The sequence below is a fragment of the Bidens hawaiensis genome, unplaced genomic scaffold, assembly GCF_021521415.1.
Source record: "Bidens hawaiensis isolate Kalapana, Puna unplaced genomic scaffold, B.hawaiensis_p1.1 tig00002423_1, whole genome shotgun sequence".
NCBI lineage: Eukaryota > Viridiplantae > Streptophyta > Magnoliopsida > Asterales > Asteraceae > Bidens > Bidens hawaiensis.
The window spans coordinates 1,633,540-1,705,628 of record NW_027491133.1 but is presented as its reverse complement, the minus strand read 5'-3'; the positions used below and the strand labels follow the sequence as shown (position 1 = coordinate 1,705,628).

Below are 72,089 nucleotides of genomic sequence, written 5' to 3'. Positions count from 1 at the left end.
TTAGACGGGTTTAAACGAATCAAAAACATCTATTAATTACCTTATTTGGTGTCGAATTATAGTGAACGAAGGGTGGCCGGAATCGGATTTTGACGAACGGTTTATGGGATTTAGAGTGTATATTAGATGGAGATGAATATGTGAGCGAGTTTAGATAAACGAGTAGGTTGTATTTATAGTGTCGATTGATCCATTGGATGATTAATTCGCGTTAATGTAATTTTTATAATTATCCATGGTTTAGTGTTTGAATCCGAACGTTGGAGGAGTTAATACACGTAATGAGACTTGATTAAGCTTTAATATGATGGAGAAACGAGTTTATATCATTAAAATTGATTAAAGATAGCGTTTTGAGATGAATTTAAGGTCGCCGGAATGTTTCTGCCGTCGCCGGAGTTTGGCCTTGCCGGAAAAACGTGAGGGAGGGGGAAGAGAGGGCTGGTTTATATTTAATATTAATTTAAAATTCAGATTTTACACATTCGTCCCCTATACTTTCATATTTCCTTTAAATCATAATTAAACTATCTTTACCATTTGAACCTTGAACTTTAGAATGTTATAACAATAACAAAGAAGTATATAAGCTTAGGTATTTTTCGTATTATGCCCGAATAGTTCGGGACTCGTTTAAGTATAAAATTAGATTCCGGAGCTTTGCTATTTGTACATAATCAGTAGAGAATAAACGAAATATGATTTAAATCGTCGGGAATGTTATTCAAAATATAAACTAACGTTATGAATATATCGAAACATCAAACGTGTCGGGTAATGAACATAATAGAAGTACATAAGATGAAACTTGAAATATATATTCAAATTTATACATACATTTATAAATAAAACCGAAAATTTAAAACGGGTAGGATTTTCGGGTTTGAAAAGTAACGAATGTTACAATAAGTCACGATACGGCTTAGTTCCAGTACCCGCACCTCTTCGTTACGGCTTAGTTCCTAATTTCGGGACGAAATTTCCTAAAGTAGTGAATGCTGTAACATTTCGGGTTTTCATTTTTTATATTCTTGTAATTATACCCGACTCGTTTAAGGGTTCGGGTCACTCATTTAATAAAACCGACGCATTTATTAAGTATTTTTATTGTCTCAGTTTTATTATTTAATTGTTACATATTTAAAACTTACAAAATCCTTCAACTTTCACCCAAATACAAACTTTAACCCATTCTCGTTTCCATCTATAAACTTCAGGGGCCTGATATGTAAATTCTGGTATTAAAATAACCCTAACCCACCCCCTGGTCCAACCAGACCACCCATGGACCCAAACCCGACCCGACGGCCCAAACCATCTTCAAAATCATCAATTCCCGCTCGTTGTTGATCGATTAATTTTGGCATTTGGCATATTCCTTCGTATAAACGCGTAACCGACACTTAATTATAGTAAGAGCGTGCTAATTAGTCTGCAATTTGATAAATTAACCATTTTTAAGCCTAAACAAACCCTAATTTTGGATCTTATATAATCCCTTCGTATTATATCAATTAAACTTGAAGAAATCACCTCCTCCTCGTCGCCAACATTTCCCCTATACTCAATTCCGTTTAAAAACCCAACCCGTCACCTAATTGAAGCCTCCTTTGGCCGTAACTCGTTGGATCAGTTTTACAATCTTACCAGCCGTGTTAATTCAATTAAAAGGTATGGATAGAATCGAGATCTCTCGTAGATCAATAGCCCCTTATTGGATCGAGCAATTATGGATCCAAAATCGTGATTCAATCTTAGGGTTCATATGTTCTTATCGAGTAGTTTTTATATATTTTCAAAACTGTTTATGAACCAAAAGACTCTCCAGTCCAGTTGGTTATGTGTGTGTCCCTCAAAAAGTAAGGTCGCGGGTTCAAAACCCGACAGACCCGTTTTATATGTTTTTTTTTATTTATTTATTGTATCCTTTTGATATTTATGTAATAACACCCCTTTTGAAATCATTAAATAAGAACCGATAACCCTAAGTCGTGTTCTCATCATCTAAAAACCCGGTTTTGTTAACTTTTATTATTTCAACTAATATTTATTATTATTATTATTATTATTATTATTTTCATTATCATTATTATTACCACCATTATTATTTATTAATCATTATCATTATCACAATTATGATTATTATTATTAAAATTTTTTATAATAATAAGGACAACAACAATTAACGAAAATGTATCTAGTAATATTTTAATGTTACACACAACCCCATCGAATCTCAAGACCCGTCATAAATATTAGTTTTTCGCTATGATTATATTTAATTCATGTTATTAACATCTAGGAGTATTTGTCGGCAAATCTCGGGGAGCTTGACCCTTTTCCATCCTTGCATTTTCTGTATTATCTCGTTCTCGTTTATCCTACTCATTAAAGGTAAGTAAATTCACATCCCCCTTTTTACCGCTTTACAATTTTGGGGGCGTTATGCGTTCACAATCAAATTATTGTTTTCACTACGATTCCATTATATGCGTAATTGAAATTGCTCGATTAGTTGATATGTGCAAATGTGACTATGTGTTTATTTTATGTTGGTTGGTATCTCATCCTCATCCTCATCCTCATCCTCATTAGTATGATCATACGCCGTCGGAGTAAACCCTTATCTATGTGATTCGGTTGAAAAGACAACTTTTATTTATTGTTACACTAATTGTAGTGATTTACGATTATCGCATGGAATTGTCATTTTATTATTATATATACTCAAAACCGTGGTTTACTTTCTCAACTTTATGTTGACAAATATATGTATTTTCACGCATGGCGCATGTAGCTCTATTGGATGACTTCAAGATTGTTGAAGTAGTGATACCTTAGGTTGCTCGATGATGTGAAGAATGCTATTTAATTTAAGTTTATTATTGATATATGTATCTGTTTTGAGAACTATGTATTATTGTGCTTTAATGTATGGTTTATGTGAAATAATAATTTAGATATTGACACGTGTAATTACATAGTGTCTTCTGAGCTATGATACAATTAATGTCGCGCCCCGACATGTTCCGCCGTAGGTTGGGGTGTGACAATAGACGCGATGAAATCTGAGATTAAGGCTCTTAAGGACAATGAAACTTGGGAGTTGGTTCCAAAACCAGATGGAGTAAAACCGGTTACGTGCAAGTGGGTCTACAATCTTAAGAAGAAGGCGGATGGAACAATTGATCGGTACAAAGCTCGTCTAGTAGACCGGGGTTTTTCCCAAGAATAAAGGCTTGATTATGACGAGACGTTTAGCCCCGTTGCTAAACTAACCACGGTTCGGGTCCTGCTAGCGCTCGCGACAAGTCTCGGGTGGAGTCTAGAACAAATGGACGTAAATAACGCATTCCTATATGGAGATTTAAGTCACACAATTTATATGGAACAACCTATCAGGTTCGAAGAAAAAGTACAGTTAGGTTGTGTGTGTAAATTGAAAAAGGTGCTATACAGGCTCAAGCAATCTCCGCGGGCATGGTACGGTGAAATCGGGGAGTTTCTTGAGCATTGTGGTTATAGAAGTACGGTTGTCGATGCTAGTTTGTTTGCTAAGCAAAGCGGGTCACATGTGGCGGTGGTTCTGGTCTATGTAGATGACCTGATAATATCAGGTAATTGGAAGGAAGAAACGGACCAGCTTCGAAGTAATCTGTCGACACGGTTCAAGATCAAAGATCTAGGGAAATTAAGTCATTTTTTGGGTTTGGAGATTGAATATTCCAAAACGGGTCTGGTACTACATCAAAGAAAGTATACATGTGAGTTGTTACAAAGGTTTGGATTTGGAATGCTAAACACAAAATTAGCAACAACACCTATGGATGAAAATTTTCAGTTGTATCAAGACGAAGGAAAGGAGTTGGAAAATCCGATCGAATACCGACATATTGTAGGTAGTTTAATCTACCTAACTTTAACAAGACCGGACATCGCATTCGCGGTAGGCGTCTTAAGTCGGTTCATACAACAACCTCGTCGTCCACACCTGTATGCGGCTCATCGAGTTCTAAGGTATGTGAAGAATTCAATCGGGCTAGGAGTTGAGTTTAAGATGGAGTCGAGTACCGAGTTAAACGGTTTTTGTGATGCGGATTATGCGGGAGATCCGAACACTAGAAGGTCGACAACCGGGTTTGTGTTTTTTATCGGTAAAAGCATGGTGTCTTGGTGTAGTAAGTGACAACCAATGGTGTCGTTGTCGACTACCGAGGCAGAGTATAGAGCCTCGGCAATGGCAGCTCAAGAGTTAGTTTGGTTGGTTCGACTACTTGGTGAACTTGGGCAGAAAGTTGATTACAAAGTAAAGATGTTTTGTGATAATAAGTCCGCGATCCAATTGGCCGAGAATCCTATGTTTCATGCACGTACCAAGCACATAGAAGTGCATTATCACTATATACGTGAGAAGGTGTTAAACGGTGAAATCAATTTAACGTACGTGGATACAAAAGAACAAGTAGCCGATATGTTGACTAATAGTTTGTCTAAAGTCAAAATGATGAAGTTTTGTTGAGTATGGGAATGAAGAAGGTTGGTATTGAGATGGAGTGTTAAGATTATGACAATACCACCTTAACGGGCCAAAACGGTTAGTACGGAAATAAAACGAGGGTGGTTTCGGTAATCTCTAAAGGGGTGGTTGGAGGAGATTAATAAAGTCCAAGGTTTAGTTCAAATTACTTGGAGGCCAAGTTCGTTTATAATTATCTTTTAATGTTTAGATAATTATGTTTTCTTATTTGAGTTTTAGTAGGATTAGTTTGTTGAGTAGTATAAAAGCCCATTATGTTTAGTTTATTTTCATTGTAATTCGTATCTTGTTCTGCTATTAATAAAACGATAGAGTCGATCGTCCAATCAAATCTTCTTTGTTGTGTGCTTCCAGTTTAACAAAATCTATCTAATTTTATACCTTACACCAATGTCTATTTCTTGTACGTATTTAATTATTAAATTTCACTAGTAATCACATAGAGAACATGTGTAAGATAGCAATTTTCTATTATATTTAACGGCATTTAATAAAAATCACCCTGTCTTAGCCTGACCGATCACCCCTCTCTTCCCTTTTTCCCGAAAAATCATGTATCCATCACTGATAGCTAGTGAATATGCAGGTTTACCGCAACACTATATATAATTCAAAAGCATTTGTTAAAAACTATAAATCATCTAGACGACTTGAAGCAAAAAAGCAATATTTTCTAAAAATCCAATACTTTGTCCAACTTACGTTTACTACATGTCGCTAATCAGGCCCATTATTGATCTTCACCATAGGCTGAGTCTCAAGTTCCAATTCACCTTACTTGTAGAGCTAACCACTAATAATACCTTACAAAAAGAAACATATCAACATTTTGATATTATATCATTAACAAAATATCTAACTAAAGTAATGGAAATATTAAATTTAATTCAACGTGACTATATAAATGTTTCCTTTATCAAGGTAATAATAACACTCCGGTCTCCGAAATAAGATATTAATGTATTTTTGGATGTTACAAGTTGCAACATATCACTTTACGGTCTTAACAATCTCTATAAGAATCTCTTCAGATTTGTAAGTTGCTCATTCCACATTGTCACAATGAGAAATCTTCTCCTTCTCTCCCTAATCATTCATGTCCCACACACCCGGCAACAAATCTAAAAGACAACTCCTTCATGGGCGGATCTACGGTAGTAACGGGTGGTTCCGCGGAACCACCCGAGTGTCGAAATTATAGTGTATTTATATATAGAAAATAATAAAGGAACCACCCTATAAATTATACAGGAACCATCTTAAAAACATATAAAGTGCATGCCCGGCTGGTAGTTTGTGGGTTTTGTAACCCGGAGGTCGCAAGTTCTATTCCTGTTTTTAATAGTTTTTTTTTTTTTTTTTTACTAAGTTACCCTAAGTCCCTAACTGATGTTAGCCTGTTAGGGTTTTTTATAACATAAGCAAAGCAGCTCAGCAGCTGCAGCGCCTCTGTCCACCCTCAGCCACTCCGCTCTGTCCACCCTCAGGCTGACAATATCTGAGCTCTGTTTCGCCACTTCGCATTCTTTCTTCATCTGTGAAATTACGAAGATCTTGCCATCACACGGATTTTATCACACGGATTTTATAACATAAGCAAAGCAGCTCAGCAGCTGCAGCGCCTCTGTCCACGGTCCACCCTCAGCCACTCCGCCTCTGTCCACCCTCAGCCACTCCCGCTGCCCACTGCCATGGGCGGATCTACGGTAGTAACGGGTGGTTCCGCGGAACCACCCGAGTTTCGAAATTATCGTGTATTTATATATAGAAAATAATAAAGGAACCACCCTATAAATTATACAGGAACCATCTTAAAAACATATAAAGTGCATGCCCGGCTGGTAGTTTGTGGGTTTTGTAACCCGGAGGTCGCAAGTTCTATTCCCGTTTTTAATAGTTTTTTTTTTTTACTAAGTTACCCTAAGTCCCTAACTGATGTTAGCCTGTTAGGGTTTTTTATAACATAAGCAAAGCAGCTCAGCAGCTGCAGCGCCTCTGTCCACCCTCAGCCACTCCGCTCTGTCCACCCTCAGGCTGACAATATCTGAGCTCTGTTTCGCCACTTCGCATTCTTTCTTCATCTGTGAAATTACGAAGATCTTGCCATCACACGGATTTTATCACACGGATTTTATAACATAAGCAAAGCAGCTCAGCAGCTGCAGCGCCTCTGTCCACGGTCCACCCTCAGCCACTCCGCCTCTGTCCACCCTCAGCCACTCCCGCTGCCCACTGCCCACTGACCACCGTCCACCGCCATCCCTATCAGTCTCGAATCCTCCCGGCTCCCACTTTGAAGGTAATAATTTATGTGAAATTAACTTACATCTAAGTTGGATTGGATCTTTGCATTTGCCTCAGGAGCTGGAATTGCCCAGCTCTAGGTTTTTTTATTTCCGTCAGAAGCTTAAGATTTTGAACTTACATCTATATTTTTTAATTTTTATTACACCTATTCAGAATTATAAATAATAATGAAAAAACATAACAACCTCTGCAAGCAAATGGATGAACATTTTGGTATAATTGTATATGGCATATCTAATGATAACCATCTGCATTCACCAACACTAAATAAACTTATGTGAATAAAACAAATAAAGCTCAATCAAACAACACACATTGGCAGTTACAATAAAGCCTTAATGATTATTGGTTTTAATTTGTTAGTTTGTTAGTTTTTGTTAGTTTCTTAGTTTTAAATTTGTTAGTTTGAAATTGTTGATTTGTAGGTATTTTGAATATGAAGAAATATTATCAAAGTGAACCATCGAACCTTGGATCATCATCTTCAAGTAGTAAACCATTAAAAATAAATTTGGATGATCTACCATGGGATCCTTCCGAAAGGCAACCAATTTCATCTTATCACCCAAGTCAAAAAGATGAAATTAGAAGGGCATATCTACTTAGAGGTCCATGTCAACCAACCGGGCATGATTGTCCTCTAACAAATTTTAGTGGTAAATTAAGACGCTTTAATGAGGAATGGTACACTAGTGAATTTGGAAATTGGTTGGAATATAGTGTCAAAGCGGATAAAGTGTATTGTTTGCATTGTTACTTGTTTAAGGAAAGTGGACAAAATGATGCATTTCTAAGTGAAGGATTGCGATGTTGGAATAGGTGTCGGGAGAAATTTAGCAATCATGTTGGAAAAATCAATAGTTTTCACAACAAAGCACGTAAAAAGGGGAAAGACTTACTTAACCAAGCTCAGTCTATACCTGTGGCCATTGATAAGGGAACAGATCTACATAAAAAACAATATAGAATCCGATTACATGCTTCGGCTAGACTTACCAAAGCATTGTTGAATGGTTCATTAGCTTTTCGTGGTCATGATGAGTCTGAAGAATCTCTTTACAGGGGAAATTTTATTGAGTTCTTAAAAGTGTTTGGAGAACTAAGTGAAGAAATTGGTAAGGTTATATTGGGTAATGCTCCCGGGAATAATCAAATGACGTCTCCATCAATCCAGAAAGAACTTTGTAATTGTTTTGCAGAAGAAATATTAAAGAGGATATTTGAAGAACTTAATGATGATGTCTTTTCCATATTAGTTGATGAATCGAGAGATATTTCTAAAAAAGAACAAATGGCCGTGGTTTTAAGATATGTTGATAAATTAGGATTTGTGAAGGAGCGATTTATTGGCCTTGTTCATGTTATGGAAACAACCGCGTTATCTCTTAAAGCTGCAATTGATGACCTATTTGCTCGCCACAACTTGAGTATTGGTAGAGTAAGAGGCCAAGGATATGACGGTGCAAGCAACATGTCCGGTGAGTTTAATGGTTTGAAAGCTTTAATTTTGAAAGAAAATTCTTCGGCATATTATGTTCATTGTTTTGCTCACCAACTTCAACTTGTTGTTGTGGGCCTTGCAACCAAACATTATGAGATTTACAGACTTTATAAAGAATTATCAAATTTAGTAAATGTTGTTAGTGGATCTTGTAAAAGAATATATTTGTTAAGAGAAAGTCAAAGAGAAAGTTTGGGATTGAATTCGGAAGTTGAAACCGGAAGTGGAAAGAATCAAGAGTTGTCACTTGCAAGAGCTGGGGATACACGTTGGAGTTCTCATGAAAAAACAATTCTCCGTTTGCTTACTTTATATCCTTGTGTTATTGACGTGCTTGAATATATAGAAAAATCGGGAGAGTTTTCAAATTACCAAAATGAATCACGTGGGCTTCAAGAATTCATAAAAACTTTTAATTTTGTATTTTATTTACATTTGATGAAATACATCTTGGGTGTTACTAACACATTGTGTCAAGCGCTTCAAAGAAAAGATCAAGATATGTTGAATGCAGTTAAGCTAGTTAAGTTAACTGATGAAGGCCTAAAAAGGTATCGACTTGAAGGTTTTGACTCACTTTTGGAAGATGTCACATCCTTTTGTGAAAAATATGAAATTGAAGTGGTTGATATGGAAGCCGAGTATGTTGACCCGAGATTTAAAAGAAAGAAGACCGGTATCACCAATCGTCATCATTATGTGGTTAATAATTTCAACACGGTTCTCGATATGCAAATTCAAGAGCTTGGAAGCCGCTTTAATGAGGTAACCACTAAATTGCTTACTAATATGAGTTCTTTGAGCCCGTCTTGTAATTTTAGTGCCTTTAGTAAAGTAAACTTGATAAACTTGGCCGAGATGTATCCATGTGATTTTGATTTTGATGAAAAGGAGAAGCTTGTATATGAACTTGGCCACTACATTACTAACGTGAAAGAAGATAAGCGGTTTGCCAACTTGAGTGGCTTAGGCGATCTTGCTAAAATGATGGTGAAAACAAGATTACACATTGATTATCCGTTAGTGTATCGTTTAATAAAGTTATCATTGGTTTTGCCAGTTGCAACGGCAAGTGTTGAAAGATGTTTTTCTTCAATGAAGAATGTGAAAACGGATTTGCGTAATAGGATGGGTGATGAATACATGAACGATTCTTGCATTTGTTACATTGAAAGGGAATTCCTCCAACAAGTTTCGGTTGAAGAAGTAATGCAACGATTTCAAAAGATGAAGACTCGTAGGGAACAACTATAAGAATTTTTTTTAATTCATAAAGACTATTGTATTGATATTATGTGTTTTTTAATTTCTAATGACGGTGTCTCTTTTATTATTTTATCGTATTTTTATTATGTAATGAACTTTTCCCGAACCATCGAACCGACCCGAACCTCAAACCGACCCGGAATTTTATATACCCGACTCGGTGAAATTGAAACATATAAAAGTAGTGAACCACCCAAAAAAAATTCCTGGATCCGCCACTGAACTCCTTCATGTAAATCGAGAACTTTACTATCATTGTATCATTGTATGGCGTAAACAAGTATAATTAGTACTTAAAGCAAGCCAAGCCAAGCCAAGTTGATTCGATTAATAGTTAAGTCGAGCCCGATATCTAAGCCCAATCACTATACATTTCTTGCTTTCCATAAACATAAAAAAACGCACATATCACTATCAAAATATATCTAGTAAGAAAAGTAGTAGACCAAAAGGATGAAATATAGTTCTAGACGTATAGCTCTGGTCCACTTCTCCCCTCCAATGTTGACTAGGTCCGATTCAACAGGTTTCAACTTTCAAACATAGTCGTTGGATTTGGTTTCACATGGCACGCACACAAAAACAAAACTGACAGGTTTGCTTCCATGTGTGGATTAGTTTAATATAATAATAATAATTGAAGAAACGTAGATCGACTCACTGGTGGACGATCAACTTTCCTCGGGTGTGATTATGCTATTTCACCGATGGATCTCTGGGATCTGGATTCTTCGACCTACAAAATGAACAGCACCGTCAACTTACCCCTCAGAAAGGGACAGAGGGGTCCTCTTTGGGGTAACCCTCCGGTGTGAGAATAAGTGTTTGTAGGAGAAGATAATAATATGAGAGTAAGGAAATTGGAGAGTATTGCTTAATATAGCTGAATACTGTGTAATTGAGTGTCCTCCTCCTTGTGGAGTTGATGTGGTATTTATAGTGCTAGGGTTTCCACTGATTGGGCTCAGACCCAGTTAGGGCCTTGTTGGCCTCCTCCAATTGCTTTGCGCCACGTGTCCTTGGGGACACCTGGTGCTTTTTCATTGGTTATAATCACGTGGTAGCACATGGGTTATGCTGAGTTGTCCACCTTTCATTGGCAGCTGTCAACATCAGCATATTCTTATTCCTTAAAAAGATACCTTCTAGAAGGTTGTCTGACGTGCACAATCAAGGTTGCCCTAATCCTGATTTGGATAAGGACGAGGTTGATTATGTGCATGTGTGATACGAGCCTATCCTGAGGATGCGCGAGGTCTTCTCTTTATTCTCACGCGCAGATGTTTCATGCGCAGATGTGATATGCACAAGCATGTGATATGCGCCACGCGCGGATGCGCCACGCGCAGATGTGATATGCGTGAGCATATGTGGTGCGTGAGCATATGTGATGCATGAGCATATGTGATGCCTGAGCATGTGATGCATGAGCATATGTGATATGCGTGAGCATATGTGATATGCGCCATGCGCATAGGTTTTGGCTTTGTGCCTTTATAATATCTTGATTTCAAGCCTCTTGTCTATATCTTGTGGGTTGACCCGCCTCGCTCGGTGTTGAGGCGGGTACATACCTCTTCAAGCCCCCCCAGTCTAATGTTTGTCTTGTCTCGCGCGAGCGAGGTAAGATAGATATTAGACTTAATAGGTTGCTCTTTTAATAGGGTTTGTCTTTTCTTTTTATTACTCATCGGTGCGCGAAATTCTATCCTTTTGGTTGAAAACGAATCGTCCCTGTACGTGGTTGGTTGTTGCTGACATGCGTCAGTGATGGAGACGTGTCAGACCTTTCGTGTGCTCGAGGTGCTACAGTTGCCTTTCATGTCCCCTCACATAGTGTCAGGAACACGTGTCGCGCTCGCGTTGGTCCGTACCTGCGAGTGGTGGCGCGTGAACTCTGGCAGCACCTGTATCGTTTCTTTTCGTGTCCCCTCACACAGTGTCAGGGACACGTGTCGCGCTCGCGTTGGCTTACACCTGCGAGTGGGGGCGCGTGAAGTCCGATCAGTACCAAATTTTCTCTCTCCTGGGCCTATAAAAGCAAGCCCTTAGAGTTTTTATTCTTCATCTTCTTTGTTGTTTATTCGAAGCTTTCCTTTCTTTCATTCTTTTCCGATTACCTGTCTTCTGCTTCCGGATCTCTGTTCTTCAGAAGCATCCTTTGTCTGTTTTTACAGTTGTATGTCTGATAGCTCAGACAACACAATCTCCCCTATCCATCGCCGTGTGAAATCGTTAGTGATGTCTACGTTGAAGAAGACCGGCAAGGGGAAGAGGGCTGCTGAGGCCTCATCGGAGGAGGTAGGGAGGACTAAGGCAGTGAAGAAGTGGGATGAGATCCCCTGCAAACTGAGGCAGGCCGATTTTGACAGCCTTATCGCCTCTCAGGGTTTTCTCCCTGAGTATGGCTGCATGCTGCCGGCGGCCGGGCAAACGGCGGCGGACCCGCCTACCGGCTATATATCCCTTTACTGCCATTTTTTCACCCACTGCAACCTTCGTCTCCCGATGACAAGGTTTGTGGGTGCGGTGCTTAGGTTTTATGGGATTCATATATCCCAAGTCCATCCGTTTGGACTCGTGCGTATGACTCATTTTGAGTTCATGTGCAAATCTCAGCGCGAGGAGCCCACCCCTCGGCGCTTTCAGTTTTTTTATAAGCCCAAGATCCAAGATTCTTGGTTCTCATTTATTCCTCGCAGTCAGAAGGTCAAGTGCTGCACTGTTTCATTCAAGAGCCTTCATGACTGGTCTGAGAGATTTTTCTATATCAGGGCTGGTGTGATCCCCATCCGCATGACCATGCGCGCGATCTCTTCTGCGCCTGCGGATGTGGGTGTCTTCAAGAACCCAACTGGCGCCTGGGTTAAAAAGTTGACTGCCGAACCATCCCCCGCCAAGAACATTTGCGAGGAGGCGCTGGTGGGGGTTGGTATGAGCAGGAGGTGGGCCGACAGCGCGACTGAGCCCGTTATCCAAGTTGACGGCTTGTGTAAGTTAATCTCATTGCCTTACTTCTGCGCGAATATAATTCGTTTTGCTGATATCATTTGACTTGTTTTGTGCAGTCAGCAAGGAGTATGTCCACGCCGCCTATGATGAGCATATGGAGGGTGGCTCCGTCACGCTGGGTGCTGGGGAGGTTAGCTTCCCCGATCGCTTCGATGACTTGTTCATCCCTGTTGATCTGGGATTTCTCTTTGACAGCGATGCGCCTGGTAAGCCTTTGTACTTATGCTTATGCCTTTATAATACCAGATTTGGCTAACCTTTCTGTTGCGTGTATTGTAGACGCGCTTGAGAACTACGAGCTGGAGCTCGCGGAAGAGGAGGAGGAAGAGGAGGCGCCCCAACTAAAGCGTAAAGCTAAAGGGAAAACTGGCGCAGGGGCCAGTAAGAAACAGAAGAAAGATGATGCCCCTGTTGTTCAGGATCCTCCTACTCAGGCAAAGGGACTTGAGAAGACCCAGGTGTTTACCACCAAGTTTTCCTTGTCTTCCCTGCCTCAAAAAGTGGGCAGACCTCCTGTCCATACGAGGTATGGTGCCGCTACCTCCTCCCTTCGCGCGGCGGAAAAGGGAAGCGGCGTTGCGCCTGCCGTTTCCTCTCCGACAGGTATACTTTGCTTATCCTTTATGGTTCTATGAGCGCGATTCTGATAGAATTACTAATGAATCCTTGCTCACTTAAATGTTTGTAGAGCCGGCGACCTTGGTGGACCAACCTCAGGCGCAACAAGGTGCCGAGCCTGCGCCGGAGGTCGCTTCGAAGTCCCCTGTTTTACCCTCAAAAAAGGGGAGAATGGACTTCATGGCGATGTTTGCCTCGCGAACGGAGTTGCGCCAAGGTATGTATTGCGCTTTTATTTTCTGACTTTTTTCTTTTAGATCAAGTCATGAACCATTTCTTTTTGTTGATTTTTTCATAGGAGTCATTGCTGGCGTACAAGCTGCTGGCGGCACTCCTGGCGCCGGTGCCAGCGCCGTTGGTTCTGCTCCTGCTCCTGCAAGCACTGAATCTCCCCTCATCGGGATTACTAAGGAGCAGGAGGCCGTTTTACGCGCCGACCTGGCGGCGTCGAGACCTCCCTCACCTCCTCCTGCGCACAGCCCTCCTCGCGAGACTGATTTTGGTTCTATATCGCAGGAGAAAAGGCCTGTTTCAGAGGAGGATGAGGAGTTTGAAGTTGAAGACTCCGACGGCGGCCGCGCCAGCCCTGCAGCGCCACGAGATTTTCTGGCGCAGCCTTCTCGTGGGGCTGGCGCTGACTTTTCTGCTTCATCCCCGCAGGTATAGGTTCGTTTTTGCTCCGCTGCGCGGACTTCCATATTAGTGTTTTGATGACTTAGATCATTACTTTGTGTTTGCAGGAAGCCGATCACATTTACCGCCCGAGATGGAACATTACTGAGGACAGCTCATTTCAGTCCATGGGTGTGTGTGAGGACTTCTGGGCTCATTCTGTGCCTCTAGCTGAAAGGAGGTTTCAGGAGGGCCGCGCTCGCGATGACTTGCTCAACGATCATCTGTTTGCTGGGTCGGCTTTCTTTGCTGCCTCCCAAGAGCTTCGCTATGATTACGTAAAGGTACGTGATGCTCTTGCGGAAGCCAAGCAAGAGGCTAAAGTGTCTGCTTGGCATCTTTCTGATGCTCGAGAGAGAGCTGAGAAGCTCCAAGCAGAGCTCAGTGAGAACAGAGCAAGTGCCAACACCGCCTTCGTGAAGCGCGGGCATGAGCTACAGGCTGCGCGGGAAAAGCTACAGGCTTCCGAGGCGGACGCGGCCAAGTACGCGCGTAGAGTGCGCGACTTGGAGCTGGACGCGGAGGCGCATGACCAAGCTCTTGTCCAGTCTATAACTGACAAATCATCACTGGAGAGTGAGGTTGCGCGCCTGAAGAAGGAGCTGGCTGCCGCGCAGGCCGAGAAAGATGAAGCCTTGGCGACGGCAGCGTCTAGCCAGGAAGCACTCGAGCTTGCGCGAGCGGAAAAGGAAGAAGCCTTGGCGGCAGCAGCGTCCGACAAAGAGGAGCTGAAACAGACTAAGGAAACTGTTGAGTTGTTAAACTCTTAGATTCCTGCTCTTGAGACGTCTGTTGCTTCCCTCGCGCAGGATCGCCAATGGCTAATCTCACAGGGTATGACTCGTTGCGCTTTCGCGATGAAATACTCAGACGAGTTTCAGGCCCTTGTGATGGATTGCAACGCTGCCGCGCGCTTGGTGGGTCGAGCTGAAGGGTTTAAGGATGGCTATGAATATGGCATGCTAAAGAAGAACCCATCCGACTACCCTTATCAGAGCGACGTTGCCTGCGCGGACATGGCCGCGATGGGGGAGAAGTATTTGAATACTCCCATTCCCATCCTTGCGCAGGTATTTTAATCTTAATGAGATTACCTTGACTTATTTTCCAAGTCTTTTTGTACTCATATTTTTCCTTATGATTTGCAGATATCCGCGCTTGCTGACCAGCCCGATCTCGGCGCGCTAAAGAAATTACTTGACGAGTGCGAAGGGGCTGGTGGCGGCGATGATGGCGCGGGGAATGCTGCCCCTGCTAGCGGCTCTGGCGTGGCCAAAGGATCCGCTCCTGACACTATTGTGATAGAAGAATCCATTCAGGACGAACAACTTGACTATGGTCAGTTTGGAGATGACGAGGAGCGAGCTGCGCCAGGTGCTGAGGGCGGTGATGAGGACTATGAAGAGGCTGACGTCGATGTGGAGACTTGAGAAGCCCTTCATGTTTTTTATTTTTATTTGTAATTTGTATCTCATCATCTTGTAAACTTGTAAATTTCAATGCTTTGGAATGAAATTTTGTTTTACCCTTCTTCGCATCTTGCGCATTCCCCATTCATCTCTTTATATTGCATGTTTGCTTGTTGAATATAAGATATGCTTGCACGTTGAAATAAGAACAAGGTTGTAAGGAAATTATTATACTTAATCCTTGTCATATTGTATGTGATTTTTCCATATCTTGATTATGTTGACACGTGCCTTGGCGCTTTCATTATTCCTCTTTTGCGCGACGTTATCTCGCATTTATTATATGGAATTATGAGTTTTTTAGCCTTCACGTGTTAGTATGTGTTACTCAGATATCCATTACAATTTCATGCGCGACCTCGACCTGAGACCTTAACAACTATGTTTTGGCAATTGCTTTGCCTTAGTTGTACTTAGGTATTTTTATGGTCAGGCTGCGCAGTATGTAGGATGGATGTTGTGAGTGATTTGAGCTAAGGCTCACATTATTGGGCTAAGGCCCTGAGCTAAGGCTCATATTATTGGGCTAAGGCCATGACGTTTTAGAGTTAAGACTCGTTAACGCGTTTGAGCTTGAAGCTCGCGCATGTATGTTTTACTTCGTTTTATTTCGTTTTGATGTCAATACAATGTTGTCATATTGCTCAAAATTAATAAAGGGAAGTGTGAAACATGTATGCAAAAGTTAATAGAATCCACATTAAGAGAAGATAGCGCGTATCATTATTCATAATGGCTTAAAAAGCCTTGATTACAAACTTGACAATTTTTACATGAAACATTTTCTAAGTTGTGCCGCGTTCCATGCGCGCGGGATCTTCTTTCCATTCAAATCTTTTAAAGCGTATGCGCCTTTTCCCAATTCTTCCGAGACTTGATAAGGTCCCTCCCAATTGGGGGACATCTTTCCCGGTGGTATCGCGCGGCTAGCTTCATTATTTCGAAGGACAAAATCATTCTTCTTGAAGTGGCATTCTTTTACGCGCTGATTGTAATATTTTTCCAGTTTTTTCTTGTACTTGGCTTCGCTGATGATAGCCGCCTCTCTGCGCCCTTCAAGTAAGTTGAGATCCAACCTCCTTTCGCGCTCGTTATCAATCTTGTTCATCATGAGCACTCTATGGGATGGGCATCCAATTTCTGCTGGAATCATAGCCTCCGTTCCATAGGTTAGGCTAAACGGGGATTCGCCATTGCTGGTTTTGCTTAATGTCCTGTGTGCCCACAGGACATTAGGTAGCTCTTCGACCCAAGAATGGGATTCTCCCTCCAACCTTTTCTTCAGCCCATTTAACAAGCTTTGATTCGCGCGCTCCACTTGGCCATTCCCCTGAGGGTGGTATACCGAAGTGAAGATTTGGTTGATGCGCAATTCCTTGAGCCAGTTGGATATCTTCCTGTCAGTGAGTTGTTTGCCATTATCGCTCACAATTTCCATGGGCAAGCCAAAACGGCATATGATGTGGCTCCAGATAAACTGCTTCATCGCTTCGGCTGTGATTTTTGCTAGTGGCTTGGCTTCAACCCATTTTGTAAAATAGTCTACTGCCACTACCAAAAATTTTACTCGCCCTTGCGCTTGCGGTAGGGGACCCACAATATCGATTGCCCATTTGTGGAAAGGCCATGCGGAGGTCACCGGAATCAAGTTGTTCTTTGGCCGCATGGTGTTTGGCGCATAGCTCTGACATGCTTTGCATTTTTGGATCTCTTTTAAAGCGTCCAAGTACATGCCTGGCCAATAGTAGCCTGCGCTCATTGCCTTGGCAACCACCATGCGCGGGCCAGCATGTATTCCACAGATTCCTTCGTGTATCTCTCTGATCACATAGCTTGCTTCCTCAGCATCTAGGCATTTCATGAGCGGTCCCAGATAAGAGCGTCGATATAATGTACCATCAAGCAGTTCATAGTTCTGCGACTTGTGTCTTATCTTCCTCGCCTGTGCGCGATCGTCCGGTACTTTTCCCTCCTTCAAGAATTCCATTACTGGAGTTATCCATGATGAAGGGGTTGTATGAGTTACAAGGACAGACTTCGCTCCCACCGACGGGTTGCTCATTACTTCTACCCTGACATCTTTGCCAAAGTGATCGAAGCTGGTTGATGCCATCTTGCTCAGCGCTTCAGCAGATTTGTTTTCACTGCGCGGAATATGAATGATTCTGAAGCAGTCAAATTGCTCGATGAGCTTTTTCGCCTGCTCTAGATACAGAGGCATGGTGTTCTCCTTGGCATCATAAAGGCCATTGACCTGTGCTGCTACCAAGTATGAATCAACATGGGCCTCTAGCTTTTTAACTCCGAATTTGTGCGCGATGCGCAGGCCAGCCAGCAGGGCTTCATACTCAGCTTCATTGTTGGTGCTCTTGAAGTCCAACCTGATGGCGTAAGTATATTCCTGATTCTCTGGATCCACCAGCTTGAGGCCTGCGTCGGATCCTTCGTTGTTTGAAGCTCCGTTGGTGAATAATCTCCACACATTTTCTTCATCATTGGCTCGCGGAGGGTCTACCTCGCGCTGAGCCTCTTCAATTTTTCCTTCGGGGACTTCTGCAATGAAATCAGCCAAGACTTGTCCCTTTATTGCTGGACGGGGCTTATAGGCGATCGTGTGCTCTCCTAATTCCAGCGCCCATTTTGTTAGCCTTCCCGAGAGCGCGGGGCGCCGCAAGACTTGCTGGATGTTGTAACCAGTCAGAACTTCAATGGGATGACCATTGAAATATCTATGAAGCTTGCGCGACGCGTGTGTTAGTGACAAAACTAACTTTTCCATGATGGAGTAGCGCGTCTCGGGATCTGTCAGCACCCGACTCACATAGTATATTGGCGTTTGGATTCCCTTGCGATCCACCAACAATACTGCGCCGATGGCGCGCTCTCCTGCTGATAGGTACAATGTCAAAATTTCACCAGGAAGTGGAGCTGTGAGCGCGGGCAGATTTATCAAACACTCTTTTATCTCACTGAAAGCTTGCTCGGCCTCAGGAGTCCATTTGAATTGGCTTTTCTTTAAGCAATTTCTCAATGTGTTGACAAATGGGGTAGATTTGCTTGCATGGTTCGCTAGGAACCTGTTGATTGATACCAACCTACCATTCAGCTTCTGGACTTCTTTCATGGTGGATGGCGAGGGCATGTCAAGGATGGCCTCCACCTTCTCAGGGTTCACCTTGAAACCATCCTTGGTGACCATTACACCTAGAAATTTTCCCTCTTGTACGCCGAAAGTGCATTTGCTCGGATTGAGCTTCATGTTAACTTCCTTTAGGCGCCCAAGGGTTTCTTCGATGTCTTTGAGCATTTGTTTTTCCTCCCTGCTTTTGATCACCAAATCATCCACATAGACTTCTAGGTTTCTTCCGATTTGCTCGCTGAAAACGGCATCCATAAGTCTTTGGTAGGTGGCTCCCGCATTCTTCAAACCAAAGGGCATTTTTGTGTAACAAAAAACACCCTTGTCGGTTCTGAAGGCGGTCTTGTCCTCATCTTGTGGTGCCATTTGAATCTGGTGATAGCCCTTGTAGGCATCCAGGAAACATTTGAGCTTGAATGGCGCCACGGAGTCCACCTTTGCGTCGATGTTTGGGAGGGGGTAACAATCTTTTGGGCATGCTTTGTTGAGGTCCTTGAAGTCAATGCACATCCTCCACGACCCGTTACTTTTCTTTACCATCACAGGATTGGCTACCCATGTCTGGTATCGTATCGGGCGGATGATGTTTGCGCGCAATAGATCCTCAACTTGCTCATTCATGGCCCTCGCCTTCTCATCCCCCATGACTCTCTTCTTTTAAGCAATTGGCTCTACAGACTTGAACGTGTTGAGAGAATGTTGTGCCAGGTCTCGCGGAACCCCAGTCATATCAGAGTGTTGCCACGCGAAGACCGACATATATGATGTGAGCAATCTTTTCATTCTCAACCTCGTGTCGTCTGATATCGTAGCGCCAATTGTGATTGTCTGCTCCGGGAATTTTGGGTTGAGAATCCATTCCTCTGGTGCGTTGTCTGCCATTGGAAGTTTCATTCTCCCTTCCCGCGGAGTACTTGTCACTGCACACAAATGATCTCGGTATACAAAAGTTACACCTGCTGGTGTTGGGAACCCCAACGCGCCGTGCGCTGGCGACGGTATGGCGTTGAATTGGGCAATCGTTCCCTACCCAAGATCATATTGTGGCATGAAGTGGTGGGCAAGACCAAGAAGCTGACAATTTCGGCTCGCTTGTGTTTCTCATCCCCCATAGTTAGTTCAAATTGTATTTGACCTAGGGGATGAATGATTTCATTTGAAACACCAGAGATTGGTGCATTCACAATTTCAAGCCTTGCTTGGTCTGCTGGATCCAACTTCCTGAAACATTGCTCATACATGATGTCTGATTCGCTGCCAGTGTCCACCAGGACTTTTGACACTTCATAATGAGCAATGTGTGTAGTGATGACAAGAGGACTGCTGATGGAAGGGCCTCCCCTGATTCTTGGGAAGATTACTTGTTGCTCGCGCCAATCTCCTTGGATTTGCGCGCTTCTCTTTCTTGATCCTTGCCCTTGCCTTCCTCCCTCGGCTACACAGATTCTTTTGAACTTTTTATTGGCAGAGGCTCCTTCTGGTTGCTCATTTTCTGGTCTTGAGTTTTTCACCAGGTGAGCCAGCTTGCCTGATTTTACATCTTTTTCAATTGCATCCTTCAAGTGGTGGCATGCATCAGTGTTGTGTCCTGTGGACTTGTGAAACTCACAATACTTGCCACTGTTTGATGGTCCCTTGTGGTGTAGTGGCTTGGGGCTTTTGAACTGGACATTCTCAGTGCTTAACACTTGTGAAGGCGTTTTAGTGAGGGGAGTCCATATTCTTGGCAGAGGTCTGTTAGGATCTCTGCCGCCTTCCGTCTTGTCACCCTCCCCGCGATTACGAACGTCTTTTTGGGGCTGGGGTGAGCTTGGTTGCGCCTGCTTTTCTGCGGAAGAAAAACTGGTTGATTGCAACCTGGACCATACAGAGTTCTGTTTGCCCCTTCTTTCGTTGTTGCGCGGTGCCTCTGCTTGATGCCCTCTTTCTCTCGCTCTATCTTGGGCAATTTGTTTTTCATTTCTCGCGAAGACTCGCGATGCTTCCATTAGCTTGGCCCAAGTGGTGGGCATGCCATCTCTGCTCACGAGAGCTCGGCGGAGTTGATCACTGCGCGCGCCTTGTATAAAGGCCACGCGCAATAGTTGCTCAGTGATACCTCCGATTGCCAGAGACTCCTGATTGAAACGAGTTATGTAGTCTTCGATCGTTTCATCATTCCTGCGCACGCAGTGCATGATGTCATCAGGGTCGCGCGTGTGTCTGCGCTGTTGTACGAAGTGAGCTTGGAACTTTTCCAATAGTTCCTCGAACCCATCGATTTGCCCAGTAGGCAAGCTCTCGAACCAGACACGTGCCGCGCCCGTTAGGCATCGAGCAAACATGTGACACCATGTTGGCATCGTCCAGCTTTCTAGGTTTCCAGTGTTGTAAAAACCTTGTAAGAAATCGTCTGGATCTGTTGTGCCGTCGTATTTGCCCAAACCACTTGGCATCTTGGTTTTGTGCTGAATGGGGGCCTTCGCGATGCGCTCAGTGAATTTTGAATGTTTCACTAAGATGGCTGGCCTGTACGGTGTGGTTACGTCCACTTGCCCTCTCACTGGTGGGCTGTACGGTGCGTGCAGATCCAGATCGGCTCTGGCTCCAGGCGCCATGTTCATTTGCGCGCGGGGCTGTGAGCCTCCTGCATGAGTATCTCGCGTCCTCCTGACGCTGTGCACTTCTTCATCACTAAACTCAGCGTGTTCAGTGTGAACAGAGTGACCCTCTTCCGGCGCGCGCCCCCTTCTTGTTCCATGAACAGTTTGCTTATCAAACGCTTGCCTTTGTGTTTTGTGTTTGACCAGCTCATTGTACTTGTCCATTAGACGCCGTTGCTCGTTTATGAGCCATTCTTTAGGGTCATTTGTTTCATCTTCTGGACCCATTGGTCCTTTTTGTTTCGCGCCGGCAAGATTTTGTAACGTGAGATCGTCTGGAGGAGTTTCAGTCTGGCCATGAGGAGTTGTGATGAAGGGACGGTTACTGGTGGTGCGCGTAGAATCACGCGGCACCCTCAGAAACTGCTGTCCCTCATTAACATCCTCACGTTCAATATCCTCCAGAACTTGATCAACGTTACGAACGCCAGAAACCATGGTGAAAATTTTTTTTAGAGATCTGATGAGATTTTGTTGCCGTTGTAACAGGTGATGGCGCCAATGAAGAAACGTAGATCGACTCACTGGTGGACGATCAACTTTCCTCGGGTGTGATTATGCTATTTCACCGATGGATCTCTGGGATCTGGATTCTTCGACCTACAAAATGAACAGCACCGTCAACTTACCCCTCAGAAAGGGACAGAGGGGTCCTCTTTGGGGTAACCCTCCGGTGTGAGAATAAGTGTTTGTAGGAGAAGATAATAATATGAGAGTAAGGAAATTGGAGAGTATTGCTTAATATAGCTGAATACTGTGTAATTGAGTGTCCTCCTCCTTGTGGAGTTGATGTGGTATTTATAGTGCTAGGGTTTCCACTGATTGGGCTCAGACCCAGTTAGGGCCTTGTTGGCCTCCTCCAATTGCTTTGCGCCACGTGTCCTTGGGGACACCTGGTGCTTTTTCATTGGTTATAATCACGTGGTAGCACATGGGTTATGCTGAGTTGTCCACCTTTCATTGGCAGCTGTCAACATCAGCATATTCTTATTCCTTAAAAAGATACCTTCTGGAAGGTTGTCTGACGTGCACAATCAAGGTTGCCCTAATCCTGATTTGGATAAGGACGAGGTTGATTATGTGCATGTGTGATACGCGCCTATCCTGAGGATGCGCGAGGTCTTCTCTTTATTCTCACGCGCAGATGTTTCATGCGCAGATGTGATATGCACAAGCATGTGATATGCGCCACGCGCGGATGCGCCACGCGCAGATGTGATATGCGTGAGCATATGTGGTGCGTGAGCATATGTGATGCATGAGCATATGTGATGCCTGAGCATGTGATGCATGAGCATATGTGATATGCGTGAGCATATGTGATATGCGCCATGCGCATAGGTTTTGGCTTTGTGCCTTTATAATATCTTGATTTCAAGCCTCTTGTCTATATCTTGTGGGTTGACCCGCCTCGCTCGGTGTTGAGGCGGGTACATACCTCTTCAATAATAATAAAAGTCAACGGTTGAGGAAAACATGCGTGGAGTGTCTGGCGGAGCGATCTCCGTGGCCAGTGTCTCTCACCCATATTTGGTACAACTCTAACCCCACCCGTGGTTTACTTTCTTCCCGTGATATGTACCATCAATACCACAATATACTATATTTAATTGTTTTGCGATTATTGTTTACAAGTTAAGGTACTAGAGGTTCAACTTTACGTCTATTTTAGTTTTCATATTATAATTATTGTTTACAAATTACGTCTATGTAGTTGGTTTTATATTAGTTAATTGCTAGTTTAACGGAAATGTGTTCAACGGTTACATCATGACTTACTCATATTAAGACAGACAGTCAATTTGTTGTTTAACACATTACACATGTAGATATACTCTCAGTTATCACCGACGGGTAATTAGTTATACATCCACTTTAATTGCGCATTGATGGCCTTGTAATGTTTCTATAGATTAGTTTTTGTTATAACAACGTGTGACGTTAGGTCATAACATGCTAATGGTTTTTATAACATGTTAGTGGGTTAAATAGTTTACACGAAGCCGCAACAGGTGAGTGCAAGTTATCATCAACAATACTAAAATTTCACATCTTATTGATGAGTTGCATTATATTTGTACATATTTGATATTTCAAATTATACTAATTGTTCATCCTCACCCATGTCTTCCATGCATTAGCGTATAATCGAAGACCTCCATTGTAGGGTTTTGTTTAAAACTGAAAATTTTAATCGCGTGTCACCGGTTTCCTACCCTTTTTTTTCAACTAAGTTTGTACGTACGCTAGTTAAGATGCGATCAAAGTAACTAATTAATTAAAAGTATAAGAGTAAACAATACCACCAAACTTTTGTACAAGATAATTGAACTAAAAACATTATATGGCTTCCAAATCAAAGCTCAAAAATATTATATTGTTCATGAGAAACTGTTAGTGCACGGATGCTTATATAAAAGTTTTTTTAGTGACTTATGTGCATTTTCCTATGTACACAAACACGTAGTGTCCCCCTCTTAATTTCTTATATGCTTTGTAATTACAAACGAATATTATTAAGATTGACTTACAACCAGTGTTGCAAAAATCGCTAATCGGTAGTCGGGTGTTGGTGTGGGGACTAGCGATTAATCGGGATTAATCGGATCGGACTTTAATGTATATTTTTCAATTTTATACATACACACACATTTTTATCTGTAATTTTCAGTTTTATACATACACAAACATATTTTGACCGGAAATTGGTTGGAATCTCGCTAAAAACCGCTAGTTTTTGCTACAATCTCGCCGAAAATAGTTTATTTGGGTCGGAATCTCACCGGAAACCAATTATTTTGGTCGGAATATCATCGAAAACCGTCCATATCGGCCGGATTTGACTGTTGACCGATTAATTGACCGACTAACCCAAAATTAATAGTGAACGGGGACTAGCGGTCGGGATTTTTACAACACTACTTACAACAACAATCCATGCGTGATTATTTTGATACGGTCAACTTTGTAAGATAATGTTTCTAAAAATCTATAAATGTCAAAATGGTATGAAATCAATAGGTTCAAAAAGGTTCGGTCTCACATCATCACTAGTACAACTTTATTGGATTTACCATTTCTCATTTTCTAAAAAAATAAAGATATTTATTTTAAATAATATATAATATAATTTTTTAATGGCCGTTTGAATCACTGACGGACCAATGACTCACTCGATCATCTTCACGGATCATCTTCATTTCACCCTTAAAAATCTATCATAGATGAAAAAACTCTTTGGCTTAAACTGAAATGCCTATTTTTATTATCATAACTTGGACTTGAACTCAAGACCCTTAGGTTTTATACTAAAGTTTTTAATTGTCTTACCTCAACCAGTTAAGCTACGGATAATTGACAACTATATAATATCATCTACATTTAATTTCTTGTTAGTATTGTAACAAACAAATAGAATATAATACTCCAGTTTGGCGCCAAAAAACTCTGGATGAGGAGCCAAAATAGTCAAGAAAGCAAAAGCTCACCAGACATCAAATATGGCGCTCTTTTTATCTTTCCTTTGCCCAGCCGAAATAATACAATACACAATTTCAAATATATTTGACCATCTATTACATAATAGCTCTTTAAAACTATTGGTTGACGAATAAAAATAAACAATGAAATATGAGTCATGACAATTATATGTTTTGATTATAATAAAAAAATCATTTAAGTAGTTATGTTTCCATAAATGTTTATATGAGACTTAAAATCTCATTTGTATGTATGTTATATGCCCTATGCCAATTATATTCTATGCACCACACGTGAATTAACTTTCATATATCGCATTTTGCATGCTTGTAGTAAATTTAAGTGATAATATAAATCGGTTTAAAAGTGATTAGGTTTGGCAAAATCCATAATCCAGTTTTCTTCACATCTATACGAACACCGATAGCACAACATGTTAAAGCAAACCCGTAAAATTCAAGTTCATTCACCGGATGACGCCAATGTTAAACCAAATCCCGCCCTCGATGATCGTAGGTTAAAATTGACTCGAATGGTTTATAATATAAGTGATATCTGAGAGGAATACAATGAGAATTATAAAACACATAGTAAAAGGTGCGTATATGAATATGTATAATAATCTGAGCATTGTTTCAAACATGTCCTCTATTTATCGAGAGGATACATCATCTACCAACCGTACTATTATTCCTAATGGTCTCACTAAACAGGTACATAAATTTTCCTTTTCCAATGAGAACGTTATACCTCGTACGATCTTCTTTCTTCGTCTCTTTTGTGGCCATTCTTTAGCATCTGTATAGATGCTATTTCTGTGGTGTTACCCTACACAAGTTATGCTCTGGCTTCTCATAAGTTGAAAATGTTGAACATGGTCACTTGCATGATTGGTCTTACGAGCCAACCACAAAACAACATCTAAAGAAACTGATATGCTTTAATTAGTTGGGACAAATTGTATAGATTTGGCTAAATTTGATGTGTTAAGTAGAACTCAAAATATTTACATGTTAAATAATTAAATCAGACGCGTATATAAAAAACATATACTATAAGAGTCCATCTCTAGCATGTGTTAAACATTTGGTCAGTCGGTTGTACATTTGATAATGATATGAGAGCGAAAGTTCCTTTTGATACACGAGTGATTATTTGCGTGTGATACGATTTTTAGTTGGGTTAATAAGAACATTATCATATACACAAGCGAAATTATGTATGCAACCATTAATCCGCTCTATCCTATATATGTACTTTCCTAGTTTTCTCTTGGGCGGAGGAAGTGAAAGCGGGACTTCTCCGCCCGTTTCTTTGTCTTCATCGTCGATCGCAATGATGTTGTTTCTGTGACACCTGAAGGCGGGAACAATGTCCCCGCCTATACACCTTTTCACCTCAACCATAACAAAAATCATGGCGCTTTCTTTAGGCACTCTTGTAAGTTGTAATAAAGAAACAACAATATCATTTTCTACTATATCAACCAAATATAGATGCTTTATGAAAATAGAAATGGTGAAAAAAAAGTTACAAGTGTCATGTCAGATGTATGACCTGTCGTCCACGTGTCAAATAGTAATTACTCAAGTGAGTACTATCTATGAGTATACCCCATTTGGATTTTGTGGCGGGAAATATATCCTATCCCCACCATGTTCGCGCCACGGTGTTTGGTGCCAGTGAATAATTAGCTTCAAATTGCTAAGATTCAAATTTCCTTTATTTTCTACTTATAATTTAAGTTTTATAAAGAAAAAGTCTACATTTCCAAAATACTTTATTACCTTACTTTAAAACTGACGTGATATGATATTATTAATTAAATTGTGCAAAGTACTTGTAACATAACATTGATGTGTTGGTAATTGGAATGTTCTCCTTTTATAAATGTGAAGTGGTGGACTTATAAGTTTAAAACCTTGCAAGTGAAAGTTTTGAGGAATTTTAAAGGATACATATGTTGTTGAAAAATAATAAATTGTACAATTATATTTTTTTCATTCAATCCGTATGATATAAGACTTAGTTTATGAATTTTAACTTTCTATAAGTGGTGATTTAAAAGTTGATATTTTGTGAAACAATGGCCTAAAAAAATCAAGTGCACTATAATTCTTTTTAATTGGTTTAAAATTCGGGTTTTGAATACACAAAAATATATACTTTTTCGTGAAACCTATAGACCCTCTGGAGGTTTCTGTATTAAATATTGGTATCCATCACCGAGATACCTACTATCAAAAGCCAATAAAGTGGTGGAGGGTGATCGGTGTAACAAGAGAAAAATGTGGTTAGTGTTGGAGATGAAGGATGCCGAGTAAATGTAATTTAAATAAATATTCTTTTTAAATAAAAGGATAAAAAGTTTAACAGAAGTAATTAACGTTCGTTAGTGAAAAGGACGGAAGATAATTGCAAAACGAATACCGTGTGCATGTAGTAGGAGTGTAGGACCGTCATCACGGATATTTAGGTAGGGAAAGATGCATATCTGGCCATTTTGCCGGTCACGTGAGCTCTCCTTCAGTATTCAAGTTTTGGATACGGTGGCAGCCTTATTGTCATCACAAGACTTGTACCATATGCAGTAAACACTTGTACACCAACACTTTATTTACCATAAACTACAAATATACATATAAATATTTATTCTTAAAAAAATCATAATTCAGAATGAGTGATGATTGGTCCAGCACTTCAATTCTTGTACATATCAATATTTTAAAATTAATTAAATGATAGAACCCAGAATATTCCCATTTAAGTACTTATTATGCTAGTGATCATATATTGTCCAAACATAAATACAATAAAACCTTGTTAGATACACATAAAACTAAAACTTTATTGATATAAAATATATGAACAAAAACCGGCGTTGACAAGAAAAGCCAATTAACCAACGTTTTTATGGATGAATTGATGACTCACACAAACGTAAAACACACATAAACGATTATTGAATAACTCTTAACATATTATAGAGTAAATATAATTCAAAAACCTATATTAAATGTAACTCGTGTTTCTCTTGCTGAATCTAATTCGATTGCATGAAATGTGTTCTTTAATGTCTAACCATAATGCGGTTTATATATAATAACTCTAACTTGTTAGCAAAGACGTTATTTATTTTAATTAGGAAACATAACTTACTATGATTTATTTATCATATTGATCCCTTAAGTTCATTGATTTATGACTTGAAGTTTGAAATCACGACCAATAGGTTTATGGCCATCCGCATAAAAAACGTTTGTATGTATAATCAAGTACTCAACCAAGTTTATAATTTTTATAATTGTAAAAGTTCAATACTAGAAAATAAGTTACGCTTACATATAGTTCTAAATGAGTTACGGTAAGTAGTTGGGTATCAAGTAATCTATATTATATTATTATCTCATGCCTGTTAAAATTTCTAAAACTAATCAATACCCAAATACTGGTTCCATGCATGTCGTGAATGTTTCATATTTGGGATTCTTTGTTGTTTAGTTTTTTTTTTAATCTCTAGCCACGGAGCCACCATGGCATCTTGTTCGATTAATATATAATTTTGTTCGATTCATATAATGATCACGCTAACCCAGTGGTTTTGTACTTTTGTTCAAAGACTTGTCATCAATCCTCACATATGCCTTTATAGATATTTAAAAATAGCAATATATATAACTAGGGTTTGGATAAAATACAAATAAAATTAACGTGCTAAACGTAAAGATCAAGTAGAGTAATTATATATACATGTATAATAACTATGTAATTATATCATAGTATAATTACGTAATTACTCTATTATATAATTACATAATTAAGTAGTATATTAATAAAAATATTATTGCATGCAATAAATAAATTATGGCGTAACTTTATGGTTTTAATAAAATATAAATACTTAAATAAATAAAATGTTGAGTTTTAAGTAGTAAACTAATTTGTAAACAAGTTTTGAAGGTAAAAAAACTAATAAATCAAACTATAAGGGGACCCGGGGCACTGTGTGAGGAACCCCCATCACGCGTGATGGGTTCACCCCACACCGTCGCCGGTGGTTTATCACGCAAGTGATGGGGGGGGGGGGTTGAGTGATGGCCATCACGCGTGAAGAATGGTGAAAATCAATGAAAAGTGACCGTTGAGGGGATTTGGTGGGTTTCCATCACACCACCACCTCTAATAAAAAACCATCACATGTGATGAATTTGGGGTTGATGATGTGACACCATTTAATTGGGTGGGATGTGTGATGAGAAAGTTCATCACATCCACCACCCCTCCCCCCCTAAGCTTGATTCAATCGGTTAGTAGGGGTTAATGTAGGCCTAATCTATTTGGTAGATTCATATGCCTAGAGGGAAGGTACCATGTTTAAAATGAGAAAAAAAGTTGTATTGAATTATTGGTTTAAAGTGTATAAGTATCACTTGCAGTTAGAAAAAATAATATATAGGAAAGATTCAAATAAATTAATCGAATTTGTTTGGTACCCGGTTTTGGTCCGATCGCAACAACTATAGGCATATTAGTATATGTAATTAGATGGATGGGTCGGGTTATCATGTTTTGTTTTTCATGCGCAAGGGTAATATTTTGTTAGTGTTTTTTTTAATGACTAATAAATATAAAATGCTTAGGTACTTCGTACGAGGTGACCCAATTGCTAAATATCACTGCCGGCTGGTCTAACCCAGTCGTAAGGAGTCCTTAAGGACCTGTTTTTTATTATTTAGAAAAGCATCAATTGCAAAGTTGTACTTGAAAAAGATACAAATTATTATAAATTAATTATAAGGATAGAACAGAATACATATCAATTTAGTTCGATTAATATATTTTGAAACAATAATAAAGTTATGGTGTTGCTTTCAAAATTACATCCCCATCTAAGATAGAAATATTTTGAAATATAATTAAAGTCTGAAATTAAAATTCACCAAACTCATAAAAGTAATAAACCTAATAAGATACTTTTATGCCTAAATTATAAAGATAGAAAACGGAAAAAGGAAGGAAATTGGGATAGTTAAAATGGATAGGGAGACACAAATAATAAGTGTGAGAAAGATTTTTAGTCACATAAAAAACAAAAAATTCAAAAAAAACTATAACTCAAATATAAATAAAAATAGAAAAAATTTGAAAAAAACTAAAATGTGTCCTCGTCTTCCGGGTTAAAAAAAACATATGGAAAAATACATAATGTCGAGGAAAAAAGACACAATGACGAATGTAACCAAAAAAACATAATTTTAAATAAAAAAGGCGCAACAAATCGCAAAATATAACAAAATATCGATCAAAGTATAACACAATGTTGAGTAATATAAACAATATCAGAAAAAATGACACAACGTCAAATACAAAAAACACAATCAATAACGGAAATAAACAAAAAAACAATGATTTTTTTCCTCAATATTGTGTCTTTTTGTTAGAACAAGGAATACGGGAGAAACATTCTTGTTTTTTTTTTCTACTTTTTTTTAACTTTGAGTTATGATTTTTTTAAACTTTTTTATTGTTGTTTAGGTTTTTTTTTGTCACAAATCCTTCTTATCATTCTCGTTCCTATACCAATTTGTAAAATAACCTGACCCTGTATACATGACCATATAAATAAGAATTATTTTATAGCCACTAGGTTTTATATTTTCATTTAAAGTAAAAACACGTTATACGAAAACATTATAAATTCTAGCGTATGTTACCTGTATTCATCAGTAAAAACTGTATGTTTATATATAGCGTATTCAATGGAGAATACAACATGTTTATGTTACTTAAGAAAATACCACAACATTCGTATATTGTATTCACAATGGGGAAAAGTTAACGTACAAATTAAATTAACGTGCTAATTATGAGAATCGGTAGAGTAATTAATATACAAGTAGAGTAATTATGTAATTACATCATAGAGTATTATGCAATTACTCTATGACGTAATTACCTAAATACTCTACTTGATTCTTACAATTATCACACTGATTTCATTTATATTTGATCACCTTTTACAATGAATACCACATATTATTACATTTTTTGCCGGTATTAGTTTATTTGATAAATATATAACTACATTATTTTTATAAATAAAGCTAAAATATTATAAATAAACCAGATAAAGATAACTAAACTATATATATATGGTTATATATATAAATTATAATTATAAAATAGATAAAATTATAATTAATGTGATAAAGAGCGACCATAAAACAATGTTCAAGTTGACTATAATTTTTTTTAACTTTAACGAATATTTCAATTGAACTACTGACTAAATTTACTATATTGAGATACACTTATCTCTTTATCTCGGAAAAGCCCTCACCTAAGCCACCACCAGTAAACACTTGCCCGAATGCACAACATTTTGGTGATCAGATAAAATTCGTTCAATTTAAGAATCCAAATAAGAAATGACACATACTCACCTAGTATATAACTATAGGATTCGTGTTTTTAAAGTCAAAGGAACTATTTAAATTTAACAATCTTATAATACTAATCACAATTTACAAAAATATGAGTTATATTAATAAATATATAATAAAATAATAATAACAGTTGCGTTTATTGACAAACAACGTCTTAATTATTCGTTCATTTACTTATTGTATTTAATTGAAAAACAATATATTAATATGAGTTCGTAATAGTTTAATAAAAAATCTAGAGAGTTCTTCCCTTATTATTATTATTATTATTATCTTGTCATACTATTTGTTATAGTTAATTTCACACTTTAACTAATAGGTTGCATATTTAATATATAAATTAGAAATGTAATAAGGGTAGAGTTAACGTAAAAAACAATGGTTTTCTGCGAAATATAAGATTGGATGTAGACCATTGGATCTAGGATTTAGTGATTAAGATTGGTAATTTTTAAAAGTTGTATATTTTCTTATTTACATTGTACAATGTCCTATTTAGATGGTGTACTTTATTTTAAATGTTCTCACACTTCTCACAAAACAATTGTTTTTTATTTAAACCATTTTCATGTAATAATACAATACATACACGCATACATAAATGAAAATAAATAATTAACATAGAAAGCCATTATATTTTAGCGTTCATGATGATTTTCAAGTATATTTTTGATCAATTTACACATACAAATTAAAAGTGTTTACAGTGTTATAGTAATAGCAATTTATAGTTTGCCACCCTTTTAATTAAAACTTTATTTTCTTAATATGAGAATCAAAATCTTTGTTTTAGCCAATCCAATCAAAATTTTTTAAACATTCTAGTTGAAATAAAAGCAATATAGGAAGTTTAATGGATCAAAACCATTTACAAACTTTCTCAAACACACTATACATGATTTAGTTATTGTCATATAAAATTTATGATAGTTTAGTGTACTGTATATTAAAATGATTGTATCATGAGTTGAACTTGATACGAACTCACAATCTTACACGGATAGGAATATCATGTCATACACAACTAGTGAAATTGTATGGTTGACATAAATATTTCATTTAACAAAATAAATGCATAAATTATATATATATATTTTTACAAATTGATACTTTAATATTATAAATTTATTAAAACCAAAAAGACAAATGCAAAGTTAGAAAGTTTTAACATATAAAACATGATTGCCATTTCTTTTATAATATTTTTATTTTTCTTTAAATTTTGACGTAGAATGTCAGTTTAACCTACCACGTTATACACAGTTTGCTAAAGTTAAAAAGTTTTAGAGCATTCTCAATAAGTTCTCTATCTTCATCTTTTAAATTTAACTAAAAAACATAATTTCTTTAATTTCTACATCATTTTCTAATAACCTCCCTCAACCTATTCTCCATTACCATCTCTATATTTTTTTTCTCTCTCTTTTTTTTTTCATTTATAATCTTAACTCCTAACTATTTTGTCTTATTATCATTTTCAATATAAATTGATTTCTAATATATATTTATAGAAGTGTAGTTGGAAATGAAGTATTGTGACAACACTCTAAATTTGAAGGTTTCCTATACCATTTCACTAAAATTTAAATATGGAGTTTGGAGATAGAGAATGGGTTGAAGTGATTATTAAGATATGTTTTTTTAAATTTTAGAAATGAAGATGGAGATATGAGCAACCAATTGAGAATGTTCTTAATTATATGAATTTGCAAACCCACTAAGTTAACATGAGTCTAATCCATTAACTTAAAACTTTTACGGGTTTTACCTTAAAAGCCTGAAGAAACACTAACCGGACCCCGGGCAGATTACGGGTAACCTGGGGGTTAGATAGATGTTTCCCACGAGGGGTTAGACCCAGAGAAGATGGTTCTTCTGATAACCTGTAAAACAGACACCGTGAGCTTGTCACTGAGAAGGGGGGGGGGGTTCCTCCTTGTGACCACCCTCCGGCGTGAGAATCAGACTAGATTGCTCTTTAAATATAAATGTATATTAAGAGATTGCTAGAGCAGATATCAGGTATAATATGATGATAATGTGTTAAGATATGATAAGATGAGATGATCATACCATTTGGGGTATTTATAGCCGAAGGTAGGTTTCCAAGGAGGTGTGGCCGGCTGAATAGTATTCCTGTTCTACCAACAGTGGCCTACGCACGTGCCCTGCTGGTAGTTGGTGGGTAGGCAGCGGCTGATAGTGACCAGGCCTGCTGTGTACTATTCCTTTTCCACCAACTGCCGGCTATGCACGTGGTATGACAGGAGTTGGTGAGTAGGCAGCGGCTAATAGTGACATACAGTACAAGAGCATGCTGCTCGCCATACTGCTGTCAATAAGCTGTCGTATCTTTGGTCAGATCTTTTGCCCATACCTCGTCAGTTACAGTACAGAAGATCTTCCCGTATCGTACGGACTGGCTTATGGGCGGGAGTATTCCCCCTCCCGCCTTTGTGCGGGATTGTCCCCGGCTTTGCTCATTCCTTCAGGTGACACTGAGTGATTGAGAGCTAAGTGCCTTGTGCGTGTAGCCTTGCTGCGCGGGTGGCCTTCCCTGATGGCTTGTATCCGCAGCTGCGGGAACAGGCAGAGTCCTTCACCATTGGGAGGCATTTCCTGCGGGAACAGCTTGCGTACTGCGCGTAAGGACGTCACGTCTCTGAGCATGGTTGGTCCTGCGGATCCAGTTGGTTTCTGCGCAGACGTCCCTCTTCAAGGTGAGTCTTGCGGGTCCAACTGGGCTCTGCTGGGACCTACCTCTTCAAGTCCCCCCAGTCCAATGTTCTTCTCATGAGTGTTTAATAAAGTGAGGTGAACTTTTGGACTTAAGCAAAGGGTTTTGAAAAGGGTTTTTTAAGGTTTTCCTTGGGGATTCTTCCCGCGGAAGTCCTTGTCACTTGCAGAAATTCCCGAGTTTCCTGCTTGATCTTTGGGTATGATGCGGGTAGGTCTGTAACCTCCTCGCAAGTCAGGAGCGTTGAGTCCCACTTGTGTGGATTCTCCATGAGGTTTTGGTAGTTTTGAACATAGTGATCAATTATGTTAAAACCACCAATTCCATCCTGGAGCTTCAAACAATGTAGTTCTCGACGTTCCCGCTATGCGGGGATGTTATTTCCGTTTCCGCAAGCATTGCCCTTAAGATCCTTCTTGGTTTCAATTCCCTGCGGAGCGCTAAGTATGTGAAGGGTTTTGCCTTAACACTGTACCCGCGCTCGTCTTACGGTTACTTTACTTCCAAGGTATTCCTGGCGTCAATTCCCTGCGGGTGCTAGGTATGTGAAGGGTTTTGCCTTAACACTGTACCCGCATCCGTCTTATGGTTACTTGGTTGCCAAGGAATTCTTGGCTTCAATTCCCTGCGGGTGCTAGGTATGTGAAGGGTTTTGCCTTAACACTGTACCCGCATCCGTCTTATGGTTACTTGGTTGCCAAGGTATTCTTGGCTTCAATTCCCTGCAGGTGCTAAGTATGTGAAGGGTTTTGCCTTAACACTGTACCCGCACCCGTCTTATGGTTACTTGGTTGCCAAGGTAAGGGGTATTTTCCCGCTTACTTTTGAATCTTTTTGAATTTTGAAATTCGAAGAGTTGGTGAGAGGATAAGAACAGTCCAAACCTCTGAAACGTCGTGCGACGGTTTCTTCTGACTGTGTCAGGACGTGCAGGAAGTTATGGTGACGTGACAGTACATGGTCATTCCAGACGCTTTTTCAGGCGCGTGGGCGCGATTTTTCGGGCGCGTGGCCGCGAAATTAATGGTACGCGTCCTTTCAACAGCTGTTGCCAGCTTGCTTTTTGCCACGTGTCATAGTTTCATTGCACATTCGATTTCTCTCTCTTCCGCATTAAATGCATCGCATTAATTGCGATTAGTATATAAAGGGGGAGAGGGTTCTTTGTAATCCACACTTTCACTTCTCTTCATCTTCAAAACGATTTCCGGCGAATACTCATCTTTTCAGTCGAGCATTCCCTTGAAATCGTTTTCTTCTTTCATATCTACAAGATGTCGTCTCGTGATCTCGAATCTACAGCCGATGACAAGAGTACTGCTGGCGAGTGCCAGTGTGCTCTGCATGTCGATCTGTATCAGTACGTCGTCAGGAAGTTCATGCTCGAGTCTCTCGAGCCTGAGTTTCCTGAACCCCATCAGACGGTGTACGATGCCCCCAGAAGCAAGATCGGGGTATATGCTGCATTCTTTGTTTATGGGAATCTTAGGTTCCCATTGACAAAGTTTGTGTACCGTGTCCTGGAGAGGCACGGTGTGCACCTGACCGAGGTGCACCCGATGGCGATTGCCAAGATTCGGCACTTCGAGTGGGTGTGCCGGATTCTGGGCATTGAGCCCTATGTTGACCGCCTGATGACCTTCTATTCTTGGAGGTGCATCCAGGGGTGGTATACCATGATAACCCGGATCAAGGGTTTGAAGATTTGCGCAACCGAGCGCAGTCTTCGATCGTGGAAGCGGGAGTTCTTCTACATCTCCGCTCGCGCCATCCCCCTTGCCATGAAATTCAAGAGTGGGCAAGCACTTCCCAGCCTTCACGCCTCCAACTACCAGGAGGCGGAATGGTTCTCGAAGATATCCCGAGTCCAATCTCCGGTTTACCGGTTTGCGGAGTCCGGGATGGTGATGCTCGGGATGAGCCGGGTGTGGAAGAATGCGGATGCGCGAAAGATCCCGATCGTCCTCGAATACGGTTCGAACTCTATTCCTTACGGTATGCTTTGTTTCTTTTTGTTGATTTAGAATCTCTTCTAACTTCTTTCCTGTTTATTTCAGAGGGGAACGACTTGCAGTCGCTCATGTACCCGCGGGAGGCTGACGGTCCCGCTCGGATGGGTACTCGCGCTCTAGACGAGAACGAGTTGCCCATCCTAGAACAAACGGCGGATCGGTTCGTGGAGGTCTACCCGCTAGGCCACGAGATCCAGAGCGCCAGGCGGCCAGGTAAGGCGCTATTCAACCCTCGACCCCTCAATGTTGAAACCTCTGCTGGAATTCCTCTAATCGTATGTTCTGATGAGGAATCCGCAGATGGTCCTCCGTTGGTGCGGAAGAAGAAGGCTGCCGGCGGGAAGGGGAAGGAGAAGGTGGCCTCCACTGCCGATCCGGTGCCTCGGTCTGATTCGGAGACCGAGAGCGAAGAGGTGGCGGGGAATCCCGGTGGTGATAAGACCACCGCTCCGGAGGCTGCGACGATTGTCACCTCCGGAGAGCCCAGGATGACAACGGTGACCGGCGTGAAGAGGCCGGCTCCATCGGGTTCATCCCCGCCCGTCCGCACTTTCAGGCTCAAGAAAACCCGTAAGTACAAACTTCCTTTATTTTTAACTTCATAGTTTTCCATCATTAATACTTATCTTCTTTGTGCAGGCGTGGATGTTGACGCATTCCAGGGTGGAGCGCAGGGGAGTACCCCTCCGCCCATGACGGTAGGCTTGGTCAGCCTACCTGAGGCGACGACCCAGGCGCCTGCGCCTGCTTCCGCTGGTTCAGTTGCTCACTCCTTTGAGCCGACTGTTCCAGCTGTGATGACGTCACCGCCGGCTGTGAGTGCCATTTTTACCGCATCTTTCACCGAGCCGGCGGTTACTTTTGCTGCGGATTCCGCAGCGGCGACCGCGGCGGCCGCGGCGGCCTTTACCATGCCTCCTCCGTCATCGGCAACGACGGCCGATCCTTCAGGTATGCATGGGGCTTATCGCCAACCTCTGCCTCCTTCCCATCTGCCTGACCTCTTGGATGGATTTCCCTTGGGTTCAGGTGATGGGTTTGGCGGCTATCGGCCTGTTATTGACCCTACCGGTGCGTAGGGTTCTTTTGGCCTATTTTATATATATTTTTTTATCATCTTTTCCTAACTGCTTTTTGTTTTTTGCAGTGTCGGATTCCAATGAAGTGTATGTTCCACGATGGAACATTCGCCGAGGAACAACCCTTCGCACCCCTGTGGAGTGCGTGGAGTGGGCTCGTCACGCTGCTCCTAGTGGTGTGTTGGGGGAAGCCATGGCTAGCTACCAGGAGGGTAGGCTAACCAATGAGCTTCGGGTTCTCCTGGCCCGGATGCAGCCGCGCGTCGAGCTGCTTTGTCGTGAAAACGACAAGTTAAAAGCAGCTCGCATTAAAGAAGTAGCTCAGGCGCGGGCTGTCCGGGAGGAGAACCAAAGGCTTACCGCAGTGGCTGCGGAAAAAGAGAAGGCCTTCAAGGCCCTCGAGGTTGAAGTTCAGGCCCGGCTCGAGGCCCGTTCCAAGGCTGCCCAAGCTGTTAACGAAAAGCTTCGGCTGGCTAAGGAAACTGCAAGGAACGCAACCGAGAGGGCCACTAAGGCTGAAGCTGTTGCTGAGCCTCTACGCCTGGAGAATGAAGAGCTTAAAGCCAAATTAGAGGCTCTCCAGCAGGCTCATGATGCCTTGGCGATGGAGGACGCGAAGAAGCTCCAAGAGATCCTGGACCAGAGGGGCGTGCTTGACCATACTGAGCGGAAGCTAAAGGGCGTCGAAGAGGCTGCTGCAAAGGAAGTGTTGCTTGCCAACCTTAATAAAAGTGAAGCCGAACGCGCCTGTACCCAAGCTCAAGCCGCCCTCCAAGAAGCTCTGGTTGCCAAGGAATGGCTTCTTCGAGAAGCGTTGTCTCAGGTAAGCTTTTCATGTCTTTACGCTTTTCTTTGTAAATAGAAAAGGTTCTGATACTTGTATTTTCTTTTTTGTAGGTTGTGCATCGAGTCTTCACGGAGACGTCTTACGACGATGCTATGAGCGCAGCCCTCAACGCTTCTCACGAGGATGGGGAAAAGGCCGGCTTCCTGCTTGGTCTAGGGTTCGTTGAGAAAGGCATCCCGCCTTCCAACTTCCCTTTGTATAATGTTGATACTGATGCTGTTTATGACCAAGCAGTGAATCAGTATGCCGCCTTCCCGCATCCGGTGGTGGAGAAGGTGAACCAAGTTGCTGCTGCTGATGATGGGCTAGCTATCCTTAAAGCTTTCCTTGAACTGTCACGCTCTACTGATGGTGCTGGTCCAAGTGGAAGTGGCCCTGAAGCTTGATCCTGAAGATCCCTTCCCACTGCTAGGATAGATTTGTATAGATTTATTTTCTTGTAGGCGGGTAGTTACCCGGCCATTCTTGTAATGAATCATTGTGAAATATAAATCTTTGTGCGGGTAAGACCGCTATTTTCATCGGATTCCTTGCTTTATAAACGTTATACGACTTGCATACTTAGTTTAAATTAGCAATTTTTCCAAGTGTTTAGAATAAGTTAACCTTTAAACATGGTAGATAATAGGTTGAAGTTTTGCTTCCTCTTTCGTGATTGTGCGGGTAGGACCGTCACTTGCACTTAGTAGGATGACTAAACTTTACCATCTGACCTGCGTGGAGGTTTTCCTCATCTTTTTTGAAATTTCTAAGTGTTTAGGATAAGTTAACCTTTGAACGTGGTAGATAATAGGTTGAAGTTTTGCTTCCTCTTTCGTGATTGTGCGGGTAGGACCGTCACTTGCACTTAGTAGGATGGCTAAACTTTACGTACATCTGACCTGCGTGTACGTTTTCCTCATCCTTTTGTTAGAGATTTTGTTTTGAATAAGTTTTCCGTTCGACGCGCGGTTGTCAATAGGTTCAGTTTCCTCTCATGATTTGTGTGGTTAGGACTGGCACTTTCATTTAGTTGACCAAAGTTTACCTATGACTGACCTGCGTGAAGGTTTGCCATTTTTTGGGTTTATGCGGGTTTTGCCGCTTTCCCCACGCAACGACTTTCCACGTAATTATGCGGTGAAAACCGGCATATTCGTGTTGAATAAATTGACCGTTCGACGCGCGGTTGTTAATGGGTTAGTGTTCAGTTTCCTCTATCATGATTCATGCGGATAGACCGGCACTTTCATTTAGTGGGATGACTGAAATTTTCCCCTTCAACTGACCTGCGTGAAGGTTTGCCGTTTTTTGGGTTTATGCGGGTTTTGCCGCCTTCCCCACGCAACGACTTTCACACTTATGTATGCGGTGAAAACCGGCATCAGTGTTGAAAGTTCATAAAAGTATAAATATGTAATCATCAGCGTCGATGTTCTAAGGAGAATCATTTCCATTAGAAGTGACTCTGGGCCTTTTCTTTACAAATTTGGAATTGATCTACATGCAAACTGTGTAATTGAGCTCCCTTCCATGTTGTTGGGATGGGAGTGCCATCGAGCCGATATGCACCTGGTTCGGGATCTCGTTCTTTACGCAGCATGTAGTCTCCACATTGAAGCTGGGTTTTTTATTCGTTTCCCCAGCTGGGGTTCTACACGGATAAGCCTGCTCAGCGTTCATTGCGCCACGAGGTGCGCGAGCGTCCCATCTCTGACAAATGCTTCGACCATGTCCTTAACGTCTGTGCATTCTTCAGTGTTGTGGCCTTTTGTCCTGTGAAAGTCACAGTATTTGCTCCGATCAGCATTGGGACGATGTCGGATTATTGGAGCCTTTGGCCATGGGAGCTCCTCAGTGGCGAATATCTCGGTGACGCTTTTGGTGAGTGGCGTCCATCTGGAGTTCTGGTTCGACCGTACGTTATCCCTTCTGCCTAACCGATGTTGCAAGCCGGATGAGGTGTCAAAGTTTTCCCTTGACTGCCAAATGCCTAGCTTCCGCTTTTTGTTTAGTCGGGCGGTAAGGACGTTGTCTTCTCTTGTCTTCTGGGTGTAGAGGTTTGTGTTCTGTGGGAGATCTCTACCCAGTTGCTTCTCCGTTTCCGCAAAGCGTTTAGCTGCTGTCATGATGGCATCCCATGTGGATGGCATGCCATCTTTACCCGTTAAGGTGCGGATGAGCTCTGGGTCGTTCGCGCCCTGGATGAAAGCAGCGCGAACAAGATCTTCGCTAATGTTACCCAGACTTAGCTTCTTTGAGTTGAAGCGAGTGATGAAGTCTGGCAAAGATTCATCTTCCTCTCGAATGCATTTGAGGATTGTCCATTGCTCCTCGGTATACTTTCGTTGTTGGCTGAAGTGTTGGCTAAACTTCTGTTGGAAGTCTGCCCAGTCGTAGATGTGGTTGACCGGTAGACGATCGAACCACGCTCTAGCTGGCCCAACAAGCGTCATTTGGAACACGTAACACCACGTAGGTTCCGTCCAATTGCTGACGGTTGCCCCCGCTATGAACCTGTTCAAATGATCGTCTGGATCAGATATACCATCATAAGTGCCGATGTTGGACATCTGTTTGGCACTTTTCGGGGCGATTGCTTCCGCAGTGTCCCTTGCAAATTTGGACGTTCCCGCATTTGCCACCGTTGGTCTGAATGTTTTGGAGAAGTCACGTGGACTTCCACCTGTGTTTTTTGGTTTGAAGGCTTCTCCAAAACGCCTTCTCGGTTGGGAGTCCGTTTCCTTACGCTTCCCTTTTGCCCTATGGCGAGGGTTCGCGTCGGTGTCGGATTCCTCCGAGTCATCGTCCAAGTATTCTTCGAATTCGTCAGCCTGTTGGACGGAACGCAAGCGTTCGTCCAACTCAGCTTGGAATTCCTTCTGTCGTGCCTCCGCCCATGCCTTAACTTCATCGAGTGTTTGGCGGGGGAGCCTTCGTTTCTCTAACTGGGTATCGGTGAATCCCAGTGAGCGATTATTTACTGCACTTGCCCCAGCTTGGGTAACTAGGGTAGTGTTCGTAAAATTTACTTCACTTGCCCCGGCTTGGGTAACCGGGGTAGTGTTTGTAAAGACTGTGTAGTCGGTATTCCCCCCAGTAGCTGGGGTTGTGGTTACCGGAGTTTCTTTAACCATCTTTCCAGAAGTTTGAAAAAACTGAAAAGAAATGAAGTTCTAGCTTTTATGCACGGATGGCGCCAATGAAGAAACACTAACCGGATCCCGAGCAGATTACGGGTAACCTGGGGGTTAGGTAGATGTTTCCCACGAGGGGTTAGACCCAGAGAAGATGGTTCTTCTGATAACCTGCAAAACAGACACCGTGAGCTTGTCACTGAGAAGGGGGGGGGGGTTCCTCCTTGTGACCACCCTCCGGCGTGAGAATCAGACTAGATTGCTCTTTAAATATAAATGTATATTAAGAGATTGCTAGAGCAGATATCAGGTATAATATGATGATAATGTGTTAAGATATGATAAGATGAGATGATCATACCATTTGGGGTATTTATAGCCGAAGGTAGGTTTCCAAGGAGGTGTGGCCGGCTGAATAGTATTCCTGTTCTACCAACAGTGGCCTACGCACGTGCCCTGCTGGTAGTTGGTGGGTAGGCAGCGGCTGAGAGTGACCAGGCCTGCTGTGTACTATTCCTTTTCCACCAACTGCCGGCTATGCACGTGGTATGACAGGAGTTGGTGAGTAGGCAGCGGCTAATAGTGACATACAGTACAAGAGCATGCTGCTCGCCATACTGCTGTCAATAAGCTGTCGTATCTTTGGTCAGATCTTTTGCCCATACCTCGTCAGGTACAGTACAGAAGATCTTCCCGTATCGTACGGACTGGCTTATGGGCGGGAGTATTCCCCCTCCCGCCTTTGTGCGGGATTGTCCCCGGCTTTGCTCATTCCTTCAGGTGACACTGAGTGATTGAGAGCTAAGTGCCTTGTGCGTGTAGCCTTGCTGCGCGGGTGGCCTTCCCTGATGGCTTGTATCCGCAGCTGCGGGAACATGCAGAGTCCTTCACCATTGGGAGGCATTTCCTGCGGGAACAGCTTGCGTACTGCGCGTAAGGACGTCACGTCTCTGAGCATGGTTGGTCCTGCGGATCCAGTTGGTTTCTGCGCAGACGTCCCTCTTCAAGGTGAGTCTTGCGGGTCTAACTGGGCTCTGCTGAGACCTACCTCTTCAAAGCCAAACAAATTTCGTTTAAACAAGAAATTACATGTTAAATCCTTATAATGTTTTAAGAATTGGAACCCTAAAAATCAACTTGTATAATAAATTTCCTAAACTCAGTCAATCTTATTAGTTTGGACATATCTAATTTTAGATTTTTATTCTAAACATAAATTAAATTAAAAAGAAAAGAGCAAAAAAGGAGTAATTTAAAAGTCCTAGTATGAGATTCATTGCCTTGGGGTAGAAACCAAGATGGGCTTTTTAATTAAATAATCATCTTTAAATACATTAATATTTTTTTTATTTTATACTATTTCAATTGTTTTCATACGCCTCTCTTTATTTTCATTAAAATAACATTATTTCTATATTTTATTATGTATTAAATAGAAAAAAAATTATTTATTTTCAGAAAAAAAGAAGTATGGCTGTCTTCATGCTGCAACCTAATTTCACTTTTCTTTTACCGGACTCCAACCCATTATTAACCAAAATACATAATTTTCTCCCACTTTAATAGTTGATAATTAAAGCTCAAAATTAAATAATTTCTTTTTTCTTCTTTTAATATATTTTTTAATTTAATTTATATATTTTGGACAATCTTGAGAAAACTATGGAACCAAAATTGCTTTTTAACATCTTAAACAACCACAAATTTCCATACATCTTTCTGAATTTCAATCTTTATCTCTCAAAATTCCAAATTATTTCTTTTCAATTTTAAGTATTAATTATTTTTTATAAATTATTCATCATCTTCTTCATACTGTCCACTGTCTGTTCATAATAATTTCTGTTTTTACGTTGTTTATCAATCCATCTTTGATGAATAAACTTTCCCAGATTTTTATTTCTTTCTTAAAAAGATTTATTTAATTTCCTTTCTGGGTTTTGGGTTTTAAGTGAAAAACAAAAACTGTAAAAATTTCCATCAACATTTCAGAAACTTTTAAAAAAATGACTCACGGCGGCGTTACGGTGGTCGGATCTGACGCACCGTCGGAGTACCATATTGCTCCAAGAACCGAATCAATCCCTCAATCCATCACAAACCAATTAGCCACATCATCTCCGCCGTACCCGGCTGCCGGCGTAACAGCCTTGCCGGAGAAGAAGAAAAGAGGCCGGCCGAGAAAGTACGATTCCAATCAGTCCGGCGTCAGAAAGACTTAATCTCCAAAACCCATCTCCTCCGCCGCACCGCCGCCGGTCATCGAATTCTCCACCGGAAAAAGTGGCAAAGTCCGGCCACTTTCCTCCGCCGGAAAATCACAACCACCACCTCCCAAGGAAACTGAACATTTAGGTAATAATAATAATAATAAGTTGGAGTCTTTAAATCTGTTTAATGTTGGAGTCTTTGATTCAAGTGGGACCTAAATGAATAGAACACTACTTCCAACCTATTACATTACATATTAATGTTAGTAAATACTTAATAGATGGTTCTACTTCTAGAAGCTCTTTGCTTTTTGTGTCTGTCTGAATTAGGAGAATCTTCTAACATATGATTCCAATTTTGTTCCTTAACTTTTCAGAGCATAGGTTTTGAATCTTTTCTACAAAATTAAGGTTACAAGAAGTATGATTACATGTGTTGTTGTCACTCTATTTATATGTAACAACCAAGATTTTGCTTTTATTATGTTGTGGGGTTGGTTTCTTGAACATTTTGTTTGTCGTACGTTTGGGTTTGGGTCACAGGTTTTGGTCACAATGTTATGTTAAATGTTGTGAAAAGTTATTAATATTGTTTTTGGTCAGGTAATTGGGTTTCAAGCTCGGTTGGTGCTAACTTTATGTCTCATATCATCAATGTGGAAACTGGAGAGGTAAAATTCGATGTTATTAAACCGTTTCAAATTAGTTTATTTTGGTTCCATTAGGACGTGACAATGAAGGTTATTTCCTTTTCTCAACAAGGACCGCGTGCAATATGCATTTTGTCCGCAAATGGTGTCATTTCTAGTGTTACTCTTAGTCAACCCGACTCGTCAGGTGGCACATTGACTTACGAGGTAACAAATTGACCCGATTTGATCCTTTATTGGTTATTACTTCACATTTTAGTAAAATCTGAACATTTTCTTTATTATCAAGGGTCGGATTGAAATCCTTTCGTTGGCGGGATCGTTTATTCCATCTGAGAGCGGAGGAATGAGAAACCGAACCGGTGGGATGAGTGTTTCTCTCTCAAGTGCAGATGGGCGGGCCGTTGGCGGCAGTGTGGCGGGCCTTCTGGTGGCCGCCACCCCCGTGCAGGTATAATAATTATTCCATTCTCGTAGTTTTATACTTCTCGAATTCATCATTTTGATTATTATTCCACGTGTTTTATTTGTTTGTTGTAAACCAGATTATCGTAGGAAGTTTCTTAACGGGCGTCCAACAAGAACAGAAAACTGCCAAGAAACAAAAACCCGACAACATAACGGTCGCATTCCCGACAACAACTGCTGTTCCGGTTCCTGTTCCGTTTTCGATTCTGCCTGCACCGAGTTTGGAGACCAGTGAGGTGAATTCTGCTAAAGAAAATAAGTCAACTGACATCAATGTAAGCGTTGAATAGTTGGTTAGTTAATTTGGTAAAAATGAGGTAGATGATGAATGTCTGACCTCTCATATAATGTGGTTGTTTGTATGTAAAACTGTGATTGTTATTGTTTTTAGTTTTGAAGTTTGATTCATGGTTGATAGGAGATTTGATTATTAGAATTATATTTATTTTAAGAAGTTTCATGTTTAGCATGATCATTAGGTGTTGTCCTGTAAGATGATTTGGAATATTCCACTTCATCTGAGTTATTTTATGAATATTTGAATGGTAGAATTTGTGTTAATTATGCATATTGCATAGTTCATGATACGGATGCTTAAAAAAAATTAAATAACTGAATAGTAACAATCAAATGTTTATATGTTTGTGTTTCTTTCTCTTCAATATGTTGAATGAGGCACGGTTTGGTTTGGTTTGGTTTGGTTTGGTTTGGTTCCGTCTTGTTCGACGATTTTGATTAAAACATGGATGAGAGCATAGGTTGTAAACCGGACCTGTAACTTATGTTTTGGTTTTTAAAATTTTTTAACAGGCCGGTCTCGGTTATAAACGCTTCGGTTCATTTAATAATTCAAAATGATGGTTGGGTTCACTACTTCACCAAGTGGTTCTAGACATGGGTAAATTCAAGCTAATTTCGGTTAATAAATTTAATGATATGTTGGCTCAAATTAAGCACTAATAAAACTTTAATAATTTATAAACTAGCATTGAGTTCAAATACAATGCTTCTATAACTCAAACTAGTCGCATTGGAACCGTCTCGTCAAACTTTAAGATATTATTTTTTTTTATAATATAGCATTTCAACTTATAGCTCGTAGATTTTAGGATTTTTGTTCAAATTATTGTATATTTTTATTTGTCATTGTTTTTTGTTTATCTTCGTCACTGTGTTTTTTTCCCTTGAAATTTTGTCTTTTTACTTTTCTCAAAATTGTTTTATATTTTACAATATATTGTGCCTTTATAAATTTAAGAGACCGTGTATGATAACTTTACTCAGTAAACCTTTATGATAACAAATAAAATTTTAAAAAATAAAAATTTTACATATTGTTTTAGTTATAGTTTTGTTTGATTAGTTAGGTTATTTCAACACATATGAATCATAAAATTCAATTAATAGAAAGACAACCAAATAGGTTTGTTCGATTGTTCAACGGCCTTTTTTGGTTTTTTCTCACCCATTTACATATGTTTCGAAGATATAATTATCAATAAGTATCAAAAGTAATTAATGTGGTTATATTAGATGCATCGTATTTGTTTAAACTTAGTACAAATCTTACATACATATAAATGAAACATACATATATTATCTCAAACCACCAGATTGTTTTATTTTTAAATGAGACTTTTAATGCATTTGACCAGAATTCATGATTATGAGTCACACTAAACCCAGATAACTCTTAAATTGGCTATAACATCTTATTAAATTAAAAATTAATCTACCAAATATTTGATAAGAAAATCCCATATAATAAGGTTATACTAAAAATTAATATCCGATTTTTTTTAAAAATAGATATTATTTATAATTAGAAAATAATTTTATAGTAAAAAAATAAGCAGGTTATAAGTCTCACCAAACTCATATAGCTTTTAAACCAGGTTATAACATCTTGTTTATTTGTGAAATATTTCATCATCAAACTCTAAATATGTAATTAACTTTTTTACAATAAATAAAATTAAAATTAAAATTAAAATTAAAAAAATATATATATAAATATTAAAAACGAATAATGTAAACAATCATCGTAATACGCGGGATAAAAACTAGTAGCTATATAACAATCAATTTAAAAATTCTTTAATGTTATAAAAAATCAACGATTATTTTATATATTTTACAAGCAATAATTGATGTTTAAGATATATTTAAATAATTAGAAAAAAATGTTTCTTTCAAAATCAATGCTAATTTATAAATAAATAAATAAATATATGTAATTTAATCTGACAAATTGTTTAAAACTATTATATTTTGAAGTAGGACTCCGATAAAGCAGCAAGGCCATGTGAACTAAAGAAAAGTTGGTTAAGGAGGTAAAACCCAAAATGATTAGTTTATTATCATAAACTTCAAATCAAATAACACGTACATACAAGGGCGGACCTACATAGTAGCCGTCGGGGTTCCGGGACACCAATGTTTTTTAAAATTTATTTAGAAGCGATATAGAAAATTTTTGAAGGACCCCATATAAATTAACACTTGGACCCCATATCAATATTACCATTCTAGTCTGGTGGAAACCCCCTTCCAATACCACACGAATGACCCGAGTTTGAGCCTTGCTCTTTCCCGTTTTTTTATGTATTTTGCTTTTTTAAAATTTACTTTATATTAGTTTTAGTTTTGACTTTTGGCCCATGGGTTTTAACATATCCCAACTCATCAGACATACAGCTCCACCACACCCTCCACACACATCTCAACCGCACTGCTTATCCCTAACTCACGCCTCTCTCAGTTTTTCCGGCCAGCCTCCGCCCATATCCGCCAGCCTCCGCCTCACTCCAGCCACCGTTCACCCCTCTTTGGTCTTATAAGTCTTTGTTTCCTCTGATTTTGTCTCATACTAAAGGTGATTTTAAGGCTAATTAGTTGATTGATTTTATATATAATTATAAATTTATACTCATGTTGGTTATTGTATATTGTATATTGTTGTTAGATTGTGACTTAGTTTTCTTAAAAACTTGAATTTTAGGGTTAATTATGCAAGAATCATTGAAAAGAAAGTTTGAGCCCTCGTCTTTTTCAAGTAATACATCTAAGAAAATTGATTTGGAAGACCTTCCATGGGATCCCTCCGAACGAAAACCGATTTCATCTTATCATGTTAACCATAGAGATGAAATTAGACGTGCATATTTGAGTAAAGGTGCTTGTCAACCGCAAGGTCATGATTATCCAAAACGAGATATTGGTGGTAAACTAAGAAGTTTTAATCCTGAATGGTTTACTAGCTTCAAATATTGGTTAGAGTATAGTGTAAAGGTGGATAAAGTTTTCTGCTTGGTTTGTTACTTGTTCAAGGAAAATGGTCAAAAAGATGCATTTGTGACCGATGGATTTTGTGGTTGGAACAAACGAGAGAGATTGGTTGGTCATGTGGGTAAGCCGAATAGTTACCACAACAGAGCACTTAAAAAATGTGAAGACTTGCTTCGACCAAAACAATCTATAGGTTTTGTCTTTCAAAGAAAAGCAAAAAAAATAGTGACGGGTATAGAATCCGATTAAGCACCTCGGTTATTCTTGCTAAAGCTTTTTTGAATGGTGCAATAGCTTTCCGTGGTCATGATGAGTCTGAAACTTCAATTTATAAAGGACATTTCTTGGAGTTTTTAAGATTATTGGGTGAATTAAACGAGTCCATTGGTAAAGTTATATTAGGAAATGCTCCGGGGAATAATCAAATGACGTCTCCCAAAATTCAGAAAGACATATGTAATTGTTTTGCACAAGAAGTTTTAAAAAGGATTTTTGAAGAACTAGGTGATGATGTGTTTTCTATATTAGTTGATGAGTCTCGGGATATATCTAAAAAGGAACAAATGGCTGTCGTTTTGAGATATGTTGACAAATATGGAGTTGTTAAAGAACGATTCATTGGCCTTGTTCATGTCATGGAAACATCTGCGGCTTGTCTGAAATCGGCTATTGATGAATTATTTTCACAATATAATTTGAGTTTGGCAAGGGTTAGAGGTCAAGGGTATGATGGTGCTAGCAATATGGCTGGTGAGTTTAATGGTTTGAAAGCTTTAGTTTTGAAGGATAATTCTTCAGCGTATTATATACATTGTTTTGCTCACCAGCTTCAACTAGTTATTGTGTCCCTTGCGAACAAACATGATGACATTTTTTTCTTTTTTGATAAGGTATCAACTTTAACAAATGTGGTTTGTTGATCTTGCAAACGAATAGATATGATTCGAGAAAGTCAACGTGAGAAATTAAAAGAAGCGATAGGTCATGAAGAAGTTGAAACCGGGAGTGGTTTAAATCAAGAATTGCCTCTTGCAAGAGCTGGGGATACGCGTTGGAGCTCTCATCACAAGACACTTGTGCGTTTGGTTCAATTATATCCATCTATTATTGAAGTGCTTGAGTATATTCGAAATTCCAGTTACACTAATGCTCACCAAAGACAAGCAAGTGGAATTTGGACATACATGAAGGCTTATGATTTTGCATATTATTTACATTTGATGAAGCACGTTTTGGGTATTACTAATTTGTTGTCTCAAGCTCTTCAACGAAAGGATCAAGATATAGTGAATGCAATTCAAATGGTCAACGCAACGAAGCAACAACTACAAACGTTTAGACTTGAAGGATTTGCTCCATTTTTGAAAGTTGTGGCATCTTTTTGTGAAAAAAATGAGATTGAAATTATTAACATGGAAGATGAATACGTTGACCCAAAATATAAAAGAAAAAAGACTTGCATTACCAATCGTTATTATTATGAGGTTGAAAATTTCAACACGGTATTAGATATGCAAATACAAGAGCTTGGCAACCGTTTTAATGAGGTAACCACTGAATTACTTACGTGCATCGGTAGTTTGAGGCCGAACAATAATTTTCATGCATTTAATGCCCAAAGATATTAAGGTTGGCCGAGTTGTATCCGCGTAAATTTAGTTATGAAGAAAGAGAGAATCTTATGACTGAGTTAGACACCTATATTATTAATTTGAAAGCAGATGAAATGTTTGCCGACATGAATGGTGTATCTAATCTTGCACAAAAAATGGTGGAAACAAATAAACATTTGGGATATCCATTGGTCTATCGTTTATTAAAGTTAACGTTAGTTCTACCGGTTGCAACGTCAAGTGTTGAGAGGTGTTTTTCATCAATGAAACACGTGAAGACGGATTTACGTAATCGGATGGGTGATGATTATATGAACGATGCTTGCATTTGTTATATCGAAAGGGAGATTCTTGCCAACGTTACGGTTGAAGAGGTAATGGTTCGTTTTCAAAACATGAAAAGTCGTAGAGAACAACTTTAAGAATTTGTAATGTTTTTTTATCGTTTTGAATGATATCGTATTTTGTGTGTTTTATTATGATATTGTTTTTTTTATTATGTTTCTCGTCTCGACTCTTGAACAGACCCGAAAAGTTTGAAAACCGACAAAAATAGGACCCCATTGTCAAAAAATCCTGGGTCCGCCACTGCGTACATAAACATAATTTTTAAGTGTAATATTTTAATTTTCGTTTGTACAATCACAAATTATTTAAATTCCTATGAAATAAATAAATACCAGATTCTTATGGTCTTTTTAGGGGTGATTTTATTTGAACTGATTTTTTTTATAAAGTTTTGATATAAACTAGTATGATTCATTAGGAATTTTTTGATTGTATATATATATGAATTCTTAATTGTATTTATTCATTTAAAATCAACTTATTAAAGTATTAAAAAAAGGTTTTCAAAACATATTATTCATATAACCTTGTGTACCGTTAGACACTCTAGCTATTGTCTAATATTAAAAATTATAAAACGCTTAAAAGTTAATAAATTATTTAATAGTAGTTATCAATGAAAAAGACTTGCTTAATTTTAAGGATAAAGGCTTAATTCACATATACGAACTTTGATAGTTCGATGTGTGTATTGTTCTATTTTATACTTCAAAAACTTGTCATATAATGGGTGAAAATGCCCACCACGTAGGTGAAAAACGCCTTAAAAATGTATAATGATTTCACATGAAAATTAAATAAAGATAAAACATGTAAAAAAAGATGCGAGGTGACATGATTTTATTGCGCATAAAGCTAATTAAAAAATATTCCCGCATCACGATGTTTCTCTGTTTCCGCTAGCGCTATCAACGCTTTGAAGACGCCCCACCCGTTTTGATATTTTGAATGTTTTTCGCTCACGTGGAGCAAAACATGCCTCCAATACATGTCACACCCCGACCAAAGGCGGAACATGTCGGGGCGTAACGTATTGATTGGACAGTAGCTCAAAAAACACTAATTAAAGCAACAATAAGTATTTAATTTCATTAACATTAAACAAGTACACAAATTCAATAATAAACAACAATTACATCATGTTTTGTATTTTGAATAATATCATAAAGTAAATCTTCGATCTTGAACAATGTAAATTACTTGTACCTGTAACATGTATAAAAATAAAGTTTGTCAACACGAATGTTGGTGAGAGTACATAAGTTTTAGTTGAGATATATATATATATATAGATAAATCACAATTCATATGTAAATGATAAGTATTACAATTCTTATGAAAATGTAAACAACTAAATAGATGTGGACCCGTTCTTATTGATACGAAATCAAAGTACTTGGGGTAAATGTATGATCATACTAGATGAGGATAGATGAGGATGAGATACCAACCACCAAACATAAAATAAACAATTAAGCACATAGAGCATTATCATAGATCATGCAATAATCACACATAAACATATATTGAATTGTGTTGTGAATAGATAAATAAATAAAAATGAGTAATCTAAATAGGGTATACATGTCACCCCTAAAATTTAAAAGATGAAAAAGGGGGATATGTAAACTCACCTTTGGGATTAAAGCCAAACTTGAAATGACAACCGAAAGCGCGTTAAAGAAAATGAACGATCGAACCTCACGAACTATAAATAAACAAAATATAATAATTAAAGACTAACTAATGGGATTGGAAAGTTTAAAGAATACTAAATCAAATGTATAAATATTAAGATAAAAACAAGGAAAAGATCAAAAAAGGAAGATGAAATACAAAATTAGTTTTTGGACAACAAAATGTTCTGTTTTGATTAAGGTATTTAAAATATCAAACAATTTTATTTTAAATCAAGACTTTCCATTCTACTAAATTAGAATGTTTTGAACAACTTTCATTTAGAAAAGTTTTGCAAATTCGTAACCTAAATAGGCCAAAACAGCCATGTAAATCAGAAGGTACGAATCTGCGCACTGTTTATAAAATATTGATTTCAAATTCATACGAATGAATTAAAATGCGTAAAAATAATTTTTAGAACCGTATTTCAATGAAGTACATCATAGAATTTTGTATTGCACTTTTTCAGTTTATTATGAACAAGATATGCCTCTTTCTTTTACAGCTATATCTAATATCAAAACTGAAGTATTGCTAAAAACAATCATTTAACGATTTTGATGAAATAAAATTATAGACTTTTTTGGATATGATTATATAACACTTATGAGCATATATAATCAAAAATCCTTGGGTCCTTTGAATAAAATATAAAGATTCAAAACAAATAATTAAATATGTAAGAACGTTTCAAGTGTGACCTTCGTGTAATCGATCGTCTCCTTGTGTTCTTTGTCTCATCCACCCTATACACCATGGTGTATGGATTATGTGGATTCCTAGACATGATTGTGTTATGGTCATATGACCATTTGATTAACTAGTATGAACAAGAATTTAAAATAAATAGAAATAAGATGAAGAAGACTTGAATAATTAAAACCGTACCTTTGAAATGTAAGAGAAAAATAATATCTTGAACTTGTCAAGAGTGGTGCAAGATTGAAAGGGGTGAGAGTGAGTTCTTATCTATACTATATATAAAGTATGAGTGAGGACCTCTTAATTTTTAAGAGGTACCAAACTTGTTGCTTTTAGTACAAACTATAACGCATAAGATTAAGACATTTTAGGGCATTTTTGTATTTTGACAATTTTGTCTTTTAGCATAACCAAAATCATGTTACGGTTTATTTTTAATTTGTTAAAAAATAATTACAAGTTTGGTCCCTTAACTTTAATCACATTTTGTTAACTTATATAATAGTTACATATATACCCCTTATTTTAAACCAACTACCCCGACGAAGTTTAAACGCTTATAATTTTTTTACACGCTAATATTTTTTTTAAAAACTTTATACCATAAAAACGAGTATTTTATTCTCTTTAATTTGAGTATGGTATTGTTATACTTTTTTCATTTTAAAAACTTAACGTGTTACGTGATTACCATTAAATACTGAAAAACGAATCGGGCGGTTTCGGTCATTCAGGTCATGAGTCTAAAAGGTTAAGGATGGAATAAGTCGATACAAAAAGGTTAATTTGGTTTGGGTCGGGACGGGTTTGGGTTGAAAGGGGTCAAGTCATAATGAATTTCGGTTAGAACATTGTCAAGCGGAATGGGTTGCGGGTCAAGACGAGTTCAATGTAGCGTTACGTGCGCACCAAAACCTGACTGAGCGTGCACAGTCGTTGTGACGTGCTTACTAACACCGGTTAAGATTCCAATGCCGCAATACGAGCATACTATCGTCGAGTTATGCGCGTACTATTGTTAAGTCACACACATACAGAACAGTAACACCGATTACGCATCCGATGTCATGTTTGCGTGCAACACCGCCGCATCGCGCGGGCACGCAACTAGTTTATACTAAAATAAGGAGGTTATTCTTTAGAAAGTTTTAATGATAAAATTGATTAGGAGAGTGATTTGGGGGAGGAGGTTTGACCAAAATTTGAATGGTGTAGGAAGATATTTTTCATCTTTTAAAAATAAATAACTTTAGTTAAAAATAAATTTAACAAAAATAAATGTGACATAACTAGATTAAAATGATGTACTTTGGTTATGCATCAACAATGTTATTTATATGATATTTGAATAAAGAAAAATAAATCATGAGTGTTATAACTTTTATTTATATATATATTAGTAATGATTAATATTATTAAATAACTTTAGAAAAGAAAAACTATTACGTATGAAATATGTAACATATGGGTATGTGTAAAATTAACTGAATCACATCGAAAATTTTAAACGAGTCGGGTTTTCGGATCCGAAAATTGACGAATGTTACAGTACACATACCCTAACAAATAACAAATCATGGATGAGAGTAATATATAAAACTAAAATTATAAACTCTACGCTTTGTTGATATTTAAAAGGGTGCACAGTTAAGATATAAACAATGAAATTCCTAAATCAGTTTCATCTTGAAAGCAGATACATATTTCAATATTGAAATTATTTAAAAACACACACTATAATTTGTGAAGTGCATGGGGCGAGCTTCATACCGGATGCTATGGGCGCCTTGGAGGAGAAAGATGGGCGCCTTTGGGCGTGGAACATCACCAAAGGGCGTCCTTGGTGGTGGGGCGCGGTGGATGAAGGTGGTCAGGACAATGGGCGCCGCTCTCCTCCATCTTTCACACACACATATACATATATATGTATATATATACATATATATATATAATAGGGGCGTCAACAGGCTTTAAACCATTGCGTGACATTATTGGTTTGGCTTCGATGCCCCCCGGTGCTTATGTGACGCTGACGTGACACTATGGAGAGGCTTCGATGCACCCCACCATAGAGGATAGTCTAAGGCCAAAAGCGGTATGCCCCCTATTTATAGGCTTAGAAGTGTAAGTTTAACATATGTTTGCCCATTTTAATCCAAAAGCCTCAATTAATTCAACATATGTTTTTTTTAATATTTTCATCCCCTAAATTTAGATGTTTAAGTTCCACCACTAGTTAGGTGTTTAAAAATCATAAGATAATAGTAATCATAATAAGGGTGACGGTGATGGTTTGTATTGGGTTACAAAACTTAATTACAATTAAAAAGTCAAACCCACACGTACAATCACAAAACACAAAAAATAAACTTTTAGATGACAAGGTTTTACTCGCAAATCAAGCAGGTTTCTCAAAGGTGTTCTCTCTAAAATCTTTAATGGCATCTCTTATCATTTTATCCGCATCGCTTCTAACAAAAAGATGAGTATCATCCAAAATGTGTATAATGAACTTCTGTGATTGTGGTAACGAAGCGTTGTAATTAATTATAAATTGCGCCATTGGTATGTCTCACGTCCCACGGATGGCGCCAGGGGGGACTTGAAGAGGTAGGTCCCAGCAGAGACCAGTTGGTCCCGCAAGACTCACCTTGAACATGGGGTCTGCGCAAAGGCCATCTGCTCCCGCAGGACCCACCATGCTCATAGAATCTTACGCGCAGTACGCAAGCTGTACACGCAGGGAAAGCCTCCCAATGGTGAAGTACCCCGCCTGTTCCCGCAGTTGCGGATACAAGCCATCAGGGAAGGCTACCCGCAGACAGCAGGGCTACACGCACAAGACACTAGCTACTTCAGCAGTCACGTGAAGGCATGAGCAAGGCGGGAACAATCCCGCCCAAATGAGCCAGTCTGATTCTGAAAGATCTTCTGTACCATACCTACCAAGGTATGGATAGGACAGACGATCTGACCAGAACAGCCCATGAGCCAATCACAGGGTGACAGCTCACCGACAACAGTGCGAGGAGGGGCACCCTCTAGTACTGTTTGTCATTATTAGCCGCTGCCTACTCACCAACCCTCATTGTGGAGCGTGCGCAGCCTACAGTTGGTGGAATAGTATTACTGTTGGCCGTAACCTATTCACCAACCAGCATGGCCTGCGTACAATCCACAGTCAGTGGGACGTGCATAGTCTACAGTTGGTGGAATAGTGCAGCCGACTTTATTACTATTGGCTGTAACCTACCCACCAACCAGTATGGCCTGTGCGTAATCCACTGTTGGTTGAACAGGAATACTATTCAGCCGGCTGTACCTTCTAGAAAACCTACCTTCGGCTATAAATACTCCAATATCTTGGAATGGTAAGATCATCTACAATCTCGTATAACTTACTTGATAACTGCTCTAATAGTATTCATATACTTTTATATTCAAAGAGCAATATAGACTGATTCTCACGCCGGAGGGTGGTCACAAGGAGGAACCCCCCCCTTCTCAGTGACGAGCTTACGGTGTCTGTTTTGCAGGTTCCCTGAAGTACAACTTACTCTGCTGGACCTAACCTTCGTGGGAAACATTATCTAGCCCCCAGATTATCCATAATCTGCCCGGGGTCACTTAGTGTTTCTTCATTGGCGCCATCCGTGCATAAAGCTAGAACTACATCTTTCTCCAGTTTTTCAAAACTTCCAAGATGACTAGAGAAATTCCGGTAACCACAACCCCAGCCACTGGGGTTAACACCGGCAACACAATGTTTACAAACACTACCCCAGCCACCCAAGCTGGGGCAAGTGAAATACATTTTACGAACACTACCCCAGTCACTCATGTAGGGGCAAGTGGAGTAAATATTCCACTGGGATTCACTGATGCCCAGCTGGAAAAACGACCTCGAGCCCCTCGCCAAACACTTGATCAAGTGAAGGCATGGGCCGAGGCACGTCAAAGAGAATTTCAGGCTGAGTTGGACGAACGCTTGCGTTCAGTCCAACAAGCTGAGGAATTCGGTAGTACTCGCCAGCACCTCAACATGAGTAGTGAGTACGAGTACTCAGACGGCGAGGGGGAAGACTCCGACACCGACGCGAACCCTCGCCATAGGGCGAAAGGGAAGCGTAAGGAAACGGATCCCCAGCCAAAAAGGAACTTTGGGGAAGCATTCCAACCAGTCACGGAAAAAAGCTCTCGCGACTTCTCCAAGGCCTTTAGACCTACTGCTACAAACGCAGGAAGGTCAAAATTTGCAAGGGACATTGCAGAAGCAATCGCCCCGAGGAGTGCCAAACAAATGTCCAACGTTGGCACATACGATGGTCTATCCGACCCAGATGACCATCTGAACAGGTTCATTGCGGGGGCAACCGTCAGTAACTGGACGGAACCCACGTGGTGCTACATGTTCCAGATGACTCTGGTAGGAGCAGCCAGAGCATGGTTCGACCGTTTACCGGTCCACCACATTTATGACTGGGCAGACTTCCAGAACAAGTTCAGTCAACAGTTTAGTCAACAGAGGAAGCACACTGAGGAGCAGTGGACGATCCTCAACTGTGTCAGAGAAGAGGATGAATCCTTACTGGATTTCATCACCCGCTTCAACTCCAAGAAGGTAAGTCTGGGCAACATCAGTGAAGACCTCGTTCGCGCCGCTTTCATTCAGGGCGCTGAATACCCAGAACTCATCCGCACTCTGACGGGTAAAGACGGTATGCCATCCACGTGGGATGCCATAATGACGGCAGCCAAGCGCTTTGCCGAAACAGAGAAACAGCTGGGAAGAGATCTCCCCCACAATACAAACCTCTACACGCAGAGGACAAGGGAGAACAATGTGAGAACCGCCCGGCTGAACAAAAAGAGGCGGCAAGGTATTTGGCAGTCAAGGATAAACTTTGACACCCCCTCAAGCTCTCGCCCTCTGGTTGGCGGAAGGGACAAAACGCACCCTTCGAACCGGAAAAACCGTTGGACGCCACTCACCAAGAGCGTCACGGAGATATTTGCCACGGAAAAACTGCCATGGCCAAAAGCCCCAGTGATCCGACAGAAACCCAATGCGGATCAAAGCAAGTCTTGTGACTTCCATGGGACAAAGGGCCATAGCACTGAGGAGTGCACATCCTTGAGGGACATCGTCGAGACATTCGTCAAGGATGGGAGGCTCGCACACCTCGTGGCATCTATCAAGAAGGGAGGAAGGAACGACAACAGGTACAGAGGTAACGGACGGAAGCCCGTCGACATTAGCATCAACATGGTCCATGGTAAGGTCAGAGGGAGAAAGAGATCAATGACCGAGCCATGCGCATGGAAGGAAGCAGAAGTGCGCTTCCCGCGAGTGCCGGGAGGCCCAAACAAAGAAGGCCCCATTGTCATTAAAAGCCAGCTGGGACACTACATCACCTCCCGCACCCTCGTTGACAATGGCGCATCGTCGACAGTGATGTACAGGCAGTTCTTCGACAAGCTCGATGATGAAGACAAGGAGCGCCTGGAGACGGTCTACGCTTCGATGGAAGGGTTTGACGGCAGCATGAACACTCCCTTGGGCATCCTATCTTTCCCCGTCACTCTCACCGATGGGAATTATTCACGCACGGAGGATGTGGATTTTGTTGTGATGAAAAAACCACATCATACGTATGACATCCTATTCGGGAGAGACGGGATGGCAAGATTCAACGCCGTGGTATCCTCAGTCCACGGCATGATGGGATGGCCAACAGCTGAAGGCGTAGCGATGATCACGGGCATTCCCCAGGTATGCATCGCATCTGTCTCCTCTAAACCCAAACCGAAGATGGCCAAACAAACCATCACTGAACCTGAACAGTGGGCATTCAATGGGAAATATCCCGATCAGGCCGTTACCATTGGCCCGACAATTGTTGATCCAACACGCACCTTACTCAAGCGCTTACTGCAGCGAAACGCAGACATCTTCGCGTGGACACCAGCCGACATGACTGGTGTACCCCGAGGAAAGGCAGAGCATAAGCTCAAATGCGATCCGACCGTTACGCCGATCGTACAAAAGCGCAGAGTAATGGGGCCCGAGCAAACCAACGCGTGTAGAACCCAAGTCAAGGAACTCCTTGATGCGGGCATCGTGCGCGTTAGCAAATATCAAACATGGGTTGCAAATCCCGTAATGGTACCGAAGAATAACAAACAATGGCGCATGTGCATAGATTTCAAAGATTTGAATAAAGCATGCCCCAAAGATTGTTATCCGTTGCCAGAAATTGATCTTAAGGTGGACTCGGTGGCACCATTTCGCCTTAAATGCTTCTTGGATGCGTATAAGGGGTACCATCAAATCCACATGGCTGTGGATGACCAGGACAAAACCGCCTTTCGGACGCCCGATGGCACATTTTGTTATAAAATGATGCCGTTCGGACTTAAGAACGCGGGGTCCACGTACCAACGACTAATGGACAAAGAGTTTCACGCCCAAATTGGGAGAAACTTGGAAGTCTATATGGATGATTTGGTCATCAAAAGCCCCGAGCCAGAGACGATGTTGAAAGACATTGAGGAAACTTTCAACACGCTCAGAAAGATAAACATGAAGCTCAACCCGAGCAAGTGTTCATTTGGGGTGGAAGAAGGGAAGTTCTTAGGGGTCATTATTACTAAAGATGGCTTCAGAGCGAACCCTGAAAAGGTCGAAGCCATTGTCAAAATGGAATCACCTACCACCATAAAACAGGCTCAAACACTTAATGGACGACTAGTCGCGCTTAACCGCTTTTTGGCAAACCATGCGGATAGGTCGTTCCCTTTTGTGTCAACGCTAAGAAATTGTTTAAAGAAAACGCACTTCCGCTGGACACCAGAAGCGGAAGCAGCTTTTCAGGAGATTCGATCACGACTGATCGAACTCCCAACACTCACAGCACCACAAGCGGGAGAGGAGTTAATCCTATACCTCTCCGCAACCGATAGAGCAACCGGGGCAGTCCTGCTTGTAGAACGAAAAGGCATCCAGATGCCAATCTATTATGTTAGCCGCGTGCTGGCAGACGCAGAAACCCGGTACTCTACCCTGGAAAAGCTGGTCTTGGCACTTATACACGCGTCACGCAGGTTGAGACGGTATTTCCAGGGTCACCCAATCACTATTCTCACCAACTTCAAACTCTCAAATGTTCTAGGCAAACCCGAGTTATCGGGACGTCTAGCCAAATGGGCAATTGAATTGGGAGAATATGCGATTCAATACAAGCCGAGACCAGCCATTAAAGGTCAGGTCCTGGCTGATTTTATTGCAGAAGTCCCCGCCTCACGGGAGAAAGAGTGCCAGGAGGAGGTTCAACCCTCCCCAGCACACGAAATCGATGAAGTCTGGCGACTCTATACTGATGGAGCAGCTAGTAACGAGGGTTCGGGCGCAGGGTTAAAATTAACAAATCCAGCAGGCCAGGAATATACTTATGCTATTCGGCTGGATTTTCCAAGTACGAATAACGAAGCTGAATATGAAGCATTCCTGGCCGGATTGAGGATTGCGCGAAAGATGGGTGTAAAAAATTTGGAAGCCCACGTTGATTCCATGCTAGTAGCAAACCAAATAAACGGGACGTACACGGCTGTGAACGACACAATGGCCCTGTACCTTGCCCAAGCCAAAGCCATCATGCGCGATTTTAATGATTGTAAAGTGATACACGTCAAGCGCAGCGAAAACAAATCTGCGGATGCGTTAAGCAAGCTTGCATCACTGGCCTTCACCCACTTGGGAAAGGACATCCGCGTGGAACTCCTCGAAACACCATCAGTCCCGCACAAGGAAATTTGTGTCATCCAAACCGGTACAGAAACATGGATGACCCCAATAATAAAATACCTTGAAGCAGGAACGTTACCAGAGTCGAAGTCACAGGCAAGAAAACTACGCTGTAAAGCACTAAATTATCAGCTGGTCAATGACACCCTTTACAGACGTAACTTTCTTGGCCCATTGTTAAGATGCGTGGACAACCAAGATGCTGACTACCTCCTAAGGGAGGTTCACGAAGGCATCTGTGGAGTACACGCAGGCCCCCGCGCTGTGGTAGCCAAGCTAAACAACGCGGGATACTTCTGGCCGGGGATGCATATGGACGCGTTGGCATACATCAGAAAATGCAGATCTTGCCAGCTTTACGCACCCAACACGCATCGCCCGAAAAATGAACTTGTTCCTGTCACTTCCTCGTGGCCATTTCAGAAGTGGGCCATCGACGTGACAGGCCCATTTCCAACAGCAGCTGGGAATGTTCAGTTCCTAGTGGTAGCCATTGACTACTTCACCAAATGGATAGAAGCGAAACCTTTAGCCCAAACAACCGCAAAGCATATCAAAAAATTTATTTGGGAATTTATTATTTGTCGTTTTGGACTTCCACAGAATTTGGTAAGCGACAATGGCACCAACTTTGCTGACAAGAAGCTACAGCAGTGGCTGAAAGAACTTCAAATCACCCACACCTTTACCTCAGTGGCACACCCGCAAGGTAACGGTGAGGTGGAAAGAGCAAATAAGAGCATCGTCGAAGGCATAAAGAAAAGACTCTTGGAACATAGATCCGGTTGGGTGGACGAGCTTCCACACGTCCTTTGGGCAAACAGAACGCTGAAGAAGACCAGTACGGGAGAAACCCCGTTCAGTCTCACTTATGGCACTGAAGCCATGATCCCAGTCGAAATCGGTTTACCCTCACCAAGGGTCTTAATCCAACCAGAAGACAATGATGCGGAAAGACGGTTAGACCTTATGCTAACCGAAGAGCGCAGAGACTTAGCCGCCGTGCGTGAAGAAAACTACAAACGACAAATGCAAAAATACTACAACACGCGGGTAAAACTCTGCAACTTCAACGAAGGAGACTACATACTGCGTAACAACGAGGCTTCGAACCAACAACGCCCAGGAAAGTTGGCCCCGATTTGGGAAGGGCCATACATTATCAAAGAAGTTCTGGGAAAGGGCGCGTACCGGCTCGAAAGGCTCGATGGCACTCCCATCCCTAGAACATGGAATGGAGCTCAATTACGCAAATGTTATATGTAGATCAATTCCAACTTGGCCTAGAGCCACTTCTAATGGAAATGATTCTCCTTTCACGATGTATTGATAGCTTGTAACCTATGAACTTCCCTTACGGGAAGAAGTAGTTGCGTGTGGAAGGCGGCAATACCCGCATAAACACAACGCCAAAATGTTAAAAAAGTTCCTAAGGAAAACCTACACGCAGGTCAGATGTAGGTAAAGTTTAGCCATCCTTGGAAGTGCAAGTGACGGTCTTACCCGCACAATCACGAACAAGGAAGCCAAACTTAACTTACCGTCTACCACGTTATAAGGTTAACTTATGAACACTTAAAAAAAAGGACAAGAAAAACCTACACGCAGGTCAGATATAGGTCTAAAGTTAAAGCCATCCTAGTAAGTGCAAGTGACGGTTACACCCGCACAATCACGAAAGAGGGAGCGAAAACTTTAGTCCATTATCAACCACGTTCAAAGGTTTAACTTAATGCCTTAGAAATTTTGAAAAACCTACACGCAGGTCAGATAAAGGGTAAAGATTAGCCATCCTACCAAGTGCAAGTGACGGTTTTACCCGCACAATCACGAAGGAGGAGGCGAAACTTTAACCCATTATCAACCACGTTCAAAGGTTCTTATTCTAAGCACTTGGGAAATTGCTAATTTAAACTAAGTATGCAAGTCATAAGTTTATAAAGCAAAGAACCCAAGGAAATAACAATCTTATACGCAAAGAGATTAATATTTCACAATCAATTACAAGAAGGGCTGGGTAACTACCCGCCTAAAAGAAATCTATACAAGGCTAAGTCTATCCTAGCAGTGTGAAGGGATCAGGCTTCAGGGCCACCTCCGCTTGGACCAGCACCGTCAGAGCGCGGCTGCCCAAGGAAAGCCTTAAGGACGCTTAGCCCATCATCAGCAGCAGCAGCTTCATTCACCTTCTCCACCACTGGATGCGGGAAGGCAGCATACTGACTCACAGCTTGGTCATAAGCAGCTTCAGTATTAACATTGAATAAAGGGAAGTTGGAGGGCGGAAAGCCTCTCTCAGCAAACCCTAGACCAAGCAGGAAGCCAGTCTTCTGCCCATCCTCATGAGAAGCGTTGAGGGCTGCGCTCATTGCATCGTCGTAAGAGGTCTCTGAAAGGACCCGACGCACAACCTACAAAAGAAAATTACAAGTTAGAACATTTTCTAATTACGAGCAGAAAGCGTAAAGAAAAAGATAAAGATACCTCAGGCAACGCTTCTTGAAGCAGCCATTGGAGGGTAGCTTGACTTTCTTTGTAAGCACGTTCAGCTCCGCTTTTATCAAGGTTGGCAAGTTGAACTTCCTTGGCGGCAGCTTCTTCGACGCTTTTGAGTTTCCTTTCAGTACGGTCAAGCACCCCCCTCTGGTCAAGGATCTCCTGCAGCTTCTTGGCATCTTCCATTGCCAAGGCGTCATGAGCATGCTGAAGAGCCTTTAATTTGCATTTAAGCTGCTCATTCTCTTCGCGTAGTGGCTCAGCAACAGCTTCAGCCTTGGCAGCCCTCTCAGTTGAGTTTCGCGCAGTCTCCTTGGCCAGCCGAAGCTGTTCATTCACAGCTTGGGCAGCCTTGGAGCGGGCCTCGAGTCGCGCCTGGACTTCAACCTCGAGGGCCTTGAAGGCCTTCTCCTTCTCAGCTGCGGCAGCGGCCAACTGCCGGTTCTCCTCCCGAAGAGCCCGCGCTTCAGATACATCTTTGGCGCGAGCCGCCTTTAACTTGTCGTTCTCACGACAAAGCAGCTCGACGCGGGGCTGCGTTCGGGCCTGGAGAACCCGAAGCTCATTGGTTAGCCTACCCTCTTGGTAGCTAGCCATGGCTTCCCCCAACGCACCATGAGGAGCAGCGTGGCGAGCCCAGTCCACGCACTCCACAGGGGTGCGAAGGGTTGTTCCTCGGCGTATGTTCCATCTTGGAACATACACTTCATTGGAATCCGACACTGCAAAAGAAACAAAGGCAGTTAGGAAAAGATGACAAAAATATACAAAGCAAGAAGAACCCTACGTACCTGTAGGGTCAATAACAGGCCGATAGCCGCCAAACCCATCACCTGAACCTAAAGGAAATCCATCCAACAGGTCAGGCAGACGGGAAGGTGGCGTAGATCGGCGGGAAGCCCAGCGCGTACCTGATGGTCCGGCCGTCGGTGCCGGTGGCGCAGGTATAGTGGCAGCCGCCGTGGCAGCCATGGTTGGCGCCGTCTCCTCAGCAACAGTAACCGCCGGCTCCGTGAAAGATGCTGTAAAAATTGCACTCACGGCCGGCGGAGACACCTTCTCAGCTGGAACAGCCTCAGGAAGGCTGAAACCAGCGGAAGCAAGCATAGACGCCTGGGTCGACGCCTCGGGAAGACTGACCGAGCCTACCGTCATTGGCGGGGGAATACTTACTCCAACTCCACCCTGGAATGCGTCAACATCCACACCTGCACAAGCAAAAGTGTTAGAAAATTTATTTGAAACAACAAAGCTAGACAAGAATTATGGGGGTACTTACGGGGTTTCTTGAGCTTGAACGCACGGACGAGCGGGGGCGAACCCGATGGAGCCGGCCTCTTGACACCGGTAACCGTCGTCGTTGCTGCCTCCCCGGAGGTAACACCTGCAGCCTCCGGAGCGGTGGTCTCCTCACCACCGGGCTTCCCCGCCACTTCTGCATTATCTGACTCCGAGTCAGATAGGACTACAGGGTCGGCCATAGAGGCCACCTCCTTGCCTTTCCCGACGGCAGCCTTTTTCTTCCGCACCAGTGGAGGACCTTCTGCGGATTCCTCAGAAGAAGAAATGTCATGAACTCCAGCAGCAGGCACAGCATTGAGAGGTTCAGGGTAGAAGATAGGCTTACCTGGCCGTCGGTGGCTCAGGATCTCTTGGCCTGGCGGGTAAACCTCCACGAACCGACCCGCAGTCTGCTCTAGGATGGGCAACTCGTTCTCGTCCAGAGCACGAGTACCCATCCGCGCAGGACCATCTTCCTCCCGCGGATTCAGGAGCGACTGAAGATCGTTACCCTCTGAAATCAACAAGAAAGTTAGAAAAAATCGTAATCAGCAAAAAAGAAACAAGACATACCATAAGGGGTAGAGTTCGAACCATATTCAAGGACGATCGGAATCTTATCCGCATTCGCCGCCTTCCACACCCGGCTCATCCCCAGCATCACCATCGCAGACTCCGGAAAACGGAAAACCGGGGACTGGACCCGGGATATCTTCGAAAACCATTCCGCCTCCTCGTAGTTGAGGGCGGGAAGGTTCGGAAGCGCCTGGCCATTCTTAAACCTCATGGCGATGGGGACGGCGCGAGCGGATATGAAGAAGAACTCTCTTCTCCATGAGCGAAGACTCCGCTCGGTGGTACAAATCTTTAAACCCTTGATACGGGTTGTAAGAGTGTACCACCCCTGGATGCACCTCCAAGTGTAGAAGGTCATCAGACGGTCAACAAAGGGCTCAAGGCCCAATATCCGGCACACCCACTCAAAGTGCCGGACCTTGGCAATGGCCATGGGGTGCACCTCTGTCAGGTGCACACCGTGCCTCTCCAGGACACGGTACACAAACTTTGTCAACGGAAACCTAAGGTTTCCGTAGACAAAGAATGCAGCATAAACCCCGATCTTGCCACTAGGGGCATCGTACACAGTATGGTGGGGTTCAGGAAACTCAGGCTCGAGAGACTCGAGCATGAACTTCCTGACGATATACTGGTACAGATCGACAGGAAGAGAACACTGGCACTCGCCAGCAGTCTTCTGATCATCAGTATCATGAGAAGACATGGTGGAAAGAAGAAAGTGATTTCGGGAAAATGCTTGCCTGAAAAGGGGAGTATTTGCCGGAAATCACTAAGAAGAAGAAGAAAGGTGAAAGTGTGAATTACAGATAACTCTCTCCCCCTTTATATAGTAATCGCAATTAATGCGGTGAATTTAATGCGGAGGAGAGAGAAATCAAAGGTGCAATGAAACTATGACACGTGGCAAAAAGCAGGCTGGCAACAGCTGTTGAAAGGACGTGTGCCAGTAATTTCGCGGCCACGCGCCTGAAAAATCACGCCCACGCGCCTGAAAAAACGACTGGAATGACCATGTTCTGTCACGTCACCATAACTTCCTGCACGTCCTGACACAGTCAGAAGAAACTGTCGCACGACGTTTCAGAGGTTTGGACTGTTCTTATCTTTTCACCAACTCTTCGAATTTCAAAATTCAAAATTCGAAAATATTAAAAAGTAAGCGGGAAAATATCCCTTACCCCTTGGCAAACAAGTAACCGTAAGACGGCTGCGGGTACAGTGTTAAGGCAAAACCCTTCACATACCTAGCACCCGCAGGGAATTGAAGCCAAGAAAACCTTGGTAAACAAGTAACCGTAAGACGGCTGCGGGTACAGTGTTAAGGCAGAACCCTTCACATACCTAACACCCGCAGGGAATTGAAGCCAAGTACCTCGGCAACCAAGTAACTATAAGACGGGTGCGGGTACAGTGTAAAGGCAAAACCCTTCACATACCTAGCACCCGCAGGGAATTGACGCCAGGAATACCTTGGAAGTAAAGTAACCGTAAGACGAGCGCAGGTACAGTGTTAAGGCAAAACCCTTCACATACCTAGCGCTCCGCTGGGAATTGAAACCAAGAAGGATCTTCTGGGCAATGCTTGCGGAAACGGAAATAACATCCCCGCATAGCGGGAACGTCGAGAACTACGTTGTTTGAAGCTCCAAGATGGAATTGGTGGTCTTAACATAATTGATCACTATGTTCAAAACTACCAAAACCTCATGGAAAATACATACAACTGGGACTCAATGCTCCTGACTTGCGAGGAGGTTACAGACCTACCCGCATCATACCCAGAGACCAAGCAGGAAACTCGGGCATTTCTGCAAGTGACAAGGACTTCCCATGGAAAACCTTACAAAACCCTTTTCAAAACCCTTTGCTTAAGTCCAAAAGTTCACCTCACTTTATTAAACACGCATGAGAAGAACATTGGACTGGGGGGACTTGAAGAGGTAGGTCCCAGCAGAGACCAGTTGGTCCCGCAAGACTCACCTTGAACATGGGGTCTGCGCAAAGGCCATCTGCTCCCGCAGGACCCACCATGCTCATAGAATCTTACGCGCAGTACGCAAGCTGTACACGCAGGGAAAGCCTCCCAATGGTGAAGTACCCCGCCTGTTCCCGCAGTTGCGGATACAAGCCATCAGGGAAGGCTACCCGCAGACAGCAGGGCTACACGCACAAGACACTAGCTACTTCAGCAGTCACGTGAAGGCATGAGCAAGGCGGGAACAATCCCGCCCAAATGAGCCAGTCTGATTCTGAAAGATCTTCTGTACCATACCTACCAAGGTATGGATAGGACAGACGATCTGACCAGAACAGCCCATGAGCCAATCACAGGGTGACAGCTCACCGACAACAGTGCGAGGAGGGGCACCCTCTAGTACTGTTTGTCATTATTAGCCGCTGCCTACTCACCAACCCTCATTGTGGAGCGTGCGCAGCCTACAGTTGGTGGAATAGTATTACTGTTGGCCGTAACCTATTCACCAACCAGCATGGCCTGCGTACAATCCACAGTCAGTGGGACGTGCATAGTCTACAGTTGGTGGAATAGTGCAGCCGACTTTATTACTATTGGCTGTAACCTACCCACCAACCAGTATGGCCTGTGCGTAATCCACTGTTGGTTGAACAGGAATACTATTCAGCCGGCTGTACCTTCTAGAAAACCTACCTTCGGCTATAAATACTCCAATATCTTGGAATGGTAAGATCATCTACAATCTCGTATAACTTACTTGATAACTGCTCTAATAGTATTCATATACTTTTATATTCAAAGAGCAATATAGACTGATTCTCACGCCGGAGGGTGGTCACAAGGAGGAACCCCCCCCTTCTCAGTGACGAGCTTACGGTGTCTGTTTTGCAGGTTCCCTGAAGTACAACTTACTCTGCTGGACCTAACCTTCGTGGGAAACATTATCTAGCCCCCAGATTATCCATAATCTGCCCGGGGTCACTTAGTGTTTCTTCAGTGATGGTTTGTATTGGGTTACAAAACTTAATTACAATTAAAAAGTCAAACCCACACGTACAATCACAAAACACAAAAAATAAACTTTTAGATGACAAGGTTTTACTCGCAAATCAAGCAGGTTTCTCAAAGGTGTTCTCTCTAAAATCTTTAATGGCATCTCTTATCATTTTATCCGCATCGCTTCTAACAAAAAGATGAGTATCATCCAAAATGTGTATAATGAACTTCTGTGATTGTGGTAACGAAGCGTTGTAATTAATTATAAATTGCGCCATTGGTATGTCTCTGCATCGATCACAAATTAACAGCTAGGTTCTCTTACGGTTCTTACAAAATTGTAATTAAAACATAGATTGGGACAATAAAGTGGTTTACCATGAAATAAAGATTCCTTTGGCTGCATGTACCATGATGTTGAATGTTGAATGTTGAATGTAGATACAAAGTTTTATTAGTTAACTGCAATGGCAACCCTGCAGAAGTTGGATTTATAATATTAACATATGAACATTGTTGCACAAATAAAGAAACTTTTAATATACATAGTTTGGTGATACAATTTTCAAATGAAGAAAACAATTTTGATAGCAAGAACATGAATGAAACTAGCGGTGTCAATCCTGTCTAGTTGTAACACAAGCACGACCCCGTGTAACCCACTTTTCAAAACTTACTGCATTTGTGGCTGATTGAGATCGAGAGCCTTGGAGGGAGGTTGATAAGACCTAATTTGAGACGATCAATCTCCAAGAACACTAGAGAAGAAGAAGAGAACGCGGAACAGTTTTCTGATGATTATTATTAAAAACTCAAAGGTACTTTTAGGTACTTATAGAGTTATAGGAATAAGAAATTTGAAGAACAAGAAACAGATCTTTTGAAAACTAGATCTTTTGAAAACTTAAATAACTGAAAATAAGGAAAGTAAATAATTTGTGTTTTATCTCTTTGGCATCTTTTGAAAGTTGTTTGCTAATTATTCTTGAAGCTTAAGAGGTAAACGAGTGACCCGGTTGGGTCATTGATGAAGTGCTTGTATGTAATATTCGCATATTTGAAATATAACATAAATTATAAAAGATATTAATGTTTCAAAGTGAAATATGAAGAATTGTGGATGGATATTAATAACTGTATATTGCTTTTTCTGAGTTGTTTACAGGGATGAGGAAAGCTACAATAAATAGGAAATACAATATGCTTAAACAAGGAAATACAATCAAGTCTTTACGGTTGGAAATTCACCAACGGTCACAAGATCAAGGCATGATCTTTTTAAATAGGGAATGATGTGATCCCCATCCTATTATTTTTCATCAAGAAATATTTTTATTTTCTAACACTCCCCCTCAAGTTGAGTAGTGGGATCCTCAATATTCAACTTGACAAGGCAATTGCTGAAGATTCTTCCGTTGACGGATTTTGTTAGTATATCTGCTAACTGGCTTTCTGATCGAACAAATGGTAGCTCTATAATCCCTGTCTCAAGTTTTTCCTTGATGAAGTTTCTATCAACCTCCACATGTTTTATACGATCGTGTTGAACAGGATTTTTTGATATTTGTATTGCAGCTTTGTTATCACACATGATGCTACTAGCTTCGGTCTGGAAAAACCTGATTTCAGTCAGAAGTTTGCGTATCCATAGTACTTCTGCCAGTCCTCGTTCAATTCCGCGAAATTCAGCTTCAGCACTAGATAATGCTACCACCTTCTGTTTTTTGCTTCTCCATGTAACTAGGTTTCCTCCAACTAGGGTAAAGAACCCTGATGTTGATCTTCGATCATCTTTATCTCCTGCCTAGTCTGCATCGGTATATAATTGGACCTTTAAATGGTTGTTTGGTTGAAAGAGAACTCCATAACCCGTTGTTCCTTTGAGGTATTTGATAATTCTCCATACGGCTTCCATGTGGGTTACTTGCGGTTGATGCATAAACTTACTGACTACCCCAACCGCATATGCTATATCTGGACGAGTATGTGAGAGGTATATTAGTTTACCTACCAAACGTTGATATCTCCCTTTGTCTGTGAGTTCTGTTCCTTCTTGCATATGGAGATTATGATTTACTACCATTGGAGTGTCGGCAGGCTTGCAATCGATCATTCCTGTTTCAGCTAAAAGGTCAAGAATATATTTCTTTTAACAAATAAAGATACCTTGTTTAGACCTTAACACTTCAACTCCAAGAAAGTACTTCAGTCTACCCAAGTCCTTCATCTCAAACTCTTTGAATAAGTTTGTCTTTAAGTCCTTCATTTCTTCATCGTCGTTCCCTGTAATGATCATGTCATCAACATATATAATTAAACAAGTCACAAGTTTACCTCTTTGTTTAAGAAACAATGTATGATCGGAGTTGCTTTGTCGAAATCCGTATCTATTCATTGCAAGAGTAAATCTACCGAACCAAGCTCGAGGAGATTGTTTAAGCCCGTAGAGAGATTTTTTTTAGCCGACATACTTCATTTGTCTTGAAATTCCTATTGTATCATGGAGGGATGTCCATATAAACTTCTTCTTTTAATTCTCCATGTAGAAAGGCATTCTTAACATCAAATTGATGAAGAGGCCATCCTTCATTAACGGCGATAGAGAAAAGAACCCGGATAGTATCAATCTTGGCTACTGGAGAGAATGTCTCTGAGTAATCAATCCCGTAGGTTTGGGTATAACCTTTAGCAACTAGTCGTGCTTTATATCTTTCAATAGTCCCATCTGGTTTATGTTTAACTGTGAAGACCCATCTACATCCCATTGGTTTCTTTCCTGGTGGGAAATTACATTTTTCCCATGTGTTATTCTTCATTAACGCCATCATCTCTATATCCATAGCGTCCTTCCAGTTCTTTGATTCTAAGGCGTGTTCCACAGAGTTTGGAATATTTTCAGCATACAAGGAAGCAGTAAAGGCTTTGGCTTCCTTGGATAGGTTTCCTTCGGCTATGTTTGCAATGGGATACTTGGAGGATCTAGAGATTTTTTCTTGGGAGTACCGTTTAGCTGGGATTCCTCTATTGATCCTTGGTGGAAGAACATATCTCTCACTTGTTTCTTCTTGCATTGTTTCCTTATCTTGTTCCTCCTGTATTGTCTGTTATATTTCTATCTCACAGTTATCAGATATATTATAAGTTTCTTCATTTTGTATATGTTCAGGTGTTTGAGAATCACTTACCTCAGACGTTAGGTTGGGAGAATTATGGTTTGGAACACTGATTGTTGGTCTATCAGATTGTTGTGAACCCAGTGACTCATCTTGGGTACTGTGAGTTGCTGCTTCTGATGATTGGGTATTGTTTTTGGCTTCTTCTGATGGTGAAACCCATTTTGGAACCCATTTTAGCCAACTAAGTGTGTCATTATCCTCTTTCTCCCCCCTGATGTGACAATCGTCAATTTCAGGTTAACTCCGTTAACTCAACTCCGTCAATTTAAACTTAAAGATCACTGAATCTATAACGCACACCTCATTACATTTAAACTAGGGTTTAAATGACGCTTGACACTTACTACATGTGTAGTCTTTCGGGAATTGCACCGAAACGCAAACGAGTTGACGCAAACAATTGGTGAATAAACGAAAAACGTCAAAACAATAATTATGTGATAATTATGTGTTAGACTTATGTGTTATGTGATAACATTGTTATAAACGTTAACTCAATGTGCTAGAACTAGTTATTTAAGCTAGAAAAGTACAAACTATAAGTTGAGGGACTAAAGTGTAACATGTTATTATTATTAATAAATATAAACCCTAACCTCTCCTCCCTCTCCCTCTTCCCAAAACCGACGGCCAGCCCCCCTTCCCCCTCCTCAGGATCGGCTCACACACACACACACATCTTTTGGTTTTTGATCTTGTTTTTCACAATTGAAGCCTCCTACACCCGATTCTAGTCATCTTCTACCTTCCTCTTGCTTATTTTTGTGCTTTTGAAGGTATAATTATAAACCCTAAAATCTGGAAATTTCATATATTGTGTTCATATGATCTTTGTTTGATTTGATGATGTATTGATGATGATTTGATAACTAGAATTGATATTATTACATGTTAATTGTTGTGTCTTTGATTTTGAGATCAAATAAAACCCTAACCATGTATGTATGGTGTAATTGATATGCATGGATGATGGTTATGGTGTCTAGAATGTTATATGAACGGATTATGGTCCATAGATAGTTAATATATTGAGTTTGGATGCAAACAGTTTCTGGACAGATTGTGTTGCTGATGTTCAATTGACTGTAACAGGGTGTAAATGTGAAAATTGGTTGAGATTATTGATACTACAGTAAACTAGGATGAGTATAGTTTCTAAAGAATGTAAATTTGCAATTTTTGGACGTGTAAAAGTTAACCTTTATGATTTTACAAAAACGTTGTGCAAATCTGAGTTGTTAGACCTGCTGTTAGGTTGTTTTGTAAATGTTATATCTCATGAACTACGAGACCAATTGGGTTGGTTCCACTTCTGGAAGTTGACTTCTTGAGTTAGGAACCTAACCCAAGTGGTCTTGCATTTGTTGGATTTTTCATTTAACGGGAATTGCAAATAACTTTCTGTTGCGCATAAATTTGACTGTTATGAGTTTGCTGTGGTAAATTGATCATTATGAGAAATATATATGGAATAAAAATACAACAAAATATGTTCTGGAAACCTAACACATATATTCTTTTGTGATGATTTTTGGTAAATTAATTGAGATGCTATGATCGGTGGAATAGTATAATATTTCAAGTAGAATTTCTGTCTAGGTGAAACTAGCTGCTGAATTTTGTGAAAATGCATGAAACATGATAATTGCTAGTTAATTGTTATGTTTTGACCAAATTGCCCATGTGGGGAATACTTGCTATATAATTGTTATGTTTTGACCAAATTGCCCCTGTGGGGAATACTTGCTATATAATTGTTATGTTTTGATTAAATTGCCCCTGTGGGGAATACTTGCTAAATAGTTGTCGTGTTTTGACCAAATTGCCCTTGCGGGGAATAATTGCTAGTTAATTGTTATGTGTGACCAAATTGCCCTTACGGGGAGTAATTGCTAGTGATGTACATTATTAATACATGACACGTAAATAATTGCTCACACATG

At 40.8% G+C, this 72,089-nt stretch overlaps 2 protein-coding genes and 1 pseudogene across 2 annotated transcripts; 2 read left to right on the top strand and 1 right to left on the bottom strand.

Moving 5' to 3' along the window:
* Window positions 1-4,192: 4,192 nt before the first annotated feature.
* On the top strand, window positions 4,193-9,599 carry LOC143619228 (uncharacterized). Its single transcript, XM_077091205.1, has 3 exons — window positions 4,193-4,509; window positions 7,565-8,322; window positions 8,476-9,599. Exons 1-3 carry the CDS (start codon window positions 4,193-4,195, stop codon window positions 9,597-9,599), a joined length of 2,199 nt encoding a protein of 732 aa, XP_076947320.1.
* A 34,055-nt stretch (window positions 9,600-43,654) lies between these two features.
* LOC143619292 (AT-hook motif nuclear-localized protein 1-like) lies at window positions 43,655-44,514 on the top strand. Its single transcript, XM_077091254.1, has 4 exons — window positions 43,655-43,761; window positions 43,816-43,947; window positions 44,030-44,191; window positions 44,286-44,514. Exons 1-4 carry the CDS (start codon window positions 43,729-43,731, stop codon window positions 44,496-44,498), a joined length of 540 nt encoding a protein of 179 aa, XP_076947369.1. The 5' UTR covers window positions 43,655-43,728; the 3' UTR covers window positions 44,499-44,514.
* Window positions 44,515-67,083: 22,569 nt separating this feature from the next.
* On the bottom strand, window positions 67,084-67,383 carry LOC143619291 (general transcription and DNA repair factor IIH subunit TFB5-like; annotated as a pseudogene).
* Between the last annotated feature and the right edge of the window lie 4,706 nt (window positions 67,384-72,089).

Bases quoted from the DNA above. Each gene is read 5' to 3' on its own strand.
- LOC143619228 (XM_077091205.1), top strand. From the start codon at position 4,193: ATGGTGTCGTTGTCGACTACCGAGGCAGAGTATAGAGCCTCGGCAATG. The intron at 4,510-7,564 runs GTTTTGTTGAGT...GTTGGAATATAG, and splicing joins TCTAAAGTCAAAATGATGAA to TGTCAAAGCGGATAAAGTGT. The intron at 8,323-8,475 runs GTGAGTTTAATG...TATCAAATTTAG, and splicing joins CGGTGCAAGCAACATGTCCG to TAAATGTTGTTAGTGGATCT.
- LOC143619292 (XM_077091254.1), top strand. From the start codon at position 43,729: ATGTCTCATATCATCAATGTGGAAACTGGAGAG. The intron at 43,762-43,815 runs GTAAAATTCGAT...TGGTTCCATTAG, and splicing joins TCAATGTGGAAACTGGAGAG to GACGTGACAATGAAGGTTAT. The intron at 43,948-44,029 runs GTAACAAATTGA...TTTATTATCAAG, and splicing joins GTGGCACATTGACTTACGAG to GGTCGGATTGAAATCCTTTC.